Below are 72,089 nucleotides of genomic sequence, written 5' to 3'. Positions count from 1 at the left end.
AAAAATAAAAAAAATTTGTTTGATTTTATTAAATGTCCAGTGTTTCAAGTTTCTTCTGTTTGTACGTATCATATACGTATATTTATATATTTATTCCCGAAACTCACTCCAACAAATTACAACCTTTTCATTTCAAGTCTCTGTCCTTCACGCCCACTTATCAATCACAACCCTCCTAACAACTTATAGTCTCCTCCTTACCTGGGGTTCAGTATGGGACTCTTCAAAGAGCTAAGAGTAATTTTGATTCCTCTATGACTGTTTCTGAGGATGGCTTGATAGAGTTATGATGGTGGGTCACCCATCTTGAAGAGAGTTTTAGATTTCTTTTCATTCCCTCTATTGATTTAACTATATACTCTGAAGCACCCCTAGAAAGATGGGGAGCTGTACTAGGTGATACATCTTCAGGCGGAAGATGGTCGCCAGCTGAGTGCACCCATCACATAAACTACATTGAACTTTTGGCTGCATTTTTTGGCCTTAAACTGTTCTACACCACTCTTAAATGGTGTAAGCATCTAAAACTCATGATAGATAACACCACAGCAGTAGCTGTAATAAACAACATGGGTTATTTTCATAGCTGTATTTGCCGCTCTATGGGCTGCGATCTGGGAATTTTGTATTAAATACAAAATTTGGCTTACTGCTACTCACATTCCTGGTTCGCAGAATGTCTTAACACGCAAAGAATCTCGTCATTTTCATAATCCGGATGGCGAATAGTAACCAAACCATTTTCATTACATAATGCGGTCAGTACCTTAAATTTTCAGACTTAGATCGATCTTTTTGCATCACACTTAAATATAAAACAGTTCCCAACCTATTGCTCTTATCCGCCAGATCCTGGAGCAGCCGTCGTTGATGCTTTCTCTATTTCGTGGATTGACTTGAAATTTTATTGTTTCCCGCCGTTTAGTTGTCTGTTACAGGCTGTAAAGAAAATAATTCAGGAGCATGCCAAGGTAATTTTAGTTATTTCCGACTTTCCCACCCAGCCTTGGTATCCTTTGCTAGCCTCTCTTGATGTTCCACTTCCTGTGGTCCTACAACCCAGCCACAAACTACTGAACCTCGGTCGGAAATCATCGGAAACAACTCATCCCCTTTGCAAGAAGCTCAAACTTTTGGTTTGTCATGTCTGCGGCAACAACTACAACAACCTGGCTGACTCGTTAAGACCATTAACATAATTGAATCCTTTTGGAGAGACAGCACTAAATCTGAGTACCAAGTGCATCTGCAGAAATGGTTAAAATTTTGTATGAAGAGGCACTGTGGTATCATCTCCCCTCCCTTACCACGGACGTTAGATTTTCTGTCATCGCTGTTTGACTCGGGTTTGTCCTATCGCTCAATCAACTCGGCGAGGTTTGCTTTATCTTCTATTTTGCAGTTAAGTGATAGTGAAGTCACTTTCGGACAGCTACCTATTGTTTAGCACTTTATGAAAGGTGTATTCGAACTGCGCCCGGCTGTACCGCATTGCCAGACAACATGAGATGTTAACAAGGTCTTATAGTTTTTTCGAAAGCAGCCTATACCTTCCGCGCTGACTTTGAAGGAGCTTACTGTTAAAGTTTCCTTCTTATTGACCTTACTCAGTGGACAACGCTGTCAAACTATTCATCTTCTCACTGTCAATAACATGATTCTATTTGCGGATAAGTGCACTTTCCACGTCATGGAGAAATTCAAACAGACACGTGTCAGAACTCATGTTAAACCCCTTGAGTTTTTGAAATATCCATGAATTTGAGCCATTTGCGTCGCTACTCATCTCTTAGAGTATATCAAGAGAACTGATAAAAATAGCCATGATAGAAAGCAATTGCTACTGTGTTACTTGAAACTGTATGGACCTGTTTCCAAAGATACTATATATCTCGATGAATAAAGTCTGTTTTGGTAGCTGTAGGTTTAGATGTTAGCAAATTTAAAGGTCATAGTGTTCGAGCATGCAGCAACTACATCCTTTTTAGCGTCCAATAACTGAAACATTAAGGATATTATGTTATCTGCAGGATGGTCGAATAAACAGACATTTCAACGGTTTTATAATAAACCGAGCGAGGAGGAATTTAATTTTGGCGCTTCGGTGTTAGAGTGCTATAGAAACGTTATTTGCATGTTCCTAGGATATATAACATACTATATAATTAGTCATTTCTGCAGATGAAAATAAAAATAATTGGGCGCTGCTCACTTTATGAAAGGAACTATAATTTTGGATTGCCTTTGAATTTGTATCTAAAATTAGACAACAGCGTTTCAAAATTAGTAAAATATCGAATTATGATTATATCTTGATCAATTCTATATATGGAAATAACGAAAAATCGGACACCTGTCTTTGCGCGGCAACAATAGTAATCGCCGACCGTCGGGGACATATGAGAACAAAGCTTTAGGCCTGGTTCACATTAGCTTCTAGGAATCGGGGATACATTGTATTACTTTCATATAGACAAAAAATGCGCACCAGCGACCTCAGACAAATTAAGAATATCCCAGATTCTAAGGACAATGTCAATGGTGAACCATGCAGGCTTAAAGCATGGTATTCATCATCGGGGCAACAGGTGGGCATTTTGTTCGCGCTGATCGAAAATTGCGGGCTTATTTCTTACTTCAATTTGCATTTTCGCTTTAAACGGCAACTAAAAATACAGACTCTGGTGCAATATTTTTGCTATTTACTCTAAAGCATGCATGTTCATTAAAAATCCGCTATCGTTGTTGAGAAAGAAAAGCGGTTTACGATAAGCTAAAATGCAAAAAATTAAATAATTGCATCTGGACACCAAATACAGGATTTTTGCCACAACTACAGAGTAAGTTGCATTCGAGCTGATGTCTAAAAGTAAGTCACATTTGTTCTTCATAAATTTAAATGTCAGTAAAATGTCTCAGAAGTGGTTCCAAAGCTCAATCTTGCAGACGACACAGTTGTCAATAACGAATTTTATTGCAAATCGACCCATCAAGTATAGCTCGAAAATTAGGGTATCCTCACACCCTGAAATTAGGCTTTAATCAAAGTTTTATCTATACTCTTTTTATTAGAATTAAGACTCAACATACGAAAAATGCGCCAAAGGGGTAAAATTGACATTGTATGTGTCCACTATTTTTGCATTTTGTTTGGTATTTTAAAAAGGTCAAATGTCTGAGCATTTTGTAAAACTCATTTTTTGGTCTAACTGCCTTTTTTGCTTTTTCCTGCTGATGGTATCTGCTCATACGTTGGTGTTAAATATTCTATATTTGAGACCTCATAGAATCCAAAACATTGCTAATAGACCAGGTTTTTTTTTCAAAATTCTATAATTTACATACCTCTTCTTATTCAAAGGCTCGCCAGTATTGTTCAAGCTTTATTTTCCTTCCTGGTGACCTTTTCAAAATACCAAACAAAACATGTCAAAAATAGTGGACACATACAATGCCAATTTTACCCCTTCGGTGCATTTTTCCCACGTTGAATATTAATTCTAATAAAAAGAGTATATATAAAACTTAGATTTAAGCCTAATTTCAGGGTGTGAGGTCACCCTAATTTTCGAGCTATACTTCAATGAAGATGGGTCGATTAATTGCAATGAAATTCGTTAATAGAGGTATATTGATAACTCTGGCATGCATCTGCAAGATTGAGCTTTGGAACCACTTCTGAGACATTTTACTGACAGCTAAATTTATGAAGAACAAATGTGACTTTCTTTTTCACATCAGCTTGAATCCAACTAGCTCTGTAGCTGTGGCAAAAATCCTGTATTTGGTGTCGAGATGCAATTATTTCATTTTTCGCCAGCGAAAATACATTCCATTTCGTAATTCGTAACGGATTTCGACGCATTTTAGCTTATCGTAAATCGCTTTTTTTTCTCAAGAACAATAGCAAATTTTTTATGAACATGCTTCAGAGCAAAATAATGGCAAAAATATTGCACCAAAGTCTGTGTTTTTAGTTGTTTGAAGCGAAAATGCAATTTGAAGAAGAAATAAGCCCGCAATTTTCGGTCAGCGCGAACAAAATGCCCACTTGTTCATCGGATATAATTTAGAAGTATATGTGACGTATGTATATAATATATTGAATAAAATCCCTTAAGGCTGAATTAAAGGCTGAATTAAAGGCTGAATTACGTAGTTTTTACAGTTAAAACTATTGTATCATTAAAATTATAGCTATATAACTATTGCTAAGAAACATTAAGATTCTATTGATATAAGTTAATGAAATAATTTCATTTATAAAATAAAATCGAACAGAGAGGTTAACTTTTGTTGACCTTGTTACTCATAGCATATATAAAAGAGTTTGATACCCTATTTGTGTGGCTCATTGGAATATCGAAGGTTCTTTCATGTCTTCGATTCTAATTAGATTTGTTCCTCTCTTGCTACAAATTATGAATTTTATTGTTTGGATCCAACACGGCAGAATGAAATAGTTTGTTGCACAGACGTTCATGATGAACTTTTAAAGCTGGCATACCAAGTGAGTTTCAGTAATTTCTTCAGGTATAATAATAACTATAGCTCTTTTCTCCAGCCGTTCCAAATCGTTTTTCAAGTATTGAGGTAGCGCATTGTAAAAAACCGGGACATAGTCAATGACTGATCTAATGCATGGTATGTAGAAGGAAGCAATGTCTTTACACGGAACACTTGCTCCTTTAAGTTGCTCAAGTTAATCACAAGTAAATAGCGTCTTTTATTAACCCTTTTGACGACTTCGCCTATGTGAGGTTTCCATGTTAAAGTATTATTAATGGTAAGACCCAAGAGTTTGATTTTATTAACAACTTCTAACTCTTTTCCATTGAATACAATTGGATCGAAAGGTCTCTGATATCCAATTGATGACGCTATATGGTAATTCTAACTCTGATAGTTTTTGGATCAAAATTGAATGATCGACAATATCAAATGCTTTTCGGTAATTTCAGACCACCATTTCTTCGGGTTTTTTATTTAACTTATGCATACTTAGTTGATAATATTTCACTCTACATTATTTTCGTCCCTAGCTGTTAACTAAATTCCTGTACTTTTAAATATCGCCGATTTAATTCCATGAGTAGCAAAGGCTTGTTGTCTTTCCTTAATGAGCGATTTCATTTTATTGTTCATCCATGGTGCATCTGTGGTGGAGACCGTTTGATTTCTTTACTTGGCATCGAAAATTCAAGGCCGGTAAAAACCACGTTTGTAAAATGTATTCCACATTTCTTCACAGTTGATCTGATTGGAGGTTGGGAAAATTGATTGCCATTTTATAGAACTTAAATATCTACTAAATTCAGCTCTGCCAGATTGATGATAGTCTCGTTTTGTCATGACAATCTTATTATTTAGTTTGGAACTTTTGACACATAAAGTCATGAACAGCGCTAATTGCCCCTTTTGCCTTCCTCTAATCCTCTAGGCGGCCTGGTCAGTCATATATTATACTCTACTAGTCTTCTATCGCGCCCTTCCAAGATATTTAAAGAATGACCTTGTATGTTTGGAAAAAAGAGCGATATCAATTTTAAAGCCAGAAGAGGATTATGGTTCAGCTTGTGAAACTTTGAATGTAAGACCAATGGAAGAATATCATAACCTTTTATGCGAGAATTTGTTCAAGAATATAGTCAGAGATTCGGAGCATAAACTTCATAATTTGCTCCCACCGTTACATCAACCGCATCATGACCTTAGAAATGAACGTAAATTTAACATACCACACTTTCATACTGATCGTGCCAAGAATTCTTTTATATTTAAGATGGCAGCTAAAACGTAATTCGGCTATCATTCTATAAAACTCTATACTCGGTTTGAATACTGGAATGGATCGGAATTTGTTTCAAACCTTCTTTACTTGAAAGATTTTCTCGTGAAATAGAGAAAATGGACTACTCGGAGCTGGTGGAGGGGGGTCAGGGTGGCATTAAGCAGCACTGGAGGGGCAAATGCCTCCCCCAGCATATGCGCTGAAAGAGGCCCTGAACACGTAATTAATTTGAAACTTGCGTGGACTGGCGGTGTGGTTGTCAAACAGAGCAATAACATGAAGTACAATAAATCATAAACCACCGCTATAGATTTTGAACCAGACTGAGGATTCGTATTTACAAAAATTGTTGGTATTTGGATAAAAAATGCAAAGATAATGCAAAAACATAAAAATAATTCAACCAAAAAGATTCTAAAATATATCTTCTATAATAAAAAAGACCTTCTTGAGTAAAACTAAAGGTTGCAGATGAAAGTGGAGATTGAAGTTAGTTAATATAATGAGGGGGACTTATTCTGGTGGATAACGGTTGAAAACGTTGGTAGGTGTTGATTTTAATGTTTTCTCACTCCTCAAAAGTTCAAGATTCTATTTTTAACTATGTTTTGGAAAGTTAACGATGCCCTTGAGGATGCATGATTAAGAATTTTATTCAACCAGCCCCAGAATTCGATTTCGGATAGAAAAAAAAGCATATGTGTTATTTCGAATATATTTTTCTAAGAATGCATGCAATCTGATATTGTATTAATCTCAATGATGTGGTACGTCTGCTTGAAGTTTTCTGTACTTTCTTACTCAATATTTATTTAATAGTTTAATAGTATGTATGGGAAAAAAGGCATCTTCACCTAAATTGTGTTCATGAATTTATATGTCATTTTACATGGGAGATTAAAATTTTTTTAGTACAATTGACTTTGGCAATTTAATATAGAATCTTGAACAGATTATAAATTTAATAAACCAGCGAATAATTGTTGGAAACGCTTTCATATGACTAAATACTACTGCCATAGTTAAATAAAAATATAAATATGGGATAAATAAACCAGGACTACAGGATTTATTATAATTTTGTACACTCCTTGTGGTAAACAGTCAAATAGGAATTCAAAATTCAATAATTATTCTACATATGGGGTCATGTGTCTAATATATATGCCTATTTTACTTTTGACATGCATGCACTATAAATAGATATAATATATATATATACACCCGTTTGCAAAAACGTTGGCCGCAGATAGATATATAGATAGATACTCGAAATCTAATTAGAATTGCATATGCTGTGTAATATGATTGAAATCCCATGCAAATGTAATCATATGCAATTCTAATTAGACTTCGAGTATCTATCTATCTGCGGCCAGCGTTTTTGCAATTGGTGTATATATATATATATATATATATATATATATATATATATATATATATATATATATAATAATAGCAAGCATAGCATAGCATAGCATAGCATAGCATAGCAAGCATAGCATAGCATAGCATAGCATAGCATAGCATAGCATAGCATAGCATAGCATAGCATAGCATAGCATAACATGGGATGCCTATATCAGCACAATATTTTTTTCCGATTTGACCATATTTATTTATTTATTTATTTATTTATTATGCTTTACCACTTGAATACAACATACAATATTACAAACACGAACAGCACAAAATTAATACAAACCCATGAATATTCACAATAATCGAGGCAGGGTATTGCTACAGCTCACGCCAATTACAGCAGCCCTTTCAAAACAAATAAAACAAACATCATACAATCTCCACACAATATAAAGTTCCCATGCACTTAGGAAAATCTTCCTCGTGATAGGAGCAGAATAGAATTGTACTCCGAGAGTAAAATGACTGCTCACATCCCACAGGAAGATCCACCTATAAGGAAATTTACGTGTAACAATGCTGGACAAAACGAACACAAGGACACACATTTGAATTAATAGCAGCATGATTTAGAATTAGACAAATTACGGGACGCGTTACAAGACAAACAAACAGACTTCCAAGTTCTAGGATTTTCGGCGTCATATATATATTCAAGGCCGAATGGTAATAGTTATAAAGATCGTTTTTGAATGGACAAAGGCTTATGTTCTTCGTTGTCAGCCCTTTTGGAAGAACATTCCATACTCATGCGCACCTAGAAAAGAATGACTTCTGGAATGTTACAGTCTTGCACTTTAGTGTGATGAACGTCAAGCACGTGGGGTTGGCTGATCGTTACTATCTTTAACTTTTATCATCCCATTGATGCATGCATTTAAAGTAGAACACCAGATCCAAAAACTCGTGCCAATAGCAGAGTGGAATAAGGTCTAACATTTCGAGTCGCTTACTGTAGGTAATGTCGCAGAGTACGCAGATAAATGGTAGATCCAAAATATACTTGCTCGCGCGCCTCTGAATTCTCTCCGTCCGTTTAATCAGTTCCACAGTTTGTGGCGCCCAGACTTAAGATGCATAGCATAGCTTTGAACGTACAAGAGTTAAATACAGAGTACGACGAACCAAGATAGATTTTGTATCAAGTGTGGACCTCCTAACGTATCCGAGCATTCTCGTTGATTGACCACATTGGTCTTCAACATGTTTGGACCAAGTCAAATTGGAAGAAGTCCATACTCCTAAATCACGCTCTTGATCGGTGCTTTCTAGGACGGTATTATGTAGTTTGTAGGGATATTCTATTTTCTGATGTTTTCATATCTATGCACAGTAGCGGGAAAGTTGGGGTTTTCATCAGGATGGGATATTTAATTAATCAGGATGAGAGATTTTTACAGTTGTAATTCAATGAACAGTGGGGTGAGACTTGGGGTGATGCCAGCGTTATTGCTTAGGGAGCGCTGAAACCTAAGTTTAATTAAATTTACATCAACGTAATTTTCAGTGACGAAAATTCACATCAGTCAGTCAATCAGTTCTAGTCAGTAAGTTAGTCATAGCGTAATCTCCGGGGGTCCTTCGAATTATTTTCGTACTTATTTATTGTGCATATTCAGTGATAGGAAATATAGGTTAAAAGCCTAGGGAGAGGTTATGCGTGAATTATACAAATATACCTGTCAGATAATATGCATGAACTGAACAGCGCGCCGCGGTTTATGTACATTACTTTACACTACGAGTGTTTTGCCCGATCCTTTTCAGAAAGTATTAAACTTTTAAATGTTGACATCATAAAGTAACACCTTTCTACGAACCGAAGAAACACATAAACGGTTTATTTTGTTGAAACGTGTTACCGCGAATTGTTCCAACTGCCATGAGCTACAATATAATTCAATAATGAAAAAATCGCGGCAAATGTAATGTGAGTACTTTTGAGTAAAATGAAAAACAATATCAGTTGAAATTTTACTCGATTCGTGATTCAGCTCTTAGTTGTAATTGAACTAGAACTATGTTTCGTCAACTGGCCGCGCTCGTATAATTGATTCCGAGTTATGTTTATTCTGGCACTCGCGATTACTAGATTTTTAGATTTCTAGATTTTTAGAGGTATGGGTACGTAAAAGGTGTGACCACCCTGTCCTAGAGTATCTGCAGGTTGCATGGGTTGTATCAGGACACACGTCCAGTGCTTAACCTCGAAACTTTGCACTATTCGGCTTCGATATCTAGTTCTGCTTATACATTTATTTAATGCATGTGCATTTTTTTTTTTAGTTTAAAAAGAAAGAAAACCGTTTGATCTGGCCACTTTCAACATGTATTCGGAATTCATCTTCTAAAATGCAACTGGTATGTTGCCATTTAGTATCATTTGCTGCCAACAAAGTTGTCACAATCATGTGACGACTTTCATAGGATAGATCTGCATGTTCTAAGTGTGAACCAAACTGAAATTGAAACTAGGTATCCAAGGATAGTTCAAAGTTATATAGATAGTGTTAAGCAACCAGACATTTGTCGCAACATAAACGTTTCGACTTATGCCAGTAAAAATATAAAGAACTAGGTTAAACATTACCCTTAATCAAACAGGAGATTACTCAAAGTACTTGAATTACGTTAGCCCCGATATTGTAATACTAGATTATAATTTTAGTTGCTCATGCAAAGCGGGCGTTATTTTATCAGTTTAGTATTATAGGGTTTGGCAAAAAACACCATGTCTCATCTCTTCGTCAAACAACTGTGACTACATCAACTACATGTATATGATGGCAACAACTGATCCGTCATTTCCAAAGAATAGCCAAAATAGTTGCTTTGGAAATAATGGAAATAAAAACTGCGGTGAATATTATGTCTATGATGTGAATACAAAGCAATATAATTATCAATCAATACTGTATACCACCAAAGGAAAAGGGATGGATGATAAATAAATAAATAAAACAAGTTAAACTGATTTAAAAACGTTACATTTCTGATCATGTACAAAAAATTACTATAAGCGTAAATCAAAGAGTTTACGGAAAGTTTACACTATGACTGACTGACTGTCTGACTCGTCACTTAGGACAAAGAAACTTTGCACTAAAAAAGCAGTCCTACTGACTGTAGACTGTTCACATGCAAGCTGTATTTTCATCAGTGTAATTGGTGAATCTGTTATACTCTTTCCTTGTTCGAGCGGAATGGCTTGAGGGGCGAGGGATACGAAACATATCAATCTCGTTCCCCGAACCTGCGATTTCCTCAGGAACACAGGCTGTGGGATAATTCAGATCGGAAAGCCAAAAATTGCCCCTCGTTAGAAATGCCTCAACTTTTGCAATCTTTTGTCTTTTTGTCATCCAGTTACATTTTCGAACTTCTGAGCAAAGTCAAAATCACTCGTGAATTGGATAGCCAAGTGGTCGAACTAATCGAGAAAGTGATTTCATTTTCCGTTGCAATTGAGTTTATGTAGTAGTTTCCGATCTTGTTTCAACATTTCATTTGTTAAATTGCAAAGGATGTCCAAAGCATTTTAGGCGATTATTGAGTTGGAGCAAGCTCTGTATAAGTCAATATCCCAGTATTGCAGCAAAATAGTGTTAAAATGAGAAATGAAATACATACATGATTTAAGAAATCTTCTTCATTGCAGTTCCAACTGGTGGTGCAAGAAAAAGACAATTTCACTTAAGCAAGTTCGCGGACGCCTTGAAAGTACGTATACAGTAGTCTTTGACATGATAGAAAATTTTATTGGTAGAAATGTGGTGGGGAAAGGGCTCTCAGGCATGTTGATATTTTCTGACGTTTATTGTTGTAATAATTAACAGTTATTCTGCGAACTCGAGTCGTATATGAGCTGATAGCCGACGACCGCCGAGTTGGCTATCGGTAATATACGACGAGCGACGACTGTTTTATTATATACACAAACTTTGTCCCCCTTTTGGTGCATTTGGTGTGCTATTATATCAACTAAAGCTTGGATTCTATTTCACTCAAGTTATTATTACATAATCAGTTATTATTACCCCAGTTATGGTAAAAACCTATTATCTCTAGACATCTTTTCCAAAGTTCAAAAACATTTCTTTTTGTTTTCCCTCGCATTTCAAGTGGAATTGAAAAAACAATTCCTAGATGAGGTGGTAAACAAAAGAGATTTTAAGGTTTGTTATAAAGTGATTCTAATCATCATAATTTCTTTAAGAAATAAACTATTAAAATTGCTTTGTGGTTTTACAATCCTATACAAAACGAGGAATATGTGGCAATTCCGGACTCCAAAGTCAATTTAGCCCGTATTCAAATAGGGAAATTTTTGTGCTGAGAATTTTATCTGAAGCTTTATCAATTCAAATCGTGACTGTAATCTCAAAGTCATATATCATTGTTTATACCATCACTACCACAATAGTTTGATAAACTTCTTCTGAGTCAGGAACAAATGTAGGTACTATTTCACTCATAATCTTTATTTTCAGGGATTAAATGGTCAACAATGATGTGGTCAGCAGGCATCTCGAGCTGTCAATCAAGCCATCGGTCGTGCATTACGTCATAAAGAAGATTATGGAGCCATACTCTTTTGTGACGAGAGGTGTGTTTCTTAAACTTTAACATGGTCCAACAAACTTTGGATGAGAATTACCGAAAACTCTGCCAAATGACCCTGCATATCCGTTCTAATCTGATACCCAGCTTCTGGTCTACGGGTACAGTAGCCTTATCTTGTTCAACGAATTTCCATCGGACTAATCCAGTTGTCAGACTTTGACCTGTTGGGCAAACAAGGTTTTTATTATAAAACCATAGGCAGCCCAATGGCTACCTTAGGATGCCTACCTTAGGATATATATATATATATATATATATATATATATATATATATATATATATATATATATATATATATATATATATATATATATATATATATATACATATATATATATATATATATATATATATATATATATATATATATATATATATACTATATAATGCTTACTTGGCCTGAACACGCGAGTCGCCATTGGGCTGCCTATGATAAAACATGTATACAGCTTGAATTTCTATTGAGCAAAATAAGGCTACCCATACCCGTAGACTGCTTCAGGGTAAATTAAACTTTTAATATTTTGTTGGAGGGAGGTTCCAGTGAAAACGTGACTTTTCTGTCTAATTTTCTTAAATAATGAATGCACTCTGTGTCAGTCAATATTTAAACTGTTATATGATTAGTCCTTGCACCCCCAAACCAGGTCAGATGTGATCCATTCAGGCAAGCGACTTTGTTGAATTGTGTCCCCATTTTCCAAGGTTCTGCCAAGAAAGAACAAAAGCGGAACTGCCAAAATGGATGAAGCCGTATATTTGTGCATATCCGACATTTGAGGACATTCAGAGGGAGTTACGGTATTTTTTTCACACGAGCAACCGAATTAGTGAGTTGTTAAATGAAATATCGTAATAAATACGGAAATAGAGATTCAGTCAAGTCCTAATTTCCCTCTGTTCTAAATCTAATGATATGGGCTACTGTACCGCTACCGCAGGTAGGTGTGTAATGGTACGGAGAGGACAACAATTAAACAAAAAAAAACTACCCCGTATTTTGGTTTTGTGTCTTTAAGATCTGAACACCAAAAATAAACGTTACATCTCCAAGCGCTTTTTAAATATCGATGTTGTCTATATTGTGGAAATACCATCTTTTCATGTCTAATGAACGTGCCGCTCTTAGGCCAGCTGTTCTAAAATGGATGAAGTTATCACCTGGATAGTTTTTTTCGTAGAAGGACCTACTGACCAACTAACCTAGCATGACCAACTGATTAGCCTTACAATTTATTTAAAATGGTCAAATAGATACATATATGTGATATATATTACAAAATTTACTTTTAAAGATTTTAGCTTTTTACCCTTTTTCAGTTCGCCCGAATTTTCGGCTGAACTTTGCCCGAACTTTTTAGTTCTCGAAATTTTCACCCCCCCCCTGTCCCGTACGGCTATGGAGACGAGGCAGGAAAACAGTTACAATTTTCCTATGGCTTTTCCAATTAACAGCTGAGAAAAAATTGGTTCATCTGTAGCCTTTATACTCCTGTCACATGAATCCTGTGCCCAACAGTATATTTTTGTTTTGGATTTCAGCCACTATTGAGGCGAGGCCGATCCACAGATTCAGCCAACGAGCGAATAATCGCGTTGTTCATTAATTTTCAATTCTAAGGTTTTCAATGCTTTCTGCACTATCAGATTGAACAATTGACCGCGTTTGTTTCGCCAGTATATAGAACCGCAGGCAGCATAACCTCGCCGGTTATAGATCGACTGTTATCAACAGTGTTGAATTTTAGTGTTACTAGCCCTTTCTACGCTAGCAGTCACGCTTGCAATCGCCGCTCGCACACATAGCTTAATCACCCGAGTACGAATTTCTTTCGCATTCTTTCCATTAACTACAAGGAACTTTTTGTTTTTTAGCCAGAGAATCGTAAAACCTTCCGCCTCAGAAAGTCTCTTTTATTTGCTGGCGATGACCACGTTCCTTGTAGGATAAGACCATCCTTACGACTTTCAAGCTGTACTAGCTAATTGCGAGTACTTCAGCATAAATATGTTCACTACTTCATTCTGGAAAAAAAATTCTCATTACAACGATTACCACATGCTCTTTTTGTTGATATTGCCGAACGCTGACTCAATGTCTCGCTTGCTCACCAAAACTCGCGTGCGTAAAGGAATTAATTATCCACGTCAACAAAGGTCCGCTCACTTGTCGAAATTTTTCGAGAGGCTCACATTTCGCGAATAGTTCGTTGCAAATTGTTTTCAAAAGCGTTGTTATATTGTGGTTCAATATTCTATATTGAAATTATCGAGAAGTAAGGATAAGAAATTATGTAAGTATATTTTAAATTTACGATTTCGGGTAAAAACACTGTGGTGTACTACATATATTTTTTTTTTTCGCGTAATATTAGGTGGCTTAATATATAAATATAAAGAGAGAAACGTGTTTCCACGTTTTTATATTTGATTTAAGAGTGGAAATCGAAACCATACTAAAATACGGCAGCTTAGCGCAACGAATAAAGTAAAAGCGCGCGCAAATAAAAACGCGCGGGTAACTCCTCAACGTACGTACTACGTCAAATCACAGCTTTGTAATCAGAATTTTTCTGTAACTCCATTACATTTAGGCGTATGAATGGCCTAGAATTGAATTCTGTGTGTCACTCTCTAAACGTGTAAGACCGTGCTTCGATCTTCGTTTTTTGTTTGAAACTTTTTAACATTATTCATGCATTTTTTCTTTCCCGTCTGTCCAGGAATATGAATTCTAATGATTTGATGTCGGATCTCCTTTATGGTATGAATTAGAGTTTCTCTTTTGTGGAATGTTCTGTGATTTAAAGAATGAATTGGAAATGGTGAATTAAAGTAGTACTTTAATAAGCTTATAAAAATTCTAATTTTTACAGGAGGAATCAGAGATATGATTCAGAGAGAGATCACTGAGGTATGATCTATTTTACATGGCGTATAGCTATACATAAGGATGTTTTATTATATTGACACGTGTTTGTCTCCATTTTCTGGAAAATATTCATTTGTCATAAGAAAAATAACGATGATAATAATACGTTATTTTATTATAAAGTATAATAATAAAAGGTATTCCTTGCGTAACGACAAACCATGCAAGCGCTTCTTACCCATTTAGCTATACCCTCATCTTTCAACGCAAGAGGGTTATGTTACGTTTATGTTGAATTTGTTCTAGAGCAGGAGAAAAAATTTAGCAAACTTTCTGATGCCTCCGAGAAGTGTTCTTTTATTTGGTGAAGCTAGGTTACAGACTTTTACCACTTCAAGTCCCCAACATTAATACAAAATATCGTTTTTAGTGCTGGTAGTGTCCGGTGTTCATTTGATTACGTAAACGCGCCTCAAGTCTCGGAGTATTCTGAGGTAAAGAATTTTTTATTATCAATTGAAAAATAAGTTTGCTTTTTTATTAGTTTTATTACGTTTTAAATTCTTAAACAGTTAGGCAATTTTAGGTTGTATTTTGAATTAACGCATTAATATAATTCGTGACTCCAAACAAAGGAAATTACTCCAATCAGGTAGTACGCTATGGTTATGAGATATTGAAATGACACATGTTATTATTTCGAAGGCGCGTCTTTGCTGTTTGAGTTTGAGAAGTCAGTTTTAACTCTCCACTTAATTCGGACATCAGAACTGTTTTAAGAAACATTGAGACTTTGAAACTGATAAAGTCGCTTCTCTCGTATCTCCTATTGCTGTCTTAACATTGCTCGTTCAGCTGAATATGACGCCAATGATGCAGTGTTTTTTGAAATTTACTATTTCAGTTTTTACGCTTTTTGACATGGAGTATTCTATGATTGGTAAGATTTTTTTCTCTACGATTTCAGTCTTTAAAGAGCCTAGTTGGATGGTTTTTTGAACCGTTTTTCGAACAACATTTAGATTTTAGGTTCGCAAGGCATCTAAATGAATATGAACATTGTTTATCTTCAGAAGCTTCAAGCTTTATATTGAAGACTGGCACGTGCAAAGGACGCCGGAGTTAACGCCAGAACAGGCGTCTTGTTAAAATGTATGTTTGTTTGAAAAATTATAAAAATGAAATGATGATCTGCTCTGAAGTAATTAGTCATGCCGACTCATGCAGAGCCTGAGCAGAAATTTCTCTAAACTTCCCAGTAATGCACTAAAACACTTATATTGATTAGGTACAGGTACTGGTTTTCATATAATATACATAATTCCCAAAAAAATTGGAATAATGATACCCACATTCACTTGCATGTTGTTTACAGGTTGTAGCAATTACTGTTTTCAAAGCAAAATATGACAAAACTCTTTTATCTTATTAGGCTCAATTACATCATGTGCTATTTAAAGTAGAATAATTATGTTTTGTTGAACATTTATCAGTTATAACAGGACCAAATATCGGCCGATTTGGAAATGATTGAGAAATGTAGTAAACCTGAGAGTCAAAGGCCAAGTACTGTAGCTTTATGATTTGCAGAAGAATTACACTCCACTCCTTTATAAATATTGGAATATGTCATATATTTTTATTAAACTTATACAATCTCATTATTCTCATATGTAAATTAAAAACGTTTATGCATATGAAAACTATACCTTTCGCAAACTCGACGTCTAGTGCTTTTTGCGTCACGCTTTTTTTTGAATTTTCTTTAAATGAACCTAGATTCTTACAGACTCAATAGTGAAACATTTTGCCTTCCGCGGACATCTTTAAAACAACACAGGCCTGGCAACAGAACTCTCAGTTAAGACAAAGGTCCAATGATCTGAAAATCACTGGATAACTCATGTTTATGACATAAATGTCTTTACTCAGTTGCGACCTCATTAGTTATTTGTTGGTACAGTTAAAGCTAAGAGGGGCAAATACAGACTAATTTTCATCCAGTTCAAATTCGAAGAAAACAATTAATAACCAAGAGCAAAATAATTAATGTTTCATTTTAAAACTCCAGGAACAACAATAAGAAAAAAAGACATAAGAAAAAGAATGAAACGAAGAAGTGGAGTAAAAAGTCTGCCAAAGCTTGAGCTACAACTGGGATGTAGATAAATCCGATTACATACACATTTCAAATACTAGTATATTTCGCGCTATTACACATTGCGATGACGAAAAATAATAAAAAAAACAAAACAAAAACCTAGGCGAATTTTCAACTCCGTCAATGACGCCGGAGTAATAAAATTACTTTAAGGCTAACTTAAAGGCTGAATTACGTAATTTTTACAGTTAATCAATCATTAAAATTATAGCTATATAACTATTGCTAAGAAAAATTAAGATTATTGATATAAGTTAATGAAATAATTTCATTTATAAAATAAAATCGAAAAGAGAGGCTAACTATTGAGTTTAATTCAGGTATAATATAACTATATAGCTCTTCTCCAGCCGTTCCAAATTGTTTTTCAAGTATTGAGGTAGCGCATTGTAAAAAACCGGGACATAGTCCATGACTGATCTAATGCATGGTATGTACAAGGAAGCCAGGGCTTTACACGGAACACTTGCGCGTTTAAGTTGCTCAAGTAAATCACCAGTAAATAGCGTATTTTATTAACCTTTTTGACGACTTTGTCTATGTGAGGTTTCCATGTTAAAGTATTATTAATTGTAAGACCCAAGAGTTTGATTTTATTAACAACTTCTAACTCTTTTCCATTGAATACAATTGGATCGAAAGGTCTCTGATATCCAATTGATGACGCTATATGCTAATTCTAACTCTGATAGTTTTTGGATCAAAATTGAACAATTGACAATATCAAATGCTTTTCGGTAATCGAAGGGATTGTTCTTACAACGGCGCCATTACCGTCAGTGGTGGTGGACCAGCGATGGATCATGCTGATTAATACAATAGTAGTGGAACTTCTATATAGGAACTGCACCATACTGATTTGGGTCGATGACTTTCAAGATTGCTGCTTTCACATAATCAACGACAATAAATTCCACAGCGACTTTAGAGATACCATGCAGCGGTAAGTGAAATAGGTCTTAAATCTTTTTGGATCTTTTACAATTTTTGTGTTTGGCAAGGGTGTAATATTGGCCATTTTCCAAGTGGTAGGAACACGTTGCTCTCAGTATGAGGTGTTGAGGATAATTGAGATTGCAAGGGCTGGGATATATGAATAGTCTTTAATAGGCTTTGATATGTTTAGAAAAGTTGCCATTTCCTCCAACGGAAATTTTGGTAACGGACATTCTAGTCTAAAATGTTTTATTCATTTCATTTGTTTGATCTCTTGGTGTAAGGTTGGAAAACGTTTCAACATTGGCTAAACTTATCAGTTTCCGTTTGGTTACAAGGTTTGAGATACGTTTAATTTCAGACCACCATTTCTTCGGGTTTTTTTCCTTTCAACTTATGCATATTTAGTTGATATTTCGCTCTACATTATTTTCGCTCCCTAGCTGTTAACTAAATCCCTGTACTTTAAATATCGCCGATTTAATTCCAGGAGTAGCAAAGGCTTGTTGTCTTTTCTTAATGAGCGATTTCAATTTATTGTTCATCCATGGTGCATCTGTGGCGGAGACCGTTTGATTTCTTTACTTGGCATCGAAAATTCAAGGCCGGTAAAAACCACGTTGTAAAACTGATGTATTCCACATCTCTTCACAGTTGATCTGATTGGAGGTTGGGAATAATTGATTGCCATTTTATAGAACTTAAATATCTACCAAATTCAGCTCTGCCAGATTGACGATAGTCTCGTTTTGTCATAACAATCTTCTTATTTAGTTTGGGACTTTTGACACATGAAGTCATGAACGGGGCTAATTGCCTCTTTTGCCTTCCTCTGGGCGGCCTGGTCAGTCATATATTATGCTGTACCAGTCTTCTATCGCGCCCTTCCGAGATATTTAATGAATGACCTTGTATTTTTGGAAAAAAGAGCGATAGCAATTTTAAAGCCAGGAGTGGATTATGGTTCAGCTTGTGAAACTTTGAATGTAAGACAAATGGAAGAATATCATAACCTTTTATGCGAGAATTTGTTCAAGAATATAGTCAAAGATCCGGAGCATAAACTTCATAATTTGATCCCAACGTTACATCAACCGCATCATGACCTCAGAAATGAACGTAAATTTAACATACCACACTTTCATACTGATCGTGCCAAGAATTCTTTTATACTTAAGATGGCAGCTAAAACGTAACTCTATATTCTATAAAACTCTATATACGGTTTGAATACTGGAATGGATCTGAATTTGTTTCAAACCTTCTTTACTTGAAAGATTTTCCGTGAAATAGAGAAATGGGCTACTCCGGGTTGGTGGAGGGGGGTCAGGGTGGCATTAAGCTGCACTGGATGGGGAAATGCCTCCCCCAGCATGTGCGCTGAAAAAGGCCCTGAACACGTAATTATAATAGGTGGTCTTCCACCCAGAATTTGAAATAAAAATTAGAAATTAGGAATTTTTGAAAGCTACATTTTTAAATTCCCTGATTTATAAGCTCTTTTGATGTATTGTTCACCCACTAAATCTAAGTAAATGTAATATTTGGCGATTTAGTGAGAGAATGTAAGATTTTTCCCCTTGACAACGGCCTTAGCAACGCATTGTTGTCCTAAAAAATCCTGATTGGTTTGCTTTGAAGCGATATATTTGCATTTATTTACTTGCTTCCCTCCCCCAGTTAGTTAGCTATTTGGTGTGCGATTATATGCTGCTGACATGAAGTATAGGCCATGAAACCACGAGTTATCTTCCGGCAGACAATCAAAGCTTTGAGCTTCACAAACACAACGACTAAAAATCCAAACAAAAAGTTCTTCTTTATCGACGTTTTCTCATTTTTGTGACGATGGGGAGAAAGAAATCTTCTGGATACAGTAAAAAGCGTAAATTTTCTGGTAACCAGTTTACAACTGCAGCAAAAAAGCCGAAGATTCCCGATCAAAGTGAGACGACCAAATCGAATACGTCTGCTTCTGCTCAAAAATTTCCGCAACGATTTCGACCGCACACACAGAAACGAAAGAGGGGAGTGTTTCTGGCTTTCGTTTAGTCGATCTGGAAATTTTAAAAGGCACACTTGAGCTCTTGCCGTGTTCAAATTGTCTACAATTTAGCCTTCAATTTCTCGAGGATCCACACAAGCGGATGGGATGTGCTTCATATCTGTATTTGAGGTGTTCTTCCTGTGAGTGGACAAATGATTCTACACCTCGAAACTTACTAATAACTTCTATGAAGTGAACAGAAGGATGTATATGCCATGAGATCTATTGGTTGTGGACGTGCTGGAGCTAAGCGATTTTGTGGACTTATGAACATGCCACCACCACCAAGACCTACTCCATATGCTTTGCACAACAAAGCTCTTCTCCAGAGTGCTAAGACTGTGTATGCAAAAACAGTAGTAGATGCTTCTAAAGAATCCATGACCTGAAACAAACAGCGTCAAATGAAGTTGTGGATTGTGCAGTGTCGTGTGATGGGACTTGGCAGAGGAGAGGATTTTCATCACTTAATGGTTGCGTCGCCACAATCTCCATGGATACGGGGAAAATTCTAGATGTGGAAACCATAAGCAAAGTGTGCCATACCTGTAAGAAGCTCAACAAGAAGCCACAGACATCTGAAACTGCATCTTTGAAAGCTGAACATGAGCCAAAGTGCAAGGCAAACTATGAAGGATCTGCACCTGCAATGGAACCAGAAGGTGCTTTGAGAATTTTTAATCGGTCGGTGGAGAGCAACAAGCTTCGTTATTCAGAATTTACGGTGATGGAGATAGCAAGAGTTATGCTGCTGTGAAGGATGTGTGAGGAAGACAATGTAACAGTCACTAAAAAGGAATGTGTGGGACATGTACAAAAAAGGGTTGGAACAGCACTGCGAAAGTTGAAGAAAGAGAACAAAGGTTTGGAAGAAAAGGTCGTTTAACGGGCCATGATTGAAAATTACAATTATTATGGGATAGCCATTCGAACTAATTGTAAGACATAGAATCCTGAAGAAAGCAATATTGCTGCTCTGTGTCATTGTGCTTCATCTGGTAAGATGATTACCATATCCATTGCCCAGATGGTAAAGATAGCTGGTGTGCTTTAGCGGGATAAGGCTAATGCCACAAAGGAGTACAAGCATGGTGCTGGCCTCCCAAGCAAGTCATGGCCATGTTAAACCAATATTTGACAGACTAAGTGAGTCCAGTCTGCTGCAAAGATGCCTTGATGGAAAACTCAAAATCAAAATGAGTCATTCAATGCCATGATTTGGAATCGTGTCCCAAAAGAGTGTTCGTTGGATCGGATGTGTTTCGTTGGGTGTTTATGATGCTGCTGCCCATTTCAACACTGGTGCATCTGCTGCAATTGAGCTGCTGAAGGATATGGGCCTTGCATCTGGCAAGTTTGTTCAGAGGAGTGCTTGAATTCTGACAACTGCGTGTACGGAAAGGAATTACAAATGTCAAGACAAGAATAAGAAACGGCGGAAGGTGCTACGGGGAGAAAGAAGAAAGGGGACAAATTAGTCGCAAAAGAAGGAGAAACCTATGCATCTGGTGCAATTTTGACTTAAATTAGTTTATTGACTTGGTAATGTTAATACTTGTATTTCTTGATTTGTATTCAATTTATTCTCAGTCTCTTTATGCTCGTTTTCTCAATAGCATTTTCCGCCATCCAGAATCTTAAAAGGATACTCAAAAACTATTTAATGAATGACCTGAAAGTTTTTGTGGTAAGTAGATATGTTTTCTTGTTCCTGAACCTAAAATTGCATATATATTTTTAATAGGGCACAAATAACTGGATTTGATGCACTCTACTGCATTGTAAAATTGATATCTGCTGTTTCTTAATGAATATTTAAATCTTGGAAGGGTTTTTAGGTTCATCCCCTAGATTGGTCTTAGTGAATACAGAATAGATTTATTTGTTTTTCTAGCCCTCTTGCTTCTCTTACTTTTTGAAAATGGAGACTAAAATCACAGTTGGGGGTCATTTTCTTGGTTGCCATGGATATGGTTCAACAACTATGTTGTTGTCATCATACCAGTACCTCTTTGGTTCATGCATAAGTAGTTGAGTTGAAGCTAATTTATTGATAATTGAATCAGGTGGAGACCACCTTATTAACTTGCGTGGACTGGCGGTGTGGTTATCAAACACAGCTATGACGTTTCACTCATAACCACCGCTATAGATTTTGAACCGACTGAGGATTCGTATTTACAAAAATTGTTGGTATTGGATGAAAATGCAAAGAAAATGCAAACATAAATAATTCAACCAAAAAGATTCTAAATAATATTCTATCATAAAAAATACCTTCTTGAGTTAAAACTAAAGGTTGCAGAAAGTGGGATTGGAGTTGGATAATTATGATAAAGAGGGGACTTAATTATTCTGGTGGATAACGGTTGAAAACCTTGGTAGGTGTTGATTTTAATGTTTTCTCACTCCTCAAAAGTTCAAGATTCCATTTTTAACTTGATTTGGAAAGTTACGATGCCCTTTAGGATGCATGATTAAGATTTTATTCAACCGGCCCCTGAATTCGATTTCGAATAGAAAAAAAAGCCGCATATGTGTTATTTCGAATATATTTTTCTAAGAATGCAATCTGATATTGTATTAATCTCAATGATGTGGTAGTCTGCTTGAAGTTTTCTGTACTTTCTTACTCAATTTCATTTAATAGTTTAATAGTATATATGGGAAAAAAGGCATCTTCACCTAAATTGTGTTCATGAATTTATATGTCATTTTACATAGGAGATTAAAATTTTTTTAGTGCAATAGACTTTGGCATTTAATATAGATCTTGAACAGATTATGAATTTAATAAAACCAGCAAATAATTGTTGAAAACTGCAATAGTTAAACAAATATATAAATATGGGATAAATAAACCAGGACTACAGGATTTATTATAATTTTGTACACTCCTTGTGGTAACACTCAAATATGAATTCAAATTCATAATTATTCTACATATGTGGTCATGTGTCTGATATATATGCCTATTTTACTATTTGACATGCACAATATATAAATATTATATATATATATATTATTATATATAATTATTATATATATATAACTAATTTATACGGTTGCCTGTTGATTGCTTGTTGCATAAAACTTGAAGTAGCATTAAAAATTGTAATGAAAACATTAAAATAAATGCTCTACAAAATTGTCTTGTATTGAGCACTTTCCATTCTTGAAATTATAATTATTTACATGTATATTATTATATATATATATATTATATAATATATTATATATATATATATATATATATATATATATATATATATGAAGGTGTTTGAGGTATCATGTCTGGTGTATTATTGATGGTTAACAGTTCTTCTTCAGACATTAAATTTTAATAAACTATACAGGGTGTATCAAAAAAATGTCCCAAATGTAAAATTTCCGTTTTGCAGGATATTTTGCAGAATTTGGCAAATTTTTGTGTTCCTAGAGATAGTTAAGACTTATCTGGTATACCTAGGCCAAGTTTGGTTTTTCATTAACAAAATTATATTACCGGGGGGGGTGGTTCCTTTCCACTGATATTGAGAGGGCTTGCGCGCGAAAATGTAAGCTGAAATTGAGATTATTTAGCTGTCTAAAAGTAGGAAACTTTTTAATAAACTGTCAAAGTTTCAGGAAATAATGCAAACTGGGAGCAACGCGCGACCCCTAAAGGTGACAAATATTTCATTGCGCGCAGTGGATTGAATGCATGGTTGATTTTAGCGTGACCGATCTCATGCAAGGCTGGGCAAATGAATAAATTAAAGCGAGAAACTGAACAAGAAGACGAAGCGTTTATAATAAGATTCTTATTCTTGATGTTAATCTTCAACATTTCCACCATTTCTTTCTAAGCAACTGCGGCTCGTCTGAGCATGGTAAACACTGAACGGCGAACCACATTTGTCTGTCCTGCCTCAAATTATCCATTTCGTTCGAAATTCTTTCTTGCAAATCGCCTATGCTACCACCGGCAAATCTAGGCGAATGGACAGACAAATGGTTCGCTGTTCAGTGTTTAGTATGCTCAGACAAGCAGCAGTTTGCTTAGAATAAAATGGTGGACGCTGAGGATTAACATCACGAATAAATCGCTTTGTTTTTGTGTTCAGTTTCTCGCTTTAATTTATTCATTTGCCCAGCCTTACATGAGATTGGTCACACTAAAATCAACGATGCATTTAATCCACTGCGCGCAATGAAATATTTGTCACCTTTAGGGGTCGCGCGTTGCTCCCAGTATGCATTATTTTTCCTGAAACTTTGACAGTTTATTAAGAAGCTTTCCTACTTTTAGACAGCTAATAATATCTCAATTTCAGCTTCACATTTTTGCGCGCAAGCCCTCTCAAAATCAGTGGAAAGGCCCCCCCCCCCGGTGGTTCCTTTCATGAATTGTGTTCATGAATTTATTTATGAACGTATTTTGACAATTCAGTGCTGTTCTCGTATCTGATGTCGTTAAATGTGAATTACAATAATAATACTGTTAATTGTGAATTACAATAAACAGTTTTTACTTAACAAACGCTGTGAGCTTTTCACAAATGCGTGCACGCACGCAAATTCGTCGCGGGATATTTCAAACGTTGAAACGCGTCAACAAACTAATAGCTCGCGCAATTTAACCGTGTTTTCATTAGTACGTTGCCTGATGATTGCTTAAGTGCATGAAACTTAAAGTAGCAACTAATTAAAAGAATTGTATTTATAATTGTTATATATATATATTTATTATTTATATATATATATATATATATATATATATATATATATATATATATATATATATATATATATATATATATATATGAAGGTGTTTGAGGTATCATGTCTGGTGTATTATTGAATGGTTAACAGTTCTTCTTCAGACATTAAATTTTAATAAAACTATATATTAAAAATGTCCAAACGTATATATATATATATATATTCTATAGATTAATATTCAAAGTCTAATTAGAGATAAAATATTCAAATTTTAATTAGAATTGCATATGATTACATTTGCATGGGATTTCATTCATATTACACAACATATGCAATTCTAATTAGATTTTGAGTATCTATCTATATATCTATCTGCGGCCAACGTTTTTGCAAATGGGTATATATATATATAATATAATATATATAATATATATATATATAATATATATAATATATATAATATATATAAATATAGATATATATATATAGATATATATATACAGTCGTTATCAAAAAGGTTGTCATATTGAAATATATATAAATACGTAAATATCAGTCACGTGATTTTACTGCATACGTTAATTTTATGGGAAATCCGTGAAAATCTTTGTTAAAAATTTCATAAATATAATAGTAAGGTTAACAATATTGATAATAATAAAGAAACAAGACAAAAATGAGCGAAATAAACAATGTTTAATGCTCACGTGATTGATATATATATTTGTATATATATATTGATAGGGACAACCTTTTTGATAACGACTGTATATATATATATATATATATATATATATATATATATATATATATATATATATATCCAAAGAATTAACTGTAACGAAGAGTTCACAGAACTTGACAATGGTTGAAGAGCGCTCAATACCATTACCGGCAGAGGAAAGATATATTTATCTATTAAAAGACTAGCTTAGCTACCCGGAGTTTCACGCTATAAAGCGATCATCAGGCTAATGGCAGGTCTTGTTGCTATTCTCTATATATACATCGTGAAATAAGGTATCGGGTCACGTGTCTACATCGAGTGAAAAGTTCCGAGCGTTTGTTCAGCAGTGATTTAGTTTTGCGTTTCATTACGTATAGCTTCTCTTCAAGGCAGAGGTTGCATCTTCTTGAGCCGGCTTTGTAGGCTGGGACGGTTTTCAGGAGGGCCCATGTTATATGATCTGGCCAATTTCAACATGTATTCGGAATTCATCTTCTAAAATGCAACTGGTATGTTGTTAGTATCATTTGCTGCAAACAAATATTTATTGTGACGACTTTCATAGGATGGATCTGCATGTTCTAAGTGTGAACCAAACTAAAAGTGAAACTATAGGTGTCCAAGGATAGTTCAAAGTTATATAGATAGTGCTAAGCAACCAGACATTTGTCCCAACATAAACGTTTTAACTTATGCCAGTAAAAATATAAAGAACTAGGTTAAACATTACCCTTAATCAAATGGGAGATTACTCAAAGTACTTGAATTACGTTAGCCCCGATATTGTAATACTAGATTATAATTTTAGTTGCTCATGCAAAGCGGGCGTTATTTTATCAGTTTAGTATTATAGGGTTTGGCAAAAAACACCATGTCTCATCTCTTCGTCAAACAACTGTGACTACATCAACTACATGTATATGATGGCAACAACTGATCCGTCATTTCCAAAGAATAGCCAAAATAGTTGCGTTGTAAATAATGGAAATAAAAACCGCGGTGAATATTATGTCTATGATGTGAATACAAAGCAATATAATTATCAATCAATACTGTATACCACCAAAGGAAAAGGGATGGATGATAAATAAAAAAATAAAACAAGTTAAACTGATTTAAAAACGTTACATTTCTGATCATGTACAAAAAATTACTATAAGCGTAAATCAAACTACCCCCGGAAAGTTTACACTATGAATGACTGACTGATTGTCTGACTCGTCTGAATTTTCGCCACTTAGGACAAAGAAACTTTGCCCTAAAAAAGCAGTCCCCTCGACTGTTCACACGCAAGCTTTCAACAGGCCGGAACAAGACTAAATTTGCAAGACTGTTGCAGTAAATTTGCATAGGTTGTTCCTGATGGGATGCTGGTGTTTTCCCCGTCCTATGGGACCCTTCATACAACACTGGAACATTGGCAAGCATACCTATAGATTTAACGATGGTGTAGTTTCTGATACGCGGACGAATTAACAGACGAATTAAAAATATTTTCCCAAGTTCGTCCAGACGAATTGTTCGTCTCTAACACTAATGTGATTTTTATACAGATTAATCTTACTGGACCTTTTGTTAGTTCTTCCTTAGCCTTAGGTCGAAATTCCACCGCCTCGTTTGTTGACGAAACTGATAGGAACGATGTTTCATATCTTAGTCCGTTACGTTAATTCACAATGATTATTCTTTGTTTTGTAAGAGTTCTGGTCTATGGACTTGAGACAAGAAAACTTTTTTTGTTGAGCCCAGACGGAAAAGGGAATTTACAGAGTTAGGTTCTCTTTCCATGCAGCGAAATCTTAAAACTAGGCTTTTTAACGATATAGTTAAACAGTTCATCTGTACGTTTTTACCGGCCACGACGAAAAACGGGTCATTTTGATCTGTAGGTTATGTTCAACTAAATTATTCTGAATGAACAGGCTGATTGAGGTTTATCTTAGGATTTATGGTCTGTTTTAGGCAATGGAAGGATTTTATGAAAAAGTCTGCAATCCAGAGAACAAGGGTGCTGTGTTTCTTGCCGTTTGCCTAGGAAAGGTATGGTGTTTACCGCACTTTTCCAACGTATTAATACCAAAGTCATTAAACACAGAAAGTTAAGACAGCTTGTCAGGTTTAAAACTTTGTACAGTAATAAGCTCTTGGTCTTTTTGATCTGCTGAAATCTTGTCAGATTTGGTGGAAACAGGTAGTAATTTCATGTCCAGAGTCAACGAATATAATCCTTGATTCTAACCCTCTATTATAAATAGTTGGGTAAGAGTTAGGGTGAGGTTGGAAATTAAAAGTTAGGATTAATTTCGTAGAGCTTGGACATGAAACGAGCTATGGACATGAAACTATGATCGAAACATACAAGTCAAACACATCCTGATAGCAGATCGTAAAAAGAATTCATACAAGCCTCAGATGTTTTACAAGAAACTCGTGTGTTTCTCACGTTTAGTTCAGCGAAGGTGTTGACTTCAGTGATATCAACGGTCGTGCTGTCGTCACAACTGGTTTACCTTATCCACCGGATTTTGATCCAAAGGTTTGGTTTTCGATTAACAACCTAGCTAATGCTGTTTTAATATTCGCAAAAATAAATTGGGAAATGAGTCTTTTGATTATTGTTCAGTCGATAATAGGAATACGTTGGGATTTGTGGTTACTCAAGTTTGATTTATTAATAATATGGCTTTTCAAGATCTCTACTCTGATTGGTTGGTCATGAAACACATATCCGTCGGTCAATAATCAGTTATTATTACCCCAGTTATGGTAAAAATCTATTATCTCTAGACATCTTTTCCAAAGTTCAAAAACATTTTTTTTGTTTTCCCTCGCATTTCAGGTGGAATTGAAAAACAATTCCTAGATGAGGTGGTAAACAAAAAAGAGATTTTAAGGTTGGTTATAAAGTGGTTCTAATCATTTTTTTTAAGAAATAAACTTTAAAATTGCTTTGTGGTTTTACAATCCTATACGAAACCAGGAATATGTGGCAATTCCAGACTCAAAAGTCAATTTAGCCCGTATTCAAATAGGGAAACTTTTGTGCTGAGAATTTTATCTGAAGCTCTGTCAATTCAAATCGTGACTGTAATCTCAAAGTCATATATCATTGTTTATACCATCACTACCACAATAGTTTGATAAACTTCTTCTGAGTCAGAAACAAATGTAGGTACTATTTCACTCATAATCTTGTATTTCCAGGGATTAAATGGTCAACAGTGGTATGGTCAGCAGGCATCTCGAGCTGTCAATCAAGCCATCGGTCGTGCATTACGTCATAAAGAAGATTATGGAACCATACTCTTTTGTTGCCAGAGGTGTGTTTCTTAAACTTTAACATGGTCCAACAAATTTTGGATGAGAATTACTGAAAACTCTGCCAAATGACCCTGCATATCCGTTCTAATCTGATACCCAGCTTCTGGTCTACGGTGTTCAATTATGTCTCGAACAATAATACCCTATAATGTCAATACACTTAGTTTATATACATCCTGACGTCATTAGTTAATATTAGTAATAAGTAATATTAGTGAGTTACTATTTGTTATATCACACTACATCTCCCTTTTCTTCGATTTGTCAACATAATGTCAACGACTGTATTGTTCTGTCTTTATAGCTAATGCCATACGGTACTTAGTTATTCTAGTCCCAGATTCTCTCTGGCCTTTAAAGAAAGTGTTTTTATTCTTTTCGGTCTGTTGTTCGTATTCGTATTAGGGGGTCTTCCTGTTTCTCTTGTTTCTTGTCGACTTGCTGAATTATGGTGTGATTTGGAATACTACGTAGATGTGCTCTGTTCCTTCTTATAACCGTCATAGGGGTGTCAACCAAATATGATCTTGGTTTGTTGGATGTTTTGATTACTGTTCCTGTGCAGTTCATATCTGTCACATAAACTGTTGTTCCTGATGTCAAAGGCTTCATGGTTCGAGCATTATGGCGATTATCAAAATTCTTCTTCTGTTTCAATCTATATTCTTCTTCCTTTGCTTTAAAAAGTTCCTGGTTTGGTAGCTGCGGTGTGAGCTGTTGTGTCATTATTGGTATTGTTGATTTTATCTTTCTCCCCATGAGGAGTTCCGCTGGCGAATATCCACTTGCTAATGGTGTTGATCTATATGCTAACATTGCTTTTGCGGGATCTTTTTCTTTCTTCAAGATATTTTTCACTGTCCTTACTGCCCGTTCTACCTCTCCATTCGCTTGAGGATAGCGAGGACTACTGGTACTATGCTTGAATCCCCATTCTTTTGCAAACTGGGCGAACTCGTCACTGTGGTATTGGGGCCCATTGTCGGAACGTACTTCGTCCGGAATCCCGTGCCTGGCGAAGATGGCTTTTAAAGCTTGTATTATCTTTGTTGAACTTGTATCTTTGGTTAGTGCCACAACTTCAACATATCGAGAATAATAATCTACCACTAGTAGATAGGTCACCTTTTCTAGAATAAACAAGTCTGTTGCGATCAGTTGCCATGGTCTTGCTGGGAGTGGCGTTGGGATCAACGGTTCTGCATGCTGTTGTCTGTGCTTGCTGCAAGGTGTACAATTTTCAACCATAGTTTTGATTTGTGCACTAAGTCCTGGCCACCAAACGGATATCTTGGCTCGTTCTCTGCATTTGTTAATCCCTTGGTGACCTTGGTGTATTTGGGCAAGGGTTTGGCGTTGAAGATTGGATGGAATAACTAGTCTTGTTCCTTTTAGTAATAACCCGTCAACAATTGTGAGTTCTCCTTGTACTGACCAGTATGGTTTTACTGCCCGGGTGACATGATCCTTGTCTGGCCATTGATCCATGCAGTACTTCTTCACTTCTTTGCATACCTCATCCTCATCTTGAGCTTGTTGTATTTGTTTCAATCTTGGATTTGATGCCGGGAGTGCTTCCATTACACTGGAGTGTAGGTATTCATTTCCTGTTCTGCTATCGTTGGTTGAGCTGTGCCCTCAGGTATTTTTCTTGACAAAGTGTCAGCTGTGTAGCGTAGTTTTCCAGGTACGTGTCGGACTTCCTTGATGTGAAATCTCATGAGTCTCATCTTATAGCGTTGTAGCCTTGGAGGTAGTTTGTCGACCGTGTGTTGGGTTAGCAGGGGAACCAGTGGTTTATGGTTAGTTTCTATTATTATCGCCTTTTTAATTATGTAGTTGCTTGACCGCTCACATGCCCAAGTAACCGCCAGAGCCTCTTTTTCTGTTGCGCATACTTAGTCTCAGTTGCTGTCATCGATCTTGAAATGAATGATACAGGTTTCCAGTTACCCGGCTCTTCTTCTTGTAGAACTACCGCTCCTAGGCCATATGACGAAGCATCAGCTGCTATTTTTGTTTCTTTCTTGGGGTCATACAAGGTCAGAACTGGTGCTGATGACAGGGTTTTCTTGATTTTGTCAAAGGCATTTTGTTGTGGAGGTCCCCATGTTCATGCGATATTTTTGACCAGCAGCTCGCGAATGGGTTTTGTCATGACGGCGAGATTGGTGGTAAATTTGCTGAATTGATTCACCATGCCAAGGAAGGAACGGACTTCATGTATGTTGGTTGGTGGTGGCATTTTCAGGATTGCTTGTATTTTCTGGGTCTGGTTTTATGCCGTCAGATCCAACAATCTGACCTAAAAATTTCACGCTGGGGACGTTGAATACACACTTTTCAGGATTAAGGGTGACGTTGGCATCGCCGAGTCGTTGGAGTACCTTTTCCAATCTTTGGTCGTGCTCCTCTTGTGTTGTACCATATATTAGAACATCATCAATGTTGCATTCGACACCTTCTAAACCTTCGAGGATTTGAGACATACACTTCTGAAACTTTTCAGAGCCTGAGCTTATTCCAAAGGGAAGAACGTTAAAGCAATATCGTCCCCATGGGGTGATGAACGTTGTGAGAGGTCTTGCTTGTTCTGACAGTCTAATTTGCCCGAATCCCGAGTTCGCATCTAATTTTGAGAAATGCCGAGCACCAGCAAGGTTTGCAAATGTTGTTTCGGGTATTGGTAGTGGGTGGTTTTCGCGTTGTACGTACTGGTTGGAGCTTCGTGAGATCTACACATATCCGAACCTTTCCATTGCTTTTTGGTGTTACCACCATCGGGGCGCACCATTCAGTCGGATCTTCAATTCGCGATATCACTCCGTTTTGTTCCATTCTTTTTATTTCTCGTTGAGTTTCTTTGCGGAGTGGAATCGGTACTTGTCGTGGTACTGTGATGGCAAACGGGATTGCATCTTGAGTGATTTTGATATCGTATTCTAGGTTTTTAATTTGTCCGAGACCAGTGAAGAGATTGGGATGCTTTTCTCTTATGGTTTTTTCTGTTTCAACCTTGTTTAGTACATCCACGTTGACTTGATTGATTAGCTTCAGATTCTGGGATGCTTGCCTTCCGAGTAGTGGTCTTTCTAAGCCTTTCACGACAAATATTTCTTCTGTCGTTGTCTGGTCCTCGTGTCGGAGCTGCGATGCGAATGTTCCAATACAGTTCAGCTTGTGCTTACATGGACCCATTAGGACTTTTCTAGTCGAGTCGAGCTTTAGAGGTAGTTTTCGTTGTTGAAATGTTCTTAATGGTATCACTGTGACATCAACGCCACTGTCGATTTTGAATCTGATGTTTTCTTCATTTACTTTGATGTCTGCAGTCCACGGTTTACTGCTAGTGTTGCCGACAGTGTCTAGGAGTAATATTTCACCCAAGAAATATGCCTCATCTTCTGACAAATTCTCCTCCCTGTTTTCTTGCCTGAAATTTAATTCGTTTATTTCTTGCTTTCGGAATTGTTGGCCCGTTTGGCTTCGACATGCCTTTGCCCATATGTCCCTTCTTTGAACAATTATGACATATGGACTCACTTGCTGGGCACAATTGCCTGGAGTGTGGTGTTCCGAGACACCGTGAACATTTGGGCTTGTAAACTTTGCTGTGTTTACTAGTACTCTGAGTAAACTGACCTTCACGGGAACGTTGTTGCTATCTATTCTTAGATATGTTGTCGATATTGTGCTCGTTACTTCCTGTGACTTTTTCTCCGTGAATAACACTTTGTTGCTTTTTGATTTCCTCGCTTTGTCTTGCTTGAGACATAGCTTTCTCTAGAGTTAGATTTGGATCTAATTGTAACTTCTCCGATAGTTTTTTGTTTTGCAGTCCAACTACGATACGATCTCGCATCAATTGATCTTTCAGTACCCCAAATTCACAGTACTTGGCGACGCAATGTAAGTCGGTAATGAAGCTTTCCACGGGTTCGTTTTCGTCTTGAGCTCGAACATTAAATTTCGCTCTTTCGAAAATCACATTTCGTTTAGTGATGAAGTGATTTTCGAACTTGTTTCGAACTGTTTCGTAGCTTTTTTGAGCTGAGGCCAAACGATGTGATTATATCGTCTGCCTCATCGCCCATAGTGTAGATAAGCGCATTGACTTGTTTCTCTTCGTCTTTCTTGTCGAGTTCTGTAGCAATTCTAAACCGCTCAAATCGGCGAATCCATCGGGTCCATTCCGACGATTGAAAGCTAAACTTTGACGGCGGTGTTATTTGATACGTTGTAAAACTTCGCACAATATTTTCTTCGTCGTTGTTGCTTGATTCTGCCATATTTCTAAATAGCTAATTTTTTATATATCCCAGCGCTGCCACCATGTGCAATTATGTCTCGAACAATAATACCCTATAATGTCAATACACTTAGTTTATATACATCCTGACGTCATTAGTTAATATTAGTAATAAGTAATATTAGTGAGTTACTATTTGTTATATCACAATACATACGGGTACAGTCGCCTTATTTTGTTCAACGAATTTCAATCGGACATCACATTTAAAATTCATTTCCAGTAGTCAGACTTTGATCTGTTGGGGCAAACAAGATTTTTATTGTAAAACATGTAAGCAGGTTGAATTTCTATTGAGCAAAATAAGGCTATACCCATACCCGTAGACTGCTTCAGGGTAAATTAAACTTTTAATATTTTGTTGGGGGACGCCTTCAGTGAAAACGTGACTTTTCTGTCTAATTTTCTTAAATAATGAATGCACTCTGTGTCAGTCAATATTTAAACTGTTATATGATTAGTCCTTGCACCGCCAAACCAGGTCAGGTGAGATCCATTTAGGCAAGCGAGTTTGTTGAATTGTGTCCTCATTTTCCAAGGTTCTGCCAAGAAAGAACAAAAGCGGAACTGGCAAAATGGATGAAGCCGTATATTTTTGCATATCCTACATTTGAGGACCTTCAGAGGGAGTTACGCTATTTTTTCACACGAGCAACTGAATTAGCGAGTTGTTAAATGAACTATCGTGATAAATACACGGATAGAGATTCAGTCAAGTCCTAATTTCCCTCTGTTCTTAATCTAATGATATGGGCTACTGTACCGCTACCGCTGGTAGGTGTGTAATGGTACGGAGAGACAACAATATAAACTTGAACAAAAACTACCCCGTATTTTGGTTTTTGTGTCTTTAAGATCTAAACACCAAAATAAAACGTTACATCTCCAAGCGCTTTTTAAATATCGACGTTGTCTATATTGTGGAAATCCCATCTTTTCATGTCTAATGAACGTGTCGCTCTTGAGCCAGCTGTTTGTAAAATGGATGAACTTATCACCTGGATAGTTTTTTTCAAACGTAGAAAGGACCTACTGACCAACTAACCTATTACGACCAACTTATTGAGCCGTACAAATTTATTTAAAATGTTCAAATAGAATACATATATGTGATATATATTACATAATTTACTTTTAAATTTTTTCAGTTTGCCCGAATTTTCGGCTGAACTTTGCCCGAATTTTTTTATTCTCGAAATTTTGCCCCCCCTGTTCCGTACGGCTATGGGGACGAGGCAGAAAAACAGTTACAATTTTCCTATGGCTTTTCCAATTAAACAGCTAAGAAAAAATTGGTTCATCATCTGTAGCCTTTACACTCCTGTCACATGAATCCTGTGCCCAACAGCATATTTTTGTTCGGATTTCAGCCACTATTGAGCGAGCCGATCCACAGATTCAGCCAACGAGCGAATAGTAGCGTTGTTCATAATTAATTGTTCAATTCTAAGGTTTTCAATGCTTTCTGCACTATCAGATTGAACACTTGACCGCGTTTGTTTCACCACGTTATATAGAACCAACAGGCGGCATAACCTCCCCGGTTTATAGATCGACTGTCATCAACACTGTTGAATTCTCAGTGTTAGTAGCCCTGTCTACGCTAGCAGTCGCGCTTGCAAGATCGCCGCACATAGCTTTAATCACCCGAGTACGAATGCATGCTTTCGCATGCTTTCCCTCAACTACCAGGAACCTTTTGTTTTTTAGCCAGAGAATCGTAAAACCTTTCGCCTCAAAAAGTCTCTTTTCATTTGCTTGCAATGACCACGTTCCTTGTAGGATAAGACCATTCCTTACGAACTCCTTCAAGCTGTACTAGCTAATTGCGGGTACTTCAGCTTAAATATGTTCACTACTTGATTTTCGAAAAAAAATTCTTATTACCACGCGCTCTTTTTGTTGATATTGCCGAACGCTGACTCAATGTCTCGCTTGCTCACCAAAACTCGCGTGCGCAAAAGTATTAATTATCCACGTCAACAAAGGACCGCTCACTTGTCGAAATTTTTCGAGAGGCTCACATTTCGCGAATAGTTCGTTGCAAATTGTTTTCAAAAGCGTTGTTATATTGTGGTTCAATATTCTATATTGAAATTATCGAGAAAATATGTAAGTATATATAAGATTTTACGATTTTGGGTAAAAACACTGTGGTTTATTACATATATTTTTTTGTCTTAGTTCATTTTGCGTATTATTAAGTGGCTTAATATATAAAATATAAAGAGAGAAAAGTGTTTCCACAGTTCCACTTGTGTTTTGAAAGGAAGAGAATTTAGTTCACTTTCGAAAGCGAGGAAGTAAACTGGACGTTTTTATATTTGATTTAAGAGTTGAAATCCAAACCATACTGAAATAAGGCAGCTTAGCGCAACGAATAAAGTAAACGCGCGCGCAAATAAAAACGCGCGGGTAACTCCCCAACGCACGTACCACGTCAAATCACAGCTTTGTAACCAGAATTTTCCTGTAACTCCTTCACATCTAGGCTTATGAATGGCCTAGAATTGAATTCTGTGTGTCACTCTCTAAACGTGTAAGACCGTGCTTCGATCTTCGTTTTTTTGTTTGAAACTTTTTAACATTATTCATGCATTTTCTTTCCCGTCTGTCCAGGAATATGAATTCTAATGATTCTCAGATCTCATTGAAGGTATAAATTAGAGTTTCTCTTTCGTGGAATGTTCTGTGATTTAAAGAATGAATTGGAAATGGAGAATTAAGGTAGTACTTTAATAGGCTTATAAACGTTCTAATTTTTACAGGAGAAATCAGCGGTATGATTCAGAGAGAGATCGCTGAGGTATGATCTTTATTTACATGGCGTATAGCTATAACATAAGGATGTTTTATTATATTGACACGTGTTTGTCTCCATTTTCTGGGAAATATTATTCATTTGTCATAAGAAAAATAACGATGATAATATTTCGTAATATTTTATTATAAAGTATAATAATAAAAAGGTATTCCTTGCTTCACGACAAACAATGCAAGCGCTACTTACCCATTTAGCTACCCTCATCTTTCAACGCAAGAGGGTTATGTTACGTTTATGTTGAATTTGTTCTAGAGTAGGAGAAAAAATTTAGCAAACTTTCTGATGCCTCCGAGAAGTGGCCCTCGGCAGAAATCGAACCTTCTCCTTCATGATGCCGGTGCAATGATGTTGCTATTGAGCTAGACGGGTAGCTCATAGGAGCGAGCGGTGTTAGTATAGCAAGCGAGACATTGAGTCAGCGTTCTTTAATATAGTGAACATATTTATGATGAAGTACCCGCAATTAGCTTGTACCGCTTGAAAGAATTCGTAAGGGATGGTCTTATCCTACACTGAGGAACGTGGTCATCGCCAGCAAATGAAAAGAGACTTTTTGAGGCGGAAGGTGTTACGATTCCCGGCTAAAAAACAAAACGTTCCTGGTAGTTGATGGATAGAATGCGAAAGAAATTCGTACTCGCGTGATTAAAGCTATGTGCGCGAGCGGCGATCTTGCAAGCGCGACTGCTAGCGTAGACAGGGCTAGTAACACTAAAAATTCAACACTGTTGATAACAGTCGATCTATAAACCGGCGAGGTTATGCTGCCTGGCGGTTCTATATACCGTAGCGAAACAAACGCGGTCAATTGTTCAATCTGATAGTGGAGAAAGCATTGAAAACCTTAGAATTGAAAAATTAATGATGAACAACGCGATTATTCGCTCGTTGGCTGAATCTGTGGATCGGCCTCGCCTCAATAGTGGCTGAAATCCAAATAAAAATATACTGTTGGGCACAGGATTCATGTGACAGGAGTATAAAGGCTACAGATGATGAACCAATTTTTTCTCAGCTGTTTAATTGGAAAAGCCATAAGAAAATTGTAACTATTTTCCTGCCTCGTCTCCATAGCCGTACGGGACAGGGGGGGTGTGTGAAAAATTTCGAGAACTAAAAAGTTCGGGCAAAGTTCAGCCGAAAATTCGGGTAAACTGAAAAAGGGTTAAAAAGCTAAAATTTTTAAAAGTAAATCTTGTAATATATATCACATATATGTACTCTTTTTGACCATTTTAAATAAATTTGTAAGGCTCAATCAGTTGGTCATGCTAGGTTAGTTAGTCAGCAGGTTCTTTCTACGTTTGAAAAAAACTATCCAGGTGATAACTTCATCCATTTTACAAACAGCTGGCGCAAGAGCGGCACGTTTATTAGACATGAAAAGATGGGATTTCCACAATATAGACAACATCGATATTTAAAAAGCGCGTTTATTTTGGTGTTTAGATCTTAAAGACACAAAAACCAAAATACGGGGTAGTTTTTAAGTTTATATTGTTGTCTCTCCGTACCATTACACACCTACCGGCGGTAGCGGTACAGTAGCCCATATCATTAGATTAAGAACAGACGGGAATTAGGACTTGACTGAATCTCTATTCGTGTATTTATCACGATACTCTGACGATCTATTTATCGAACTCCCTCTGAAGGCCTTAAATGTCGGATATGCACAAATATACGGCTTCATCCATGTTGCCAGTTCCGCTTTTGTTCTTTCTTGGCAGAACCTTGGAAAATGAGGACACAATTCAACAAACTCACTTGCCTAAATGGATCTCACCTGACCTGGTTTGAGGGTGCAAGGATTAATCATATAACAGTTTAAATATTGACTGACACAGAGTGCATTCATTATTTAAAAAAATTGGACAGAAAAGTCACGTTTTCACTGAAGACGTCCCTCCCACAAAATATTAAAAGTTTAGTTTACCCTGAAGCAGTCTACGGTATGGGTAGCCTTATTTTGCTCAATAGAAATTCAAGCTGTTTACATGTTTTATAATAAAAATCTTGTTTGCCCCAACAAGTCAAAGGCTGACTACTGGAAACGCATTTTAGATGTGAAGTCCGATGGAAATTCATTGAACAAAATAAGGCTACTGTACCCGTAGACCAGAAGCTGGGTATCAGATTAGAACGGATATGCAGGGTAATTTGGCAGAGTTTTCGGTAATTCTCATCCAAAATTTGTTGGACCATGTTAAAGTTTAAGAAACACACCTCTGGCAACAAAAGAGTATGGCTCCATAATCTTCTTTATGACGTAATGCACGACCGATGGCTTGATTGACAGCTCGAGATGCCTGCTGACCATACCATTGTTGACCATTTAATCCCTGAAAATACAAGATTATGAGTGAAATAGTACCTACATTTGTTCCTGACTCAGAAGAAGTTTATCAAACTATTGTGGTAGTGATGGTATAAACAATGATATATGACTTTGAGATTACAGTCACGATTTGAATTGACAGAGCTTCAGATAAAATTCTCAGCACAAAAGTTTCCCTATTTGAATACGGGCTAAATTGACTTTTGAGTCTGGAATTGCCACATATTCCTGGTTTCGTATAGGATTGTAAAACCACAAAGCAATTTTAATAGTTTATTTCTTAAAAAAAAATAGGATTAAAAGTACTTTATAACCAACCTTAAATTCTCTTTTGTTTACCACCTCATCTAGGAATTGTTTTTTCAATTCCACCTGAAATGCGAGAGAAAACAAAAAAATGTTTTTGAACTTTGGAAAAAATGTCTAGAGATAATAGATTTTTACCATAACCGGGGTAATAATAACTGATTATTGACCGACGGATATGTGTTTCACGACCAACCAATCAGAGTAGAGGATCTTAAAAAGCCATATTATTAATAAATTAAACTTGAGTAACCACAAATCCGAACGTATTCCTATTATCGGCTGAACGATAATCAAAAGACTCATTTCCCAATTTATTTTTGCGAATATTAAAAGAGCATTAGCTAGGTTGTTAATCGAAACCCCAACCATTGGATCAAAATCCGGTGGAAAAGGTAAACCAGTTGTGACGACAGCACGACCGTTGATATCACTGACGTCAACACCTTCGCTGAACTAAACATGAGAAACACACGAGTTTCTTGTAAAACATCTGAGGCTTGTATCAATTCTTTTTACGATCTGCTATCAGGATGTGTTTGACTGGTATGTTTCGATCATAGTTTCATGCCCATAGCTCGTTTCATGTCCAAGCTCTACGAAGTTAATCCTAACTTTTAATTTCCAACCTCACCCTAACCCTAACCCTAACCTAACGGTCCTAACCCTATAAACCTAACCGAAAATGTTAGAAAAACTTTAGTTAAAAATTAGGGGAAATTATTGTCGCGGAGCGGATCCGAACCCGTGTTCAAGAACGAGGCGAACGCACACCTTACTTTTTGAGCTAATCTGCAATCGCTGAAATTAGTCCTAAACAACACGTTTTATATTTAGCTTATAAAAACTAGACTGCCGGTCAAATAGTATTTTCTAATACCTGACCGGCTGCCGGCCATATAGTCACTATGTTTTAAAAAATAGTTTGCAAAATGACAGTTAAATTGCTGACGTTTTTCACTGAAACACAAACGAAATATCGTCTTAGCCAATCAGGAAGTTACTGATTACCAGTCTACACTCGTTCGCATTTCGCGCATGCGCACAAGTACCATGACCATTGAACGTCCATGACATTTGGGCAACTTTGGATTCCGCTATGTTCTCCCGGGTCCCGGGTGTAATTCCTAATCTCGAGGCGGAATTAGTACCCTCGCACGGTGCTCCGCACCGGCTCGGGGATTAACGTTGAGCTCAATGCTCTATAGAAGCCCGACAAATGTTTGCAAAAAATTATTTTGGGTTACATGTTCCATTGAACAGATATTAACGAAAAATAAAAATTCCTACGTAATCATGTTTTTTTGTGTTACAGTACTCCATTGAACTGATAATATTCAAAAATAAAAATGCCTATGTAATCATGTTTCTTTTTTGGGTTACAGTACTCTATTGAACTGATAATATCCAAAAATAAAAATGCTTACGTTTTCAATTTTTTGGGGGGTTACAGTGCCCCATTAGCAAATTTGTTTATCGGCCAAGGCTGTAAGTAGTTGGTGAGGAAGTATTTGGTGATTATAATCTCGAAAATAAACAGAGACAAAATGGAAACGGAACTTGAAATGGCACGTGCTTACTTTCAACCAAGTTTGCTTTACAAGTTTATAGCAGAGAGATGTAAGGTGAATTAGGTGATAAATGTTTCGAATCCTTATCACGCCTTATAGCAACCAGACGTTTTCTAAACAAGAGAAGGGCGGACGTATATGTACGATGGCAAGAATTGGATTGAGTTTGGGGACTTTACCTTAAAAATAATGGGCGAAATCCCGGGTACAGGGAACTGGGTGTGTTCGTGTGCGTCGTCAGTTCTTCAGTTAAATGCTATAAGCAATTCTTTTCAGTAAAAACCAAATTTCTGAACAAGTATCCTAGCTGCCTGTGCCTGTTTTTAGCGATAATGGAAAAAAGTTTTCTTTACCCAAACGTTACAACTTTGAATCTAATTAAAACATGTTTTATGAGCACGTGTATACACGTGAAATGAAAACGACGGTATTTGCTTTTCGAGTGTGTTAGCTTCTTAATTGTCGATTCTGTTTACTTTGAGAGAGGGCTTCTTAATCGGTTTTCATAGCAAACCGCGCCTAGTGAAGACAATGCAGTGAAGACAAATGCACGGGGCTGATGCGCAGATAAAGGAATTATTGGCATACCAATAAAGAATTTATTGCTTCCTGCACTTGAGACTTTATAATAAAGTAGATTAAATACTTTAGTTTGACGCGCAGATAATTTCCCTGGAATTCTGATGACATATAGGTAACGCGTGGGAAAGCGGAGATGAGGGTCAGTATAGATAAAGAGCAGAATGTGCTGCCATTTCATTTTGCTCCTCGCTTCGACAAGGTCATTACAGATCAAATTTGAATTTTTTGACACTTCTTTGAACAGGTAACTATCTCTATATTTATTTATTCTTATTAGAACTAATTTAGAATGTCTTTTGGCTTCCCAAATATTCTAATTTTGGGTCATTCTTTTGTCCGTCGCTTACGGGATGATTTAAAGGCTAATTTCGATTCCCGCGCATCCCAAAATTTCCATATTCCCGAATCGGGTTATGTCACTATGCTGGGTACAGGTGGCCGGACAGTTAAAAAAGTGATTCAATTCGATCTTTCTTCTGTTATTGATTTAACTAAGGGCGTACGGTGTGCTCATCATTTCATTCGCCTAACTAAATCGGTAAAGGCTGATCTCGAAATTTGGCAGTCGTTTTTAGCCAATTTTAATGGCCGATCGTTTTTTCTCAATGACATTTGGCATGACTCTGCTAGCCTTAACCTGTACACCGATTCTGCGGCTAGCCTCGGCTATGGCGCGCTTTTTGGTTTTGAGTGGTGTTACCGTGCCTGGCCCGACAATTGGAAAACTTTTAACATAACGATTTTGGAATTCTACCCAATCGTATTAAGCGTTCTCCTATGGGGAGACCAGATGCGTAACCAGCGTATAACTTTTTTCACCGATAGTGCGGCATTGGTTGATATTATAAATAAGGCTACTTCTCGTGATGTGACTGTTATGGTGTTTGTTCGACGCCTGGTGCTGGCTTGTTCACAATTTAATATTCTCTTTCGCGCTCGCCATGTAGCGGGGGTTACAAATGTTTTGGCTGACTCCTTATCTCGCTTGCAGGTTTCGAAGTTCAAACGGCTAGCTCCGGTGGGCGTTCGGCCAACACCGACAGTCATACCGCCTTACCTTCTACCACACAATTGGCCGCTATTACCTCGCGGTTAATTCAATCTAGTTTGCAGCAATCGTCAATCCCTACCTATCGCAGGGCATGGACACTCTACAATCAGTTTTCTTCTGCAGTTTTTCAATCTGCTTCAGTCAAACTGCCCATATCGCCTTCAGACTTGGGTTTATTTATCGCATTCATGTTTCAGCGCCATTATGCAGCCTCGACCGCGAATACATATGTTTCTGCATTAGGTTATTGTCACCGTTTAACGGGCGTACATGACCCTACAAAGGTATTTTGGGTTCTCGAAATGTTGAAAGGATATGGTAAGCTTGGCTTCGGTGTTGATGCACGCCTCCCAATCACTATTTCTATCCTCCGCACAATTTTGCAACAGACTTCTCTCGTTGCATCTAGTGAATATCGCGCACTTTTATTTAGGGCAATGTGTACGACAGCCTTTTTTGCCTTTTTGCGGGTTGGTGAAATAACGACTTGCCCACGGTCTCCAGGCGTGCTTCAATTATCTCAAGTCGTTTTGTGTTGTTACTAGGGTTTTTGGTCAGCATATCGCAATTTAGATCGCCAGTAATGATGAGATCTAAGTTTGTATCCTCTAGGTTTTGCAGTAACGTTTCAAAGTTGTCTAATAAGGTTTTGTTAGAATTTGGGCGATACCATGTACCAATTATGATTGGTTTTGATTTAGGTTTATGAATTTTGATACAGATAGCTTCTAAATTCACTGGGATAAGTTCAATAAGGTTTTTGTAATTAATGGTGGTTCTTATATATATTGCAACGCCCCCACCATTTCGATCTCGGTCTCTTCGCACAATATCATAACCTGGTATTTTAATAATGCTATCATTTATTGTATTATCTAGTCTTGTTTCGTTTAAACAGAGTATATCGAATGATATTTCTTTCATAAATAACCTAAGTTCATCAATATGTTTTGGCAGACTAGTTATGTTTAAATGCGCGACTTTAAATCCCTTTAGTTTTGGGTAAGGCTCGTTCGCTTGTAATGGTTTCTTTTGGTTTTTCCTAATGGAACAACATGTTGGATCAACAGAAGTGCTATTATCAGTTATATTATTGTTTTGTTTTGAATAGTTTAGTCAATTATAAGTAGAGTTAGATAATAAAAGATGAGTCTTAATATTTCTGGCTAGCATTGCTGAACCCTGTCTGTTCAAATGCAGGCCTAAGGCATTTAAATGTATATCCTTAATGTTTTTATGCGTGATAAGGCCCCAGTTTTTCTGTGTGCATAGCTTGTCTAAACGATCGTTAACTACATTTACCTTATCAGCAGAATCTTTGTGATCTTTTCTTGCTATGATTTCTGAAAAGGTCAGCTCAGCTTTAGTCATGATTGCTTCTCCAAGAGCAGCGATTGATTTGACGACTTCTTTTGGGGATTTAGACGATAGGTCATTGGTTCCAACATGTATGATTAATTGTTTTGGTTTTTAGCTCGCCTGCACTTTAGTGCAAGAGAGCTATTGCTATAGTCTTGGCGTCCGCGTCCCCGTCCCCGTCCCCGTCCCCGTCCGCGTCCACACTACATGATAAGTAGAATGTTAAGATGCCACTTTTATTTTCCCATTATTTTCAACTTATCTACTTAAGGAGTCTATTTGTTGCAAAAGAACCATTTACCAGGGGGGAGTGAACATTATACAACAAAATATAATGATAAGGTCAATGTTAACATGCTATATTTTTTCTATACTTTGGCTTTACATCAGAGGAATCATTATCAATATAAGTCATCAATATGCATTGTGACTATTTAGTGCCATTTGGTACGCATTTATACAATAATAAAGAGAGTTTTGCTCAAAATTATTAAATGATAAGGTGAATGTTAAGCTAATTAGCATAATGATAAGGTCAATGTTAAGATGTTATATTTTTTAAATATTATGGCTTTGCATTGGAAGATTCTTTATAAATATAGCTCATCGATATGTCTTGTGACTATATGGTGACATTTAGTACACATTTACACAAAAATAATGGGAATTTTGTTCAAAATTATCAAATGATAAGGTGAATGTTAAGCTAATTAGCATAATGATAAGGTCAATGTTAAGATGCTATATTTTTTAAATATTATGGCTTTACATATCACAGGAATCATCATAAATATAAGTCATCAATATGCATTGTAACTATTCAGTGCCATTTGGTACACATTTATACAATAATAAAGAGAGCTTTGCTCAAAATTATCAAATGATAAGGCAAATGTTAAGCTTATTAGCATCATGATAAGGTCAATGTTAGAGTTATCCAGAGTTATCACGCTCATTACGATTTTCAGGGCTATTGTGTAGCCCAGTCTTTTTTAGTTCAAAGTTGTAGCTGAATCATATTTAACGAAAGTATTTGTACAACCCTAAGCCAAATGAGAAACTTTCAAATATTTTCACCTGTATGCTGCCATATGTTTGTATTGTACATGTACAATTATAAATTATGAGATTGTGTTGTGACATGCCGTATCAAAATTCAATCGCTTAATATAGAAATCATTCAGGGAGTGAATATATATAAAACATAGTCCAACGTTAAAGTTTAAAGAATATTGTCAGATAATTCGCAATTACAAGCTTTAGCACATAAGTATTTATAAGTAGAAAGCCGATAGGCTCGGAATGCAAAGGCAAATGGCAACGCATGTGACATATATTTGCATATTATTTATGTAGATACACATGCAAATATATTATTAAAGCCAGTTAAATTGTAGACAGGGCCCTATAAGATTTATGTACATACCTTTTCGTTGTTTGATGCATAATCCTTTTTTGTGTAGGTATAAAAATCCAATCTTGTCTTTTTCATAAAGCTAGGCGCACACACGACGATTTTAGTCGGCCGATTCCTGTCTAGATTGTCTAGATGGATGTTTTCATCAAAATGTGGCGACTGGCAATCTATACTTGGTCAGATTAGACCAAGTAGACTCGCGTACACGCGCGAGGCGCGAGCGCCGCGAGAAGGAAAACATGTCTGGGCAAGGGCTGCCTATATGTCTAAACCTGAATGGACCAACTACCGTAAAATTGAGAAATTAAACGAGACTTACCTTAAGTCGAAGTTTGATTGGGATTCTATGAGTCATAGTAAGGAGCGGAGGAATAATATAATATGAGATAGCGAATGCGAATCCACCATAATTGAAATCCCGGAAATGGCACATTATATTGGGATGGGTAAAGCCATATAAAGAGGGGGGCATATTATTCCTCCGTTCCTTACTATGACTCATAGAATCCCAATCAAACTTCGACTTAAGGTAAGTCTCGTTTAATTTCTCAATTCTATTTCGTCATAGTGACGTCACTACGAAATAATATGAGATTTGCAAGCGATGTGCCATATTTCCAAATAATTCAACACCGTAGTTAAACAACGTTTTATATTTAACAGAAAGAAAGCCTGCTTATGTAAACTAATTTACATTAAATCTATCCAACAGTTTTTCCCCAAAATTTGGTTGTTCAAGTTCTAAATTATAAAATTTTTCAAAAGTGTTATTACTACACCATCCAGCACTTTCTAAAATAGTATTTATTGGTAATCCTTGCCGTGCCGCAGCCGACGTCGAAGCTGATCTAGTGCTGTGTGCTCCATAAATATTCGTATCTATACCAGCCTGTGCCAAGGTCGTTCTAATCCATCGAGCGATCGTATCCTTGCTGGCAGCTTTGTGAGGTTTTTGGTGGGTGATAAACAAAGCAGATTCATTTTGCCGAATACCTTCTGTGGTCTTCAAGTAAGCTTTCAGACATAGAACCACACATATTTGTGGGTCAGGTAGATAAGCTCGTAATTCGATGGGCTTCAGATGTGTCCCGGGTCTAGAGTGCTTAAGTAGTTTACTAATGAAAAATGTGCATTTATTTTCCTCCAGTGACATACTGTTTTCTTCTATGGATAACGCATGGAGTGTTTGGCATCTTTGCCCACTCAGAATAGCAATAAGTACTGCCAGTTTACAGGTTAGTTCTTTCAGAGATATTTTATCATACTCCGGTAACGATTTTAAGTAACTCAACAAAACATTAAGGTCCCATGTTTTACTATATCTCGGCAATGACGGTTTATCTTCAAAGACGCCTTTCAATAGCCGCTTGACCAAAGGATGTTTCCCAAACGATGTGCCATCAGGGAGTGTTAGTACACTTGATAGTGCACTCCGTGCGGTATTCACGGCGCTGTAACCAACCTTATCAGCGAGCTCTGCAAGAAAATTTACCCCGACAGAGATAGGTGCTGAAATTGGATCACACCCTGCGGTATTACAGTATAGTCCCCAGTCTTTAAGGTATGTGTTGTATTGTTTTTGTGTGCCTTGACGCCAAGCTTTGAGCATAAGCGTGGTAGCTTTTTCTGAAATGCCCGTCTCATGGAGGCTTTTCCGGATACATGACATACCAGCAGCTGTAGCGTTGTGTGAAGTGGGTGAATTTCCTCTGGTAACATGGAAGGCATTGTTTCTCTTTGGTGGTATCCGTAATGGATGTTGGATCAGCATCCTCATCAAAGCTGGGTACCACACTTGAGTTGGCCAGTTCGCGTACGACTAACACTCCAGTGGCTTTTCCTTTTCGATTTTCTGTTTTTGGGTGATCACACTAAATGGTGGGAAAGCGTAGAACATTATGGGCTGCCAATTTAAAGAAAAGGCGTCTACAGCTATACATTCTGGATCTGGTCTATATGAAACATACAGTTTGCACTGGGTGTTATGCCGAGATGCAAACAAATCACCTCTGGTTGTAAAAAGGTCTTAAGTGCACTGTTAAGCAATTCCTTGTTCAACTGCCATTCTTTCCCTGTGTGTACCCGTCGAGACTCGTAGTCAGCAGATTGATTGTCTACCCAGGTATATGTGCTGCAGTAAGCCAAATTTTATTCTCAGCACACCCACCCAAATTTCTCTGGTCAAGGTATTGCAACCATCTGAATGACTAGTGCCCATGTGATTAATGCAAGAGACCGCTGTTGTATTGTCGCACATAATTTAACATTTCCCTTCAATATTAATGCGAAAAGCCTTAAGAGAGTACCAAATGGCAAGCAATTCCAGATTTAATACGGTGCTTAGCTTCTGTTGGTTTCCAGTTATCACCAGTCCTAGTCTGGCCTTCAATAACTCCACCCCAGCCCTTATTACTAGCATCAGTGAACACTTATGTCTGGTGAGCACCTGTTGATTTATTGTATGCAGATGGAATGTTGTTAACCCACCAATCCAACTCCTTTTTGCATTTGCAGTCAGGGTCATTTTCCCTTCATAGTCACCCTTACATTGTTTTAGGGCTAGAGATTTTTCCCCCTCCAGGGTTCGGTAATAAAGAGGTCCAAACATAACCCCAGGGAAGCCTGCCACCATATAGCCAATCACTTGTGCAACAGTACGTATTGATGGTGTTTTAGACTGCATTAAGGTTTGCATTCCTTAACTAGCCGAGTTGCTTTTCAGGAGTTAGCTTGATAGTCATGTCAATTGAGTTTAGTACAAACCCAAGATAAGCAGCGTTTGTGCTGGTTGAAAAACTGACTTTTCGTGAGCAACTAACCCCAAAGAGTGAATTAGATTAACTGTCTCATTAATGTTAGTTTGGCACTCCTCTTTAGTGTCCCCTTGTAAGTATGTGTCATCAATGTAAGATGCTGATATGTGACCCTTTTTCCTTAAAGTGGCAAAGACTGGCTTCATTAATTTAGTGAATTTCCGAGGGCAACATGCCAGCCCATTTGGGAAACAAGTAAGTTGTAATATTGATTGTTCCAAGAAAATTTTAGGTATTTTTGATGTTCTTTTGCTACTGGACATGAATAATAAGCATCTTTAAGGTCAACTGATGCCATCCAGCAATTTTCTTTACCAATTTAATAATGGAGTGCAAAGTATCCATTTTAAAATGGTGGTAAGTCACATTTTGATTTAGACTTTTTAAATTCAAAATAAGCCTATGTGAACCATCTTTTTTAGGTCGCAGAAAGATTTTAGATATGAAGTCATGGCTTTCTTTTTCACAGGGTTGTATAACCCCTTTTCCCATAAGCTTTTTAATCTCAGAAGCAACTAACACCGTTTCTTCCTGAGTGAAGCCATTAGGCATAGGTACAATATATTGTTTTGGTAAGCTTTCAAAGTCAATATGAGTGCCTCGAACCATATCTAAAATTTCTGGGTCAGATGTCAGCATTTCCCATTGATGCACAAAATTAGAAATCTGGCCTGCTTTAAAACATTTTACTTTATGCAAAGCCATTTCTTTTATGCGCTGACTATTCATATCATTATTCCTGTCATACGGTAGACTTGCCTTTGTTTGAGAAGTTAAAGTTGTCCTGCATCCTTCTTGGAGGGGTATTTCTTCCTCACTCTGCCTTTCTGGCGACCGCCCTGAAAAAACTCTCGAGGTCTGTAGTTATTATATCTACGTGATCCTTGATTAAATGACTGCGAGGAGCTGGTCCTTTCAAACTTATGGTAGTTGGAGCTAACTTTACTACCAATAAGGCTAGTTTCCTTCAGATCTTTCATTTCTTTCTGAAGGTCATCCCCAAAAAGGAGGGATGTAACTGGGTGATCAGGATTACACAGATTGCGGTAATCCGCATGTAATGTAGGGCGCATAAGTTCTCGTCTTAATAGTGATAAGTCCGTATTAATATGACCAAGCATTGCAGCTGCATCTGCTACATATCGTATAATTTGAGATGTATCTAAATCATTTGAGCTTTGGTCCTTGCATACTGCATCCAAAGTATAAGCAAGGCTAGCACCCACCGCAACACATGTTTTTTGGATGTTTGTAATCTTAACATCGTTGCGTCTTTGGTATGATTCCAGTGTCTTCCAGACAGGCGTGTTCACACGCGGGACGCGAATCATTTCGCAGTTGTCAGGCCTATTGTATTTGGCCATTTTGTCTTTTTATTTTTATGTCCATTCGCGTTTCCCAGCGTTTATTCATAGTTTTGGCCACATGCGCCTCCACTTGAGGCCCAGTAGCAGCATTCTCGTACTCTTGTTCAATTTCGTCCAAAACGTTTGCGTGGGTGGTGTTGTCATTGCTTTTGACACAGTCTTCCGTGGCGTTCTTTGCCGCAGCCATTTTGGCGCCAATTAGCATTTCAGCGTCGCGCTGTCATTAGCAGATTCACTGCCACTTTTTTCACCGTCACTAATCTCTTTACTGAGTTTTTTCCGTTTACTTGCGGTATGGCTCTCGTCGTGTGCAATATTTTTTCGTTTTTTGGGGCCAGTACTCGTTATTTTCGCACTTTCCTCTCGACCGCGTGGCGAGGCTGTGTGCTGTTGTTGTTGGCTCAATTGCAAGGTCTTAATTGACGAAGCCATATTATTCATGCTTTCTTGCATTTGCTTTATCAGATTATACATCGGATCAGGTACGCTAGTCGACGCTCTCTCAGAAACTAAGCTGTACTCATTTGGTGCATCACTAAGCAGCTCGTTCTCGTCAATCTCCTGTTCAATGACTTCAATCTCTTGCTCGACCTCTTTCGCTGTCGACATTCTCGCGTGAGCTTTTACCACTTATTAACAATTTAGCTAAGTAATGTTTCGTTTTTGTATGTATTGTCGATCGTATCCAGCCACGTACCTCGGGTTTTTGCCCTGAGGTTGTATTTTTATGTAAATTTGTTGGTTAGCAAAGGCAACACGTATTGCCTTTGTGAAACGCAATTCGCAATGGTGGATTCGCATTCGCTATCTCATATTATATTATTTCGTAGTGACGTCACTATGACGAAATAGAATCGTTGTGTGTGCGTCCAGGCCTTTTGCCTGGTCCTTTAACTTACCTGTTGATATCACGTGCGCGGATTGTGAGAAACGGAAGAAATATTGGTCACAAATAAAACTAATGTAATTCCGAGGCCAGTTTTGGCCAGTAATTCTGAGGTCACAACTAATATCTGAAGTTTGTGCTTAATATTACCTTCCAAAGCGGATTTTAGCCTTGTAGTTTCTAATAAAAAGATCGGTAATTTGTGCTTCATACAGATACCTTTCATACATTCCTTATTCTAGACAAACAGTGCAGGCGAGCGTTAGGTGGTTTCAGCACCTCTCTGGTTTGTTGAGCGTTGGTTGGATATAGTAATTCATATCCTCTGTTCTTGCACCAGGAAAGGTTCTTACTGCCACATCAAGGTTACTGCTACGCCTGAGCTTTCTCGGATCAATAAACTTTAGCATCGAGTCTCCTACGATCGCGGTTACTTTATTTGCTCGGTCTTGCTGATTGTTAATATCACCATTGGGATTAGTGCTTTGGACATTACGAGGCTTATATTGTTGATGTTGTTGATTTCTGTGGGGTCTTTGGGGTTGTTGTTATGGCCGTCGTTTGAAGTCTTTGGCTTTGGGAGATTGACATTTGGTGAGGCAGTGGGTCTTCACTTGGTCCTGAGTTTTTGTTGACTTCTATGACTTCATTCTCGTCCTCGATTATTTCATGTACACGCAATGCACTAAAGTGATTGGGATGGGTTGTTATAAGTGGATTTGTTGCGGCTGGCGATGTTGTGAGTTTGCGAGGAGGCTTCGTCTTGCTGAAGGACTCCTCGCTACTTCTCGCCATCAGGTCATCGTTTCTTTGTTGGTTTGTTACAAGGGATTTCGTTTTCAGATCCTCGTTGAGAAGTCTAATGACTGTCAGTAGACTTTCTTTCTCTTGATCCGTAGATTTGATTTTGTTGTTTAGAGCTGAAAGACTGGTCGTCAGGGTTTCTATCTTTTCTCTGAGAATGGTGTTTTCTTGCTTTAAAGCTGAGTTCTCGTGATGAATAAACTCCAGTGAGCTTGCATTGTCTTGTCGTCTTTCAGGCTGTTGCTGGTGTAGAGACAAAATTTGGGCATTCAAGTGTGTGATTTGTCTATTAGTTTGCTCTTTGTTGGTTATAAATTCATCATACATTTTTGCTATCTTACTCTCGAGAGTTTTTACCGTTTCTTCAAGGAAATGCGAGTTATTGATCTCTCCAGCCTCATCGATATCGCTCATATAGCTATTGCTTGATAGTTCTGACTCATTGCACAATTCGTCTTGATTGAATGGCTTCGGGTCTTGCTGAGCAAGTGGGAGTAACTTATCTTTAATCCTGTTTGTTTCTTCTCCTTCAAGTATTAAGCTTTGCGAATTCGAATACCATCGCAATAGAATTTCAGGGTGTTTAAGTTCCTTACAGCCACCTCTAGGAGTTGTCCATTGACCGTTCAGGTCTGGTAATTTCACAGGTAGCCCGCTATTGGATTTGCTTTTAATTAAATATTTAATACATTCTATGCAAAACGACATGAAGTGTCGCCGTCCTTCATTCACTGCTGACATATTATCGCAGGCGCCAATTCGTGCGGTGCAGTGTAACCTTTATGTATATATTAATATAAGGTTGGCAACTCTTTGTCGTATTTTTACATTTACGAATTACATACACAAATTACACATGAAAATACTCGTACTTAAACACAAAAATATACACAAAAAACTAAATCTATGTGGGAACTGACTCTCCTAAAACATTTCCGAAACATTTGTTTGTCTTTGAAGCCATTGCAAATATGTGAAATTTACGAAAATACAAACACTTTTTGGTTGAATTTTTTGAAAAGTCGTCGGTATCCCATCACCCTGCCCTACGTCACAGCAAACACGCAATATGATTGGCTTAGTTTTGAATTTTGAAATTTGTTTACGTTAACGGACTCAACCAGCCAATCATATTGCGTGTTTGCTGTGACGTAGGGCAGGGTGATGGGATCCCGACGGCTTTTCAAAAAATTCAACCAAAAAGTGTTTGTATTTTCGTAAATTTCACATATTTGCAATGGCTTTAAAGACAAACAAATGTTTCGGAAATGTTTTAGAAGAGTCAGTTCCCACATAGATTTAGTTTTTTGTATATATTTTTGTGTTTAAGTACGAGTATTTTCATGTGTAAGTTTGTGTATGTAATTCGTAAATGTGAAAATACGACAAAGAGTTGCCAACCTTATATTAATAGGGAGCTTTAGCAGTGACTACGAGTACGACTACGAGTACGAGATTCGTCATTCTCGTGCGTTGTTTGCTTACGCCATCAGCCAAAACTCGTAGTCGTTGGGCTTTCGAGTACGAAATTTGCCAAAAAACTCGTACTCGAAAGCCCAACGACTACGAGTTTTGGCTGATGGCGTAAGCAAACAACGCACGAGAATGACGAATCTCGTACTCGTAGTCGTACTCGAAGTCACTGCTAAAGCTCCCTAATATATACATAAAGGTTACACTGCAGTGCACCGCACGAATTGGCGCATGCGATGATATGTCAGCAGTGAATGAAGGAAGGTGACACTTCATGTCGTTTTGCATAGAATGTATTAAATATTTAATTAAAAACAAATCCAATAGCGGGCTACCTGTGGTAATTTAAGATTAATAAATGACTGTAAAGCTTCGAAGTTTCCTGTCCATTTTAATTTATCTTTAGCTGTTTTCTTTAAGTATTCTCCGGTGAGGTCTTCACAAGACATCAGAGATAATTCCTGCTCTCCTCGAGTTGCCATCAACAAAGGGGATTTAGATTTTACTTGGTCTTGGTTGATTACAAGAATTGGTTGATTACATACAATGGCATAACGCAAAATCCACGCAGGAAAATTACATAGACTTCTCAACGAGATAATTCCCGATGAATCCGTCCGGACTATGCGCGCATCGTTTAGCTTCCATCTTGGATTTTTTTGCTGATCTTTTGAATACTTTGTGTATTACCCTTTGTGTCAGACACTTAACTCCTCCCACTTATGTCCACATTTTCTCGCCATGAGTTAGTCGTCTAGCTTCGGGAACGGGTTCCCCATCGTCGGTCAGCCCATGGTGAGGGTTGGTGGCTGTTTTCTTGAGCCATGTAGTTTCAACGGAAAGGGTGCGAAATTATTGTCAAGGGATAAAATGTACATTAAATTCTGTCTCCAACGCTATATATATATATATTTATAACAAATGCTTTTTGTCTGTTGTAGATTGAAGAGTGCTCAACACAATTTTTGTAGAGCGATATTTATTTATTTAATCTTAAAACAGTATTAGCTGCTACCACTGGCGTAGCCAGCATCGATAATTGGGGGGGTCCATATTCATATATTCATGTAAACAGACTGTAAAGACAATTGATTTGAAAAGAAATTAATCCTGCGTATCACGAATATATGAATATGGACCCCCCAATTATCGTTCTGGGCTTCTGGCTACGCCGTTGGCTGCTACTTAAAGTTTCATGCTTCTTGCAATCATCAGGCAACTGTTCTTAGTTCAGTTCAGTTTGGTGACGCTACTCACTAACGGTTTTTTAACGCACGCGCGTGTCCGTTGGTTTCGTACGCGCTCGTGAATTTTCCCGCGTGGAATTTTTCTGCATGGCGGCATTTCGCGAAAAGTTCTGATCTTCGATTAAGGCTTTTCTTTGCCTTTAAAAGGCACAACTTTTCCTCCGTACATAGCCTGCAGTGTTTTCCGCCTGCCGAATAAGCTAGGGCACGCTTTAATATATAGACCACTTTATTGTATAGTCCTTCCCAGCGTTCTTTAATTTCCATATACGTATTTGGAAAGTTCCGTCTCGTTCTCGTATTGTGGATTGTTAAACGACTTCTTATGGTTCCCATACCTCTCTTTGAATCTGTTTGCCGTCATGCCAATGTACTCTTTCATGTCTTGACTGTCATTTGTTGTTATCACCGCCTTGTAAACAATGCTTTTCGTTTCGCACTTTCCTTGGAGTGGACATTCGGTGGCCACTCTACATTTACACAATTTCTCGGAATTTTCCGCTGAATTTTCGGTTCTCGCAAGAACGCGTTTATTGTGTTTCGAGATAGAACTCTTGACGTTTTCCATGCAGCTGTAGCTGACCTTGATGGAGTTACGGTTGAAAATCTTGTGTAAAGGGTTGGATTTAGGGAAGTACTTATCAATGAGGCGAAGAAAGTCCCGAGCAATATTTGAGCGTACGGTTTTACTGAAGGGTGGGTTGAACCAGATTATGTTTCTATGCCGTTTCCGTTTCTGCGTAGTAGGTGTTGGAAGATTATCTGGGGAATATTTAAGCTTGTCGTTGTAGTTACTTTGATGTAAAGCTGTTTCATACACGCTGGCAAAAATATTTTGGTTTTTGCAACGGTTGAATTGTTTTTCTTTCAAAAAGCCGACCAAGTATTCAGTATGAAAATATATAAAGCATTCTATTTTGGAGCATTCTATTTCAAAAATTGTCTGCCGCATTTATATTTACATTTGATATAACATAATGTACCCCTCAGTTTTGATTATTCGTTTTAAAGAAATTGCGTAGAGAGAACACATTTTAACAATAATACTCAGGAGAAGATGATATTTCACATAACTAAACATGGATAGTTTTATAATGAACAATATAAGGCCTGGCTCAAACGTCGCATTTTGCAGCCTTGAATACAATTGTTTGAATTATTATTAGATACGACGTGTGAAGCAATTGAATTGCCGTCTTTAATTCGGGTCGACCGTGAATCTAAACTAGACTGGTTCGGTCGCATTATGCGAGCTTGATGCGACGTGCTTCAAGTTCAGAGGTCGCATTTTACATGTGTCAAATTCAATTCGCTTGAAGAGATATTGTACTCGTATGGAAATATGAAGAACATGGAAAAATGAAAAGAACCAGAACAATGTCATTGTATTATATATGTAGATAGCTGACAAAATACATTTGCCTACCGCGTCTGTTTCACTATACGAAGCGGCTGAGAAAATATTGGATTTTGCAATAAAATTCAATATATTTGGGCAAGAATATGAGGAAATTAATAGCAAGAAAAGGATTTCTAGAAAATTAATATGACATTTTTTATTTACGTCCAAGCGGACTGTTGCTGATCATATAAGCGCCAATGAATTCAGCACATGCGAAATGCGACATTTGAAATGGCGATCGGATTATTTTTTAGGGTCGAGTCTAATGCGAATTGTTATCGACATATGCAAAAATACGTCGTTTGAAACAAGCCTATAAGTTTCGTTTTTGGCAAAGTTCGGCTTTCTTACAATTTTGAATGCCAACATGCACCTGAATAAGCTGAATTCCAATTATTTGCGTTACAAGATCATAATTGCGTAGCGATAATTGTAGATGGCCAATAAATTATTGAGATACAAAAAGCCATACGTTCATTTTCAGAATGGCTGTCTTACAAAACGTTTGTGCGTTAGTTTTCATCTCAAGAATACTCCAGCCGGGTGAATGCTCAATCGCCCAAGCTTTCTTTCGCAAAATTGATGGCAAATACTTTGCGAGTCATGTCATCGAAACAAAACACGCTGAAACTGAGTTAGAATGCTGTATGCATTGTGTTGCTCATGGATCGTGCGTGTCTGTTAATTACAAAACATCTGGAATCGGTAAAGGTCGATGTGAACTCAACAACAAGACCATTCAAGACACTGGCACATTTGACGATGATGAAAGCACGAGAAAACCCGAGTTCAAACATCTTTATTTGATCAAAAAGGTTTGACTATAACGAAATTTATTTTTTCTAAAATTTCTGTTAATTCGAACCAGACATACCAAGTGTTTTCTGCGAACTCATAATCCCGAGAAATATTAGAATGTCACGAGTAAATACGGCTTAGTTCTCTTTTTTACATAGATATCCTCGAAACCAATTGCAACAAATACCCCACAGTCGTCACAAAATCCTTCCAAAGGTACGAAATATTTTGTTTACGTGTGAAATAATTGAGTTTATCCGAACGGATAGGCATACGTAGTCAAAGAGCTAGAGCAAAGTTTCATGCACGCCGGACTTTTTCTGTTTTATAACATTTTCCACCAAACCTTTTTGTTTAACTCCTGGCTTTACTCGACGACGATTTCGGTCTTATTTTATTTGACTTTGTGTTTAGCTATCATGATTAAAAATGCAAAAATGGAAACGTCAATATAATTAAATAGATAATATGTCACGTATAACATGATGTAGAGATATAGTAATTCATTTGATTTTTGTCACAAAAATGTACAGGTAAATATAATTTTACATGTATATTTCTTACTATTATACAAACTACCCGAAGGCCGGAATCATTGATATTGTCGGCTCATGCCATTGTTAATGTCAGATACAGAGCATAATTTCTCGGGCTACGGTGGTTGCCGAGTCTAGGTTTCGTGATTATTTTTTTTCTTTGTGTCGCAGGCTTAGCCTTCCTTGCGAACATGTACAGTCGCGTATTACAGTGCATCAATATAGCTCAGTTTCAGTGCACTGTAGTTACCGGCTACATAGCCCGAGTTAACGCCTACCGAGCGTCTTGTTTTAAAAAGTATTTAATTTCAAGCTTAAAAATGCAGTTAGTATTAACAAGAATTGCGGTTCAATTATCCATTCCTCGCCAGGGTTAGCCTGTATAGCCTGCTATAACGACGATGGCGAAAGACTGCCTGCCGGGTTTGGCAATCTATTTCAGAAACCGCCCATTTTCAGCCCCAGAACAATTAGCCAATCGACAAACAGTTAATATTCTAATAACCTTGTTATTCAATAACTGGGATATATTATTTTCCGGCTGTATATCTATATATGAATCGAACACCCAAGACCGGACGCCTGGACCTTGTATATACAGGGTGTATGAAAAAAAAGGTAATCCAACTTTGGCGTGCTGTTGTATTTGAACTACTACTCATTCTAGTAACGAAATATTTTCACATTCAGAAATGTTAGGCTTTTAATTATCGAATGAGATGTTTTTAATACCAAATGGTGAAAAAATGAGCATATAGGAGGCTGATAAAAAGTGTTAGTCAAAATCGCACATTTTCACCTCTGAGAGTTCGGACTAAAACCATTAAAAATTAACTTCCTTTGGGACTTATTTGAAGAATTTGGCTTCTGAATAAACTAACCGCATATGCATATTGAATAGGAAAAAATCACATCAGGAGAACATTCCAAGCAATGCGGCGGCGATGTCAACTTCGTATCGATAGAAATGGTGGTCAAGTTGAAAGCATCGGTGCATAATCTCTTTTTAAAAAGTGTAAATGTAAATAATTTGCAATAAATATGTTGTAAAATCAGTGCAAGCTGTGACAAGTTCGTGATCAATTGTTTTTTTTGTTCTGGACTGCTTTAATTAGGCTCGATAGTGAAAATATGCGATTGTGACTAAAATTTTTTATCAGCCTCGTATGTGTTAATTTTTTGAGGATTTGCTTATTTAGCAAAATCCTTTATGTCATCGTCTGTGTAAGATAGATAGATAATAAGAATGTGACGCAACTACGATATACGGTGGCCGACAAGGGCAACACAAATATATAGTAAAGCACTCAAATATATGTTGCAACACACTTTCAATACCCAAAATCCACTGTATATTTGCAAACACAAGTGTATTATCTAAACATAAATTGATTATCGAACACAAATTTATTAGTGAACACAAATTTATTAGTGAACACAAATTTATTAGTGAACACAAATTTATTTAGTCAACACAAATTTATTAGCCGACACAAATTTATCAGTCAACACAAATTTAAACCGTAGTCCCTAACATTGCATAGTACACGAAGTACTGTGAGGCGGTTTTTTTAAGTCTCGGGGCGGTTTTGCCAGCCGTGAATATGATTTCATGGTGCAAACTCTCTAATATCACCATTCAACCACCATATACCATACAGCAGACGTACGTTATACGGCTGCCAGCCGTGAATATGATTTCATGGTGCAAACTCTCTAATATCACCATTCAACCACCATATATCATACAACAGACGTACGTTATACGGCTGCCAGCCGTGAATATGGTTTCATGCTGCAAACTCTCTAATATCACCAATCAACCGCCATATACTATACAGCAGACGTACGTTATACGGCTGCCAGCCGTGAATATGATTTCATGCTGCAAACTCTCTAATATCACCATTCAACCACCATATATCATACAGCGGACGTGCGTTATACGGCTGCCAGCCGTGAATATGATTTATAGCTTTAAACTCTCTAATATCACCATTCAACCACCATATACCATACAGCAGACGTACGTTATACGGCTGCCAGCCGTGAATATGATTTCATGCTGCAAACTCTCTAATATCACCATTCAACCACCATACATCATACAGCAGACGTACGTTATACGGCTGCCAGCCGTGAATATGGTTTCATGCTGCAAACTCTCTAATATCACCATTCATACACCATATACTATACAGCGGACGTACGTTATATGGCTGCCAGCCGTGAATATGATTTCATGGTGCAAACTCTCTAATATCACCATTCAACCACCATACATCATACAGCAGACGTACGTTATACGGCTGCCAGCCGTGAATATGGTTTCATGCTGCAAACTCTCTAATATCACCATTCAACCACCATACATCATACAGCAGACGTACGTTATACGGCTGCCAGCCGTGAATATGATTTCATGGTGCAAACTCTCTAATATCACCATTCAACCACCATACATCATACAGCAGACGTACGTTATACGGCTGCCAGCCGTGAATATGGTTTCATGCTGCAAACTCTCTAATATCACCATTCAACCACCATACATCATACAGCAGACGTACGTTATACGGCTGCCAGCCGTGAATATGATTTCATGTGCAAACTCTCTAATATCACCATTCAACCACCATACATCATACAGCAGACGTACGTTATACGGCTGCCAGCCGTGAATATGGTTTCATGCTGCAAACTCTCTAATATCACCATTCATACACCATATACTATACAGCGGACGTACGTTATATGGCTGCCAGCCGTGAATATGATTTCATGGTGCAAACTCTCTAATATCACCATTCAACCACCATATACCATACAGCAGACGTACGTTATACGGCTGCCAGCCGTGAATATGATTTCATTCTGCAAACTCTCTAATATCACCATTCATACACCATATACTATACAGCGGACGTACGTTATATGGCTGCCAGCCGTGAATATGATTTCATGGTGCAAACTCTCTAATATCACCATTCAACCACCATATACCATACAGCGGACGTACGTTATACGGCTGCCAGCCGTGAATATGATTTCAAGCTGCAAACTCTCTAATATCACCATTCATGCACCATATACCATACAGCGGACGTACGTTATACGGCTGCCAGCCGTGAATATGATTTCATGGTGCAAAATCTCTAATATCACCATTCAACCACCATATACCATACAGCAGACGTACGTTATACGGCTGCCAGCCGTGAATATGGTTTCATGCTGCAAACTCTCTAATATCACCATTCAACCACCATATATCATACAGCGGACGTACGTTATACGGCTGCCAGCCGTGAATATGATTTATAGCTTCAAACTCTCTAATATCACCATTCAACCACCATATACCATACAGCAGACGTACGTTATACGGCTGCCAGCCGTGAATATGATTTCATGGTGCAAACTCTCTAATATCACCATTCAACCACCATACATCATACAGCAGACGTACGTTATACGGCTGCCAGCCGTGAATATGGTTTCATGCTGCAAACTCTCTAATAACACCAATCAACAACCATATACCATACAGCGGACGTACTTTATACGGCTGCCAGCCGTGAATATGATTTTATGCTGCAAACTTTCTATCTTTCCGAAATAAATGCGATATCTGAGTTTTTCACCGGACGATTGTGCCATGTTGAGTAAAGCCCGTTGATAATTTGTCCCTTTGCCCCTGGTGATAAAAGGCTGCACGCAAAACTGGGTCTATTCTATACATGGGCGTAGGAGGCATCCAGAGATTTGGGGGCCAGGGGGACCAGCTTCCAGGGGTCGTTTTGGTTAATAAAAGGGTTTTAGGGATTCATTGATTGCCAAAACTTTAAGGACACTACTAGCTAGTGTGGTATATATTTATCCTCTATATTCTTATATTTTCGGGGGGGGGGAGGAGGGGTGTTTCCACCCGGTTCCTAGGTACATCTTTATAGCAAGCGTATCATGTGAACAGTCTCAGTATCTCGGGGAAAAGCCCGCATATTTTCGTGTGTTGTGGCGCAATACTATTTGAATTATTTATCGATTATTAGATGCAAATATTTGGCAAATGAGCACTTTTTCTGTAACAAAATTCCCTCCAGATATTTCACCTGGATATCAGTGAAAAATTCCTTACAGCAAGCCAGACAACAGAGGCCAGACAAGGGAGAAATGCCGGACACAACAGCGCACAATTACAGCCTAGTCCCAGGCCTTGTAAATGCGCGCTGCAGAATTTGAGCGCATCATGAAGTCTGGGGCGACCGGACAAACGGACGTACGTTACACGGCTGCCAGCCCGTCCGTTTTAGCCTTTAAACACGGCTATCAGCCGTATGACTTAGATGAACCGGGTGGGTTTTTCTGTACTCTCGGGCGGTTTTTAGGACCAAATTCGACAGTGGATTTGAATTCGATATGGAAGGTTCACGGATCAGTAAGTTTTGTCATAGTTGCGGCTCAACTATTGAACCGAATTTCAAGTTTTGTTCTCAATGTGGGCAACCGGTGGTAATTAGCACTGACAACCAAGGACGAGGGGTTTCGGCAGATGCTTCAAGACCGACTGGCAGCGAGACTACATCTACTAATGCGTCTAGAACATCGAAGAACCAAACGACTCGTGTAGCGAAGTCGAAATTGTCCCTTAGCAGTTTTAGTGCTTTCAAAACTGCCAAGGAAAAGGAAAGGAGTTCTTTCTTTGTGCGGAAGAAGGGCTCAAAACGAGCGAAGCCAAACGACAACGACGTGAAAATAACAATCGCAGTGATGGAGGATTCCACGAAGATCAAACGAGGCGACGCGCTTCCACTTAAAGTACCTACCTTATCCTCTGCAAAAGATATCCTTGATGCATCAGTTAAGAAACATGCTACATTCAACAAACGTTTTAATTCTAAACTGAAATACGCACTTGTTTTTAAAGATGGGACAGAAGTCACTACTGTTCCTGGAACTAGTCCTCCTGAACCATTTACGCTTCGGAGGTATATTTTATTTTATCCAGTTTTGCCCCAGGCATTATATTTAATTATTTAACATATTTCATTATTCTACGAAAGGTGGAATGGATATTGCTAGAATTATGTTCCAACATAACCAGGGAGCAGCATGGCAGCATCAATGTTTCAACCTAAGGGCCTTCATCAGGAGATACATATATGTATTTTTACACATACTCTCATTAGACTCTCTTCATGACTAATGTATATTTTATCGGCAACAGGTACAAAGAAGTCTCTGGCTTTGGTTACTCCCAGATCCGGCTATACCTTGTTCCTCTTATGAACAAGAAAATAAGCGATTTGAAGGCTGTCTTGGAAGATTCAGACTCAGAAAGCCTATCTGTATCGGATGATGACAACTCTGAGCCACCAGATGTACTTGGCTGGGATGATAAATCTGTTTCAGTGTTGAACTTACCTGTTACCGCACCTGGTCCATTTTCTTCTTTTCCATCCTCAAGTTCAGATGCAAATCCATCAACTGCTTCAACCTCATCGAGAAGTTTTGACATGCTACCATCTACTTCCACTTCTACCATTATGAAAGTGGACTGCCCATTGTGTTTTAAGAGCTTCCCAATTGATGAGGTGGAACAGCATGCAGATGGATGTTCTGCTTCATTTGCTCTTGTTACAGAAAGTGACAGAGAAGTGAGAGTCATTTCTGGCAAGGAAAATTCTGCTGTTGAATTAGTGAATATAGAGGAGACCAGCAATGGATGTACATTGGTAGAATGCATTACCAATCTGCAGAATACTGGCCTAAAACCTGAGATGGAATCGGTTCGTATAACAGTACGACGGAAGATGGTTTGGGAAGATTTCAAGAGGTCACGATATCGCTATTATGAACCAGACAGAAATGAAAGACATTTGCTGTGAACCAGCGGTCGACGATGGCGGCCCGAAACGAGAATTTTTTGCAGGTATGTACGCACCACTCACAAACATATTTTCCTGTATGTAAAAGCCCACTCAAACTCAAAATGAATGAGAATTTTCTCAATCAATGGCAAGATTGAAGATAAGGTATTCAATAACCATAATGCAATAGTTATCATGTAATTAAAATCTCCCACTTAATGAGTTTGAGTGTGAGTTTTTAGAACATTGGTGGTTGCTTGCTGCAATGCCTTGCAGACATAAAGTAGTTTCATTTTCTCAAAGGCTTTTGCAGTTGATTTGAATATTTCATATGTAATTGCAATTGCTACAACAACACATTTTATTCTGTCTTAAGTGTGTGAAAATTGACAAGTACATGCAGGAATTGGTGTAATTATGTTGATAAGCATTCATACTGAATTTTGCTGTTGCTTTTCTTAGAAATGCTTGATTATGCAGAGAGACGCCTTTTTCCAGATGGAAAACCAATCCAATCAACAATGTCGTTAACCAGAAAAGATTACAAACTGGCTGGGGAAATAATGGTAATGTCCATTATGCAGGGCGGACAGGCACCTAACATTTTCTCACCACAAATATTTAATTACTTGTGTGGGAATCTATCTGTTTGTCAGGTGAATTCAGTTCCTCATAGAGAACTTTGTGAAAAAGTGAGTGAGTACAAAAAATAAAATGAGAGACATGTACTATCCCCATTTTGCTTATGTAATATCCCCATTAATCATACACAATATTATGTTTTTAGCTTCAGGGTGCTGCCGATGGTGATATTCCAGGTATACTTCTGAATGATGATGTATACCCTTTACTTGAGGAAGTCGGCTACCAGGGGGTACCAGGAAGAGAAACTAAATCATCAATTAAGAGTCTCATTGAGTATGTATCCTGTTTTTCAAGTGATACCCAATATGCTCCAGTGCACCCCCTTTCCAAGTTAAATTTTCTTAGATTAGACAGATGCAAATGTGACTCAATAAGTTAAAATTTATTTTTGCAGAATAAAAATAGCTAAAATTAAGTCTAAAGATATAATAGGTAGTACCTCCACAGCTCCACCTCACCTTACAAGTACAACTCAATTGTGAAGAGCTGTATCATGTATACGGGTGAATACATGATGACTTATGGTTCCTTTTCAGTTCAATATGCCTGAAAGACCAAGTGGGCCAAAGCATTTCTCTTTAGGAAATTTCTCCTAAAAAGTTTCTCCTATGTAAGCATTTCTCCTACAATGTGACATTAGTGATAAATTAAATTGATGTTTTATTAATTGTTTAGAAATACCAAATCTGAATGTAGAGAACATATTGCAGTGGCTAACTGGAGCTAAAAGGTTCCCTCCACTTGGATTACCAAAGAAAATTAAGTGTCAATTTCTTCATGGTTGTTTGCCTGGATGCAAATGCCGACCTACAACATCAACATGCGATTTGGTAATTACATTGCCAGTGCATTTAAACAATGAAGACAACATGAAAGAGATCATGCACTCTGCCCTGGTTGATTGTGTAGGGTTTGGTTTGTTGTAGCTGTTGGCTATGTGCAGTAGTGGGATTCATAAACATTTCTTGCACTTTTTGTTATGGCACAAAACTTTAAACATTGTTAAATTTTTAAACATTGGTCAGTTGATGATTACTGTGCAGGTAATTTTTGAAGCATGATTCCCAAGATTGTTGTGAACATTTGTTAGATTCCAGAATTTAATTAAATAGCATTTATTTACATTACCTACATTTCTTTACATTACCTACTGTAATCTTGGTATTACGTACTGTAAAATGGTATTATGTACTTAAATCTATGGTATGCTGTTTTTTAATTGTTGTCATTAAATATATTTAAGAGTTCCCTATACATATTGAGGGCACTTAACCAGTCATGACCTCTTTCTATGTTTGAGTTTGTTAGTATGTATTCAAAGTACTCTTCATAGTCATTTGGGATCTCTTCAAATTGCAACAAATTTTCTGCAACAAATTCAATTTCTTCTGCTGAAACAAGATGGAGTCTATCTTCTCCACCCCTTGACTCCGGAAGGACATAGAGTTCATTAGGTTTGCCAGAAATTGTGTCATACGAAGAAGCCCGGATTGTATGTGTGTTCCAGTGCTCCCTCACAACGTCCAGGTCTTGCTGTATTAAGCCTGAGAAGCAGAACCACAAACATTCCATGTGCACTTCATTCCCAGGTGAAAATTCCCCTGTCTCGACAAGATCCTTGAATAAGTTGATCCACCATGTGGAGCGATTCCTACGCAAATAAGACCACCAGCCTTCAATTCGTTGATTGGCTGTAGATTTCCCATAGGAGTGAGCATTGACGTCATCTCTGAACAGGCATTGCATTACTGCAATGATCCCATTTTCAGTACCATTGTCCGTTCTCATTTTTTCGGGGCAACCCATTTGCTCAGCTACACATTCCAGAAAAAATGAGGCTGGAATTTCTGGAAAATTATTTGATCTGCATAACTTCAGCCACAAAATCTTCCTGCTCCATCCATCAATAGCCCCATGAATGGGGAAACCGTATGGCTTTAATTTGTCATAGCCATCGGCATGCCAGCTATAGTTAGGCCCAGGTGATCTAAAACGTCTCCTTTTCAAACGCTTTGCTTTTCGCTCAGAACAACCGTCAGGATCAAGTTCCCTCACAAGTTGTTCAACTACATCTCTTGGAACTTGCAAGCCCTGCAACTTGAGTGTGTGCCATACAGAGCGGTAGCCTCCCATACACCCAGGACCATTCAGTTCCTCTTCTATGCGTTGCCTTACAAGTTGTTCGTCATAAACTGTATTACGTCTTTTTAGACCGTATTCATTCAGGCGGTTTTTTAGAGTTCGAATAGACATCGTCACATTGTGCTCCTTTTCTAACATCTCCACTATCCGTGAATATTCGTGACCTTTCGTGAAATATGCCGTAATGACCGCTCTTTCATCATAGTCTCGTTCTTCGTTTGCTTCTTTCTCTTCCCCGCATTGTGGACAGAAGTTATAACTGAATTTCAGTAAATAACCGCAATGAGAACAATCTTTGCTGAATCTTGGCACATAAACGTCCGCCATATTGTTTAGTTAGCGTGCAAACTGCAAGTCTGCAAAGCAGGTCAGCCACTGAGCTATATAATAATTCTTATATGGCTCATCTGGAATTATTACACGGCAAAAAACGCTCTAGTTGTTCCCGGGCATTCTTTCACCCCGGGCATTCTTTCCCGATTCCCAGGCATTCCCGGGCACTCAACGAATCTCCCCGGGCATTCCCGGGCGTTCATTGGTAGGACCGGAGAACAGGCCTCAACAATGTTGTGCTGCACCCCATGGCCATGCCATGAACAATGTTGTCAACAACATGTTGCAATCCTTGCACGCGCTTGCAAACACGTTCGAACGCGTTTGTTTCATGCTTGAAACGTGCACGTCTCTAGGGGGAAAGTATGACGTTTCTACGATAAGAATAATTTATCCCGTTTTACTTCTTAAGATAAATTTTGCCAAGTAAGAACACAGGTAGCCCGCTATATTAATATATACATAAAGGTTACACTGCACCGCACGAATTGGCGCCTGCGATAATATGTCAGCAGTGAATGAAGGACGGCGACACTTCATGTCATTTTGTATAGAATGTATTTAATATTTAACTAAAAGCAAATCCAATAGCGGGCTACCTGTGGTAAGAATTCTCGATTTTGCTGTGTGAGGTCAGCACACTGTGGGTCAGCACACTGATGATAGCTTAAATTTTGTTCCAGTACTTCGTGTACTATGCAATGTTAGGGACTACGGTTTAAATTTGTGTTGACTGATAAATTTGTGTCGGCTAATAAATTTGTGTTGACTAAATAAATTTGTGTTCACTAATAAATTTGTGTTCACTAATAAATTTGTGTTCACTAATAAATTTGTGTTCGATAATCAATTTATGTTTAGATAATACACTTGTGTTTGCAAATATACAGTGGATTTTGGGTATTGAAAGTGTGTTGCAACATATATTTGAGTGCTTTACTATATATTTGTGTTGCCCTTGTCGGCCACCGTAACGATATCTTCCGAGGACTCAAAAATTCGCGAACCGTCGGAAACTATTATCCCCCATTACCGTTGAATCAGTTTGTGAATATTTGCGATCTTTTGGGCAAAAAAATGCCGCTGATTTTCGTAAATGCACGAACAACTGAAGATTTAGCCAATTTTTTAGAGCTAAGCAAAGGGATAAATGGCTATTTTGTGCTGGGAATACAAGTGGGAAAGGTCCTAAAAGCCAAATTCGCTAAACTAAAGGAGCGGGATTTTATACAAAATTGAAGATGGTCACATTTAATAGTTCCATTTTTCACTCATGGAACTTTTGAAAATATAATTGCTTGTAGCGGAAGCATTGAAACAATTTCGTCCTGCGTTTATCAATACATACTGCGTTTGTCTTTAAAAACGCTAAAATATATCTTCAACAATTTTAATATAACTGAAGAATACAAGCAGGTTAAACGTTGAGGAAATGGCTTTGAATGTTCGGGAATTGGTTTTATATACTATTATATAAACTATGACTTCGCCATATGTGCCCGTGGCAGGCAACCATAACATTGGGCTGTCTATGCTCATGCAATCGCCATTCGCAATAAACAAAACACTTGGTTGCGTTTTGCAAATCCTTATGCACTCTTTGAGTGCTTATTTTTTACCATTTGGTACTAAAAGCATATCATCATATAGTTGAAAGCCTGATCTTTCTGAATGTGAAATAAATTCGTTTATAGACCCGACAGTTCACGTACAATAGCGTTTTGAAGTTGGATTACCTTTTTTTATACACCCTGCATATTTGAACGTTACAACTTGAAAATATTTACTTTTGATTGACAGCGGTTACACTCGCAGCAAATAGTTAATTTTTGTCCACGAGTGCAAAGGCAGGGGCGCCGGAATATGGATAATAACAGGGGGAGATATTCATATATTCGTGTTCTGCATTATTAACTTCTTTTGAAAACGATTGTTTTTACGATCTGCGTATTATATGAATATCTGCCCCCGTTATTATCGATATTCCGGCGCCCCTGTCAGGACGGGGGTTCTAAAATACATAGCCAAAGCCGGCAGGCGCTCTTTCGCCGTCGTCACATTGCCTGATGTTAGAGACCGCCTGGCGTGCAGGCTACGCCCAAGGCAGTGAAGATCGTTAAGCAGGGTAGGAATATATTCATATAGGAATACATTCAGTAATTCTGAACCTGAATATATATATATATATATATATATATATATATATATATATATATATATATATATATATATATATATATTCAGGTTCAGAATTACTGAGTTCTTTTGAAATTCATTGTTTTGACATAAAGCATGCTAACACGAATATATTAATATTTATCTGACGATCCTCGCCCGGCCTCAGCTTCTCGCTACCTGAGGATCACAGATTCGGGGCACGAGAGTCCATTATTAGATTATCCTCAAACAAACAGCAATAGTAACGAAACCCTTATTGACAGGAATTTCAAGTCATACCAACAACTCTTGCACGGTTTTACGAAAAAAAATATGCATCAACCGATACTGGAATGTATTCTATAAAGCCGCAAGGACTCAACTCAACAGTTCGAGCATTTTGTGACATGACTTCGAAGAGTGGTGTTGGTGTGACAGTGATTGGACATGACAGTGAATCAAGAACAATTGTAAACGGATATGATCCTCCAGGTTCTTACAAGAGAAATATTGAATATGACATTTCCATGGAGCAGATTGTTGCTATTATCAACCAGTCCAAGAATTGTGAGCAGTTTATTAAATATGAATGTTATGGTAGCACCATTCTACGGTTCAACAAAGCAGGCGAACATTATAGTTGGTGGGTGTCACGTCAAGGTTCAAAGATGAATTACTGGGGTGGAGCGGCAGTCGACAGTGGAAACTGTTCATGTGGAATGACCAATAGCTGTGCAGGTGCAGGAAAGTGCAATTGTGGCAAAAATGATCTGGTATGGCGTGAAGACAGTGGATACCTGACAGACAAGAACACGCTTCCTGTTACTGAGTTGAGATTCGGAGATACTGGCAAATATGGCGATAATGACGAGAGTGGTTATCATACATTAGGAAAATTACGTTGCTGGGGATAGGAGATGGAACATAAAATAAACCTGATGTGATTGATATGATATTCTGACTTGATTAATCTTTTATTTCCGTGATTTTACATGCGTGTATATAGTCGTGTTTCTCTGAGCACTGTGCATCAACTTTTATTATTTTCAATCCAGACACATAAAAACAAGACAATAAACATAGAACTGCATGCATGCTTATTATAATAAAATCAGTATAGACTTTAAAGACTGATATAAGATGATATACGAATTATTGTGTAGGACAATTGTGTAGGTATTTAAACCTCATTTTGTCGCTGACTGCTTATACTTGTTATTGGGAGAGAGAGAGAGAGAGAGAGAGAGAGAGAGAGAGAGAGAGAGAGAGAGAGAGAGAGGGAGAGAGAGAGAGAGAGAGAGAGGAGAGAGAGAGAGAGAGAGAGAGAGAGAGAGAGAGAGAGAGAGAGAGAGAGAGAGAGAGAGAGAGAGAGAGAGAGAGAGAGAGAGAGAGAGAGAGAGATAAATAAGCGAGTTGCATACATGGCAAGGAACTAAAGGTCTCCGCCAAACACACATAACTGTGCGAAACCTATTCTCTCATAGACATAACTATTCGCTCATAGACAACTCGGACTCGTTGTCTATTTGTTAAATAGAAACACGTCTAACACGTGTGAGAGTTTGGGAGAATTAAAAAATAATCAGTGGAAAAACGAGCCCGTATAGGGCGAGTTTTATTTTTCCACGTTATTTCGAGTTCTTCCAAGCTCCAGCGAGTGTTTCTATAACTGTGTAGAAACACAGGAGAAAATATTTTCTAGTTCTTTTATAATATAACTCGATAAAAAGACTTTGTACAAATATTATAATTCGATTTAATTACAAATTCTTATTACATCGCTTCACTCGATGAGCCTTGATGAGTGTGGCTGAGAGCGTGCTTAGTGATTGCTCAGAATGTTGTCACGAAGTTCAAAAATGTGACAAAAGTCTGTGTTGCCCACCTCCTAGAGTAAGTTTGACAAAAAAATCGATTTTGGCGTAAAATTAGACCAAGGGATCTGTTCTTCGGCTTCTTTTGCTCCAAATTTTTGGTGAATCTTTATATTATTGTGAGATGTTTGCCGTGAGCGATGCGATAATACTTATATCTTGACGCCGATTATGAATGTTTATGTAAAAAATCGGCAAAAATCGTCTAAAGGCACGGTTTTGAAGCTAAATATATCAAAATGATCCAAGAAATGTCAACTAAGTAACTGTAACTAGTTTTTGTTTGCGTTTTGGGCAATATTCTAAGGATTAGGCTGCTTTGAGGTATAATATCGAATAATAGCTAAATCGCATGCATTTTAAGTAAATATCATAGCGAATTTTAAAACATATAGAACTAGAAAAACGTCTATGTACTGAGGACAATGTCCTCTTTTAAATGGTTAAATTTTTAATAAAATCGGCCAAGTATTTGCACAAAAAATGCAAGTTAAAGTGAGCCAACCAATTTTAAAGGTCATCTGATCAGATGACAAAGACAAAGAGTACCTGCAGGGCCGAAAATTATGTTACAAAACCCCAAGGAGTTTAGCCATATAATTATAATGACTAAAATAAAAAAGTTAATATATACATGGACATACCGATAACATGTCACATGGGATAAGTAATTGATTTTTGTCATGAAAATGTAGATGCAAGATAATGTAATTAACAAGTTAATTTGTAACAAGACGAAGATAGAAAACAATAAACTTGGTTTACCTCATGTGATTTTATTCACTAGAAATTTGTTTCGCATAACAAGCAGTGCTTGCCACACTCATCAGGTGAATTTAAATTTCGCGCTATATAGATGCTATGGTTATATAGATATATTATGATTTTGGGGGTTGATAATTTTGAGGTTTAAAGGATCTTAATTTCGGGTGGTATTATACACACTTCAAATTCAAGCCAGGAACAGTTGATGGAAAAATGAGTCAACCATAGGTTTTTTTAGGTACTCAGGCAGGAAAAGAACCTACGCTTTTGCGTTGCCGGTGCAATACTCTTGCCTCTGAGCTACAGAGATAGCTGACAAGAGCAAGCGATGTTAATGTGTATATTATGGTTATGCTGGGAATAGGTGAGGCTAAATCAATTATGATTTTTGGCACTTCACTCGACGCAAGAATATTCTAGAGGTTTAAAGGATCTTAACTTCGAGTGATTTTATACATAACTTCAAATTCAAGCCAGGAACAGTTGAGGAAAAAATGAGTCAACTATAGGTTCTCCGGCAGGAATCGAACCTACGCTTTTGCGATGCCGGTGCACTGCTCTTGCCACTCATTTACAGAGGTAGCTGACAAGAGCAAGCGTGCATGATCAATGCGTATCAATTGGCACTCCACTCGATGCAGGACTGGTATTCAAGAGGTTTGAAGGATGTTAATTTCGAGTGGTATTATACACACTTCGAATATATATACTATTTGCATGTTTGACGGAAAACGGATTGCATATATACTGAACCCTACAGCCTGCGACGAAGCCTTATCGGATAAGGCTGCTAGAAAAAAGCAATATTATGCTAAAAGGAATGCTTCAAGAATTTATTTTGAATGAGGACACGAGATGGCGTGGTTGTTTATACTGTGCGTGTGTCCCCAAAAAAGTACAACCCTCTATCCATATCATTATTCTGCTGCTAGAGGTACTTCTTTAAGGGCAGACTGGTCATTGATCTACAAAATCCATTCCATGCATTTTGCAGTCTGATGAAACCACAGTTTTTTAAGCAATGTACAATCGTTATGACTTTCATTTAATTTGTTTAGTTTTAAAGCCCTGTTTACACTACACTCGATTTATTGGTGCGGGACGGCTAAAATGGTTACCCGTCAGTGGTACCCGAGCCCATGCCATTTCATCCACGCCCGGTCTTTGTTTTGGTAGCCTAAACACTAATAAAATTGGGCACGGTACCCATTTTAGCTGTAGCGCAGAATTTTATATACATATGTATGTATAAGTACAGTGCATAATCTCAGCAGTTATACGGCATAGCGGTTCGCATTGAACATCCATTAATGACGTACTTCTAGCAGCGCTAGAACACAGCTTAAACGGAAGTCAGTGGAACAACTATTGCGCTAGACGCACAAGTAACGCAGCTCTGAAACAGCGCTTGAACAGTGCTAACACCGCGCTAACTCGAACTAAAGAATTGCTTTTTATGGTAATAGCACTACGTTAATTATCGGACGATCGGATTGTATTACCATAGTTCGCGCGCCAGTTACGTCAGATTTAATGAGGGCGAGCACTATATTAACGCTCGCACAATTACATATGAGAGAGATATATACGAGAAAGAGATATATATACAAAGCTGTACATAGTGGGAAATATATATTCCAAAACTTGACTGGTGTGGGACTAATTGATATTGCGACGATGGTGCAAGCCTGAAGTGCCCAATTGCTGGTTTGCTAATGGCTCCTGGGACACGGATACACCCAGTTTTACGGTCAACGTTACAGAGCCAATAAATTGAGTGTGTTACTGAATTTAAAATTACCACCAAAAAAACGGAAGGATACAAATGACAATGAAGTCAGTTTCAAGCGCTGAATTCTACAGATTGCATAATATCGACGGGAGGAATAATTCGTTATTCATTGGATCAACAATCGATTAAATTGCACGGTTGATAAAATAATAAGATTCCGGTAACAGATAGCAGACCATATAGCTGGCAAAGTTTATAGTTTGTACACCATGCAGCATGGCATGCATAGTATTTTTATCGAGCCAATGGCAATGTTTAGTATCGCTATTTTTTTCTTTTCCAGTACATATCTACTGTACCTTTAGTTGCAAAGCTTTATCAGTCACATTGTTTATAACTTTATCAGGTGGTGCATCAGGCTCGATAAATAATGCTTCAAGAAGATGGCTGACTTTAAATTCTTCTTCCTCACGAGCAGTATCTTGAAATCTGTACCTTTGTGGGCCATCGTTTGCCCAACACGATCACAAACAAGTGCTGCCCATGTTTGTCGCAATTAAGTGATGTAAATTGAGACAGTGCCTTTGACCAAAACAGTACGATCATGGGCTGCAAAACCAAGTATCCCCTGCCAAACTCCGCAGCCCGCGAGTACTCGGTGTTTGATTGACATTTATTGTTACAATTTTGCAGAATTTTGCACAGTTGAGCTCAAAACATGTTAGAAAAAGATATCAAAGAGACTAAAAATTCTATAAATGACCGCGAGGAACCTTTGCAAAACGATGGAATTAACGCGCCCATTAAAACGCTCCAGTTTCTAATTTTACGATTTTAGAAACCTTTGATAAAGTGAGGCTGTCTATCTGGGTATGCACACGTGC

General features: G+C 37.6%; 5 protein-coding genes across 5 annotated transcripts; 2 read left to right on the top strand and 3 right to left on the bottom strand.

The window, feature by feature from the left end:
* Positions 1-28,973: 28,973 nt before the first annotated feature.
* LOC114540650 (uncharacterized protein K02A2.6-like) lies at positions 28,974-30,185 on the bottom strand. The gene has a single exon (XM_028560772.1). The coding sequence runs from the start codon at positions 30,183-30,185 to the stop codon at positions 28,974-28,976; it is 1,212 nt and encodes a 403-aa protein (XP_028416573.1).
* Positions 30,186-30,823: 638 nt separating this feature from the next.
* Positions 30,824-31,802, bottom strand: LOC114540649. The gene is made up of 2 exons (XM_028560771.1): positions 31,356-31,802; positions 30,824-31,099 (listed from the first exon to the last, which is right to left on the bottom strand). Exons 1-2 carry the CDS (start codon positions 31,800-31,802, stop codon positions 30,824-30,826), a joined length of 723 nt encoding a protein of 240 aa, XP_028416572.1.
* Positions 31,803-59,764: 27,962 nt separating this feature from the next.
* Positions 59,765-62,243, top strand: LOC114540654. The gene is made up of 3 exons (XM_028560776.1): positions 59,765-60,675; positions 60,915-61,619; positions 62,020-62,243. Exons 1-2 carry the CDS (start codon positions 60,107-60,109, stop codon positions 61,573-61,575), a joined length of 1,230 nt encoding a protein of 409 aa, XP_028416577.1. The 5' UTR covers positions 59,765-60,106; the 3' UTR covers positions 61,576-61,619; positions 62,020-62,243.
* Positions 62,244-63,334: 1,091 nt separating this feature from the next.
* Positions 63,335-64,730, bottom strand: LOC114540653. Its single transcript, XM_028560775.1, has one exon. The coding sequence runs from the start codon at positions 64,669-64,671 to the stop codon at positions 63,418-63,420; it is 1,254 nt and encodes a 417-aa protein (XP_028416576.1). The 5' UTR covers positions 64,672-64,730; the 3' UTR covers positions 63,335-63,417.
* A 2,508-nt stretch (positions 64,731-67,238) lies between these two features.
* On the top strand, positions 67,239-67,748 carry LOC114540655 (neurexin-4-like). The gene has a single exon (XM_028560778.1). It carries the CDS (start codon positions 67,242-67,244, stop codon positions 67,746-67,748), a length of 507 nt encoding a protein of 168 aa, XP_028416579.1. The 5' UTR covers positions 67,239-67,241.
* Positions 67,749-72,089: the final 4,341 nt, after the last annotated feature.

This window comes from Dendronephthya gigantea, unplaced genomic scaffold (genome assembly GCF_004324835.1).
Source record: "Dendronephthya gigantea isolate DGI-Jeju-01 unplaced genomic scaffold, DenGig_1.0 000244F, whole genome shotgun sequence".
In the NCBI taxonomy this organism is placed as follows: Eukaryota; Metazoa; Cnidaria; class Anthozoa; order Malacalcyonacea; family Nephtheidae; genus Dendronephthya; species Dendronephthya gigantea.
The sequence above is the reverse complement of the archived record's forward strand: the minus strand, read 5'-3'. Positions and strand labels throughout refer to the sequence as shown.

Coding starts and splice junctions, on each gene's coding strand:
- LOC114540653 (XM_028560775.1), bottom strand. CDS start 64,671: ATGGCGGACGTTTATGTGCCAAGATTCAGCAAAGATTGTTCTCATTGC.
- LOC114540649 (XM_028560771.1), bottom strand. CDS start 31,802: ATGGGTCCATGTAAGCACAAGCTGAACTGTATTGGAACATTCGCATCG. Junction 31,100..31,355: donor CACCAAAAAGCAATGGAAAG/GTTCGGATATGT, acceptor GAAAAGTTTCAG/AAGTGTATGTCTCAAATCCT.
- LOC114540650 (XM_028560772.1), bottom strand. CDS start 30,185: ATGGAAGCACTCCCGGCATCAAATCCAAGATTGAAACAAATACAACAA.
- LOC114540654 (XM_028560776.1), top strand. CDS start 60,107: ATGGAAGGTTCACGGATCAGTAAGTTTTGTCATAGTTGCGGCTCAACT. Junction 60,676..60,914: donor GAACCATTTACGCTTCGGAG/GTATATTTTATT, acceptor TATCGGCAACAG/GTACAAAGAAGTCTCTGGCT.
- LOC114540655 (XM_028560778.1), top strand. CDS start 67,242: ATGACTTCGAAGAGTGGTGTTGGTGTGACAGTGATTGGACATGACAGT.